Here is a 60,948-nt window from a genome sequence, read left to right on the forward strand (position 1 = left end):
CTTTCTCTCTGCCCCGTCCAGCTCTCCTTCTGTCTTTCTCTCTGCCCCGTCCAGATCTCCTTCTGTCTCTCTCTCTGCCCCGTCCTTCTCTCTTTCTGTCTTTCTCTCTGCCCCGTCCAGCTCTCCTTCTGTCTTTCTCTCTGCCCCGTCCAGCTCTCCTTCTGTCTTTCTCTCTGCCCCGTCCAGCTCTCCTTCTTTCTTTCTCTCTGCCCCATCCACCTCCCCTTCTGTCTCTCTCTCTGCCTCGTCCAGCTCTCCTTCTGTATTTCTCTCTGCCCCGTCCAGCTCTCCTTCTGTCTTTCTCTCTGCCCCGTCCAGCTCTCTTTCTGTCCTTCTCTCTGCCCCATATAGCTCTCCTTCTGTCTTTCTCTCTGCCCCGTCCAGCTCTCCTTCTGTCTTTCTCTCTGCCCCATCCAGCTCTCCTTCTGTCTTTCTCTCTGGCCCATCCAGCTCTCCTTCTGTCTTTCTATCTGCCCCGTCCAGCTCTCTTTCTGTCTTTCTCTCTGCCCCGTCCAGCTCTCATTCTGTATTTCTCTCTGCCCCGTCCAGCTCCCCTTCTGTCTTTCTGTCTTCCCCGTCCAGCTCTCCTTCTGTCTTTCTCTCTGCCCCGTCCAGCTCTCCTTCTGTCTTTCTCTCTGCCCCGTCCAGCTCTCCTTCTGTCTTTCTCACTGCCCCGTCCAGTTCTCCTTCTGCCTTTCTCTCTGCCCCGTCCAGCTCTCTTTCTGTCTTTCTCTCTGCCCCATATAGCTCTCCTTCTGTCTTTCTCTCTGCCCCTTCCAGCTCTCCTTCTGTCTTTCTCTCTGCCCCGTCCAGCTCTCCTTCTGTCTTTCTATCTGCCCAGTCCATCTCCCCTTCCGTATTTCTCTCTGCCCCGTCCAGCTCTCCTTCTGTCTTTCTCTCTGCCCCGTCCAGCTCTCTTTCTGTCTTTCTCTATGCCCCATCCAGCTCTCCTTCTGTCTTTCTCTCTGCCCCGTCCAGCTCTTCTTCTGTCTTTCTCACTGCCCCGTCCAGCTCCCCTTCTGTCTTTCTCTCTGCCCCGTCCAGCTCTCATTCTCTCTTTCTCTCTCCCCCTTTCAGCTCTCCTTTTGTCTTTCTCTCTGCCTCGTCCAGCTCTCCTTCTGTCCTTCTCTCTGCCCCATCCAGCTCCCCTTCTGTCTTTCTCTCTGCCCCGTACAGCTCTCATTCTCTCTTTCTCTCTCCCCCTTTCAGCTCGCCTTCTGTCTTTCTCTCTGCCTCGTCCAGCTCTCCTTCTGTCTTTCTCTCTGGCCCATCCAGCTCTCCTTCTGTCTTTCTATCTGCCCCGTCCAGCTCTCTTTCTGTCTTTCTCTCTGCCCCGTCCAGCTCTCATTCTGTCTTTCTCTCTGCCCCGTCCAGCTCCCCTTCTGTATTTCTCTCTTCCCCGTCCAGCTCTCCTTCTGTCTTTCTCTCTGCCCCGTCCAGCTCTCCTTCTGTCTTTCTCTCTGTCTCGTCCAGGTCTCCTTCTGTCTTTTTCACTGCCCCGTCCAGTTCTCCTTCTGTCTTTCTCTCTGCCCCGTCCAGCTCTTCTTCTGTATTTCTCTCTGCCCCGTCCAGCTCTCTTTCTGTCTTTCTCTCTGCCCCGTCCAGCTTTCTTTCTGTCTTTCTCTCTATGCCCCGTCCAGCTCTCTTTATGTCTTTCTCTCTGCCCCGTCCAGTTCTCCTTCTGTCTTTCTCTCTGCCTCGTCCAGCTCTCCTTCTGCCTTTCTCTCTGCCCCTTCCAGCTCTCCTTCTGTCTTTCTCTCTGCCCCGTCCAGATCTCCTTCTGTCTCTCTCTCTGCCCCGTCCTACACTCTTTCTGTCTTTCTCTCTGCCCCTTCCAGCTCTCCTTCTGTCTTTCTCTCTGCCCTGTCCAGCTCTCCTTCTGTCTTTCTCTCTGCCCCGTCCAGCTCTCCTTCTGTCTTTCTCTCTGTCTCGTCCAGCTCTCCTTCTGTCTTTCTCTCTGCCCCATCCAGCTCTCCTTTCTTCTTTCTTTCTGCCCCACGTAGCTCTCCTTCTGTCTTTCTCTCTGCCCCGTCCAGCTCTCCTTCTGTCTTTCTCTCTGCCTCGTCCAGCTCTCCTTCTGCCTTTCTCTCTGCCCCGTCCAGCTCTCCTTCTGTCTTTCTCTCTGCCCCGTCCAGATCTCCTTCTGTCTCTCTCTCTGCCCCGTCCTACACTCTTTCTGTCTTTCTCTCTGCCCCGTCCAGCTCTCCTTCTGTCTTTCTCTCTGCCCCGTCCAGCTCTCCTTCTGTCTTTCTCTCTGCCCCGTCCAGCTCTCCTTCTTTCTTTCTCTCTGCCCCATCCACCTCCCCTTCTGTCTCTCTCTCTGCCTCGTCCAGCTCTCCTTCTGTATTTCTCTCTGCCCCGTCCAGCTCTCCTTCTGTCTTTCTCTCTGCCCCGTCCAGCTCTCTTTCTGTCCTTCTCTCTGCCCCATATAGCTCTCCTTCTGTCTTTCTCTCTGCCCCGTCCAGCTCTCCTTCTGTCTTTCTCTCTGCCCCATCCAGCTCTCCTTCTGTCTTTCTCTCTGGCCCATCCAGCTCTCCTTCTGTCTTTCTATCTGCCCCGTCCAGCTCTCTTTCTGTCTTTCTCTCTGCCCCGTCCAGCTCTCATTCTGTATTTCTCTCTGCCCCGTCCAGCTCCCCTTCTGTCTTTCTGTCTTCCCCGTCCAGCTCTCCTTCTGTCTTTCTCTCTGCCCCGTCCAGCTCTCCTTCTGTCTTTCTCTCTGCCCCGTCCAGCTCTCCTTCTGTCTTTCTCACTGCCCCGTCCAGTTCTCCTTCTGCCTTTCTCTCTGCCCCGTCCAGCTCTCTTTCTGTCTTTCTCTCTGCCCCATATAGCTCTCCTTCTGTCTTTCTCTCTGCCCCTTCCAGCTCTCCTTCTGTCTTTCTCTCTGCCCCGTCCAGCTCTCCTTCTGTCTTTCTATCTGCCCAGTCCATCTCCCCTTCCGTATTTCTCTCTGCCCCGTCCAGCTCTCCTTCTGTCTTTCTCTCTGCCCCGTCCAGCTCTCTTTCTGTCTTTCTCTATGCCCCATCCAGCTCTCCTTCTGTCTTTCGCTCTGCCCCGTCCAGCTCTTCTTCTGTCTTTCTCACTGCCCCGTCCAGCTCCCCTTCTGTCTTTCTCTCTGCCCCGTCCAGCTCTCATTCTCTCTTTCTCTCTCCCCCTTTCAGCTCTCCTTTTGTCTTTCTCTCTGCCTCGTCCAGCTCTCCTTCTGTCCTTCTCTCTGCCCCATCCAGCTCCCCTTCTGTCTTTCTCTCTGCCCCGTACAGCTCTCATTCTCTCTTTCTCTCTCCCCCTTTCAGCTCTCCTTCTGTCTTTCTCTCTGCCTCGTCCAGCTCTCCTTCTGTCTTTCTCTCTGGCCCATCCAGCTCTCCTTCTGTCTTTCTATCTGCCCCGTCCAGCTCTCTTTCTGTCTTTCTCTCTGCCCCGTCCAGCTCTCATTCTGTCTTTCTCTCTGCCCCGTCCAGCTCCCCTTCTGTATTTCTCTCTTCCCCGTCCAGCTCTCCTTCTGTCTTTCTCTCTGCCCCGTCCAGCTCTCCTTCTGTCTTTCTCTCTGTCTCGTCCAGGTCTCCTTCTGTCTTTTTCACTGCCCCGTCCAGTTCTCCTTCTGTCTTTCTCTCTGCCCCGTCCAGCTCTCTTTCTGTCTTTCTCTCTGCCCCATATAGCTCTCCTTCTGTCTTTCTCTCTGCCCCGTCCAGCTCTCCTTCTGTCTTTCTCTCTGTCCCGTCCAGCTCTCCTTCTGTCTTTCTCTCTGCCCCGTCCATCTCCCCTTCCGTATTTCTCTCTGCCCCGTCCAGCTCTCCTTCTGTCTTTCTCTCTGCCCCGTCCAGCTCTCTTTCTGTCTTTCTCTATGCCCCATCCAGCTCTCCTTCTGTCTTTCTCTCTGCCCCGTCCAGCTCTTCTTCTGTCTTTCTCACTGCCCCGTCCAGCTCCCCTTCTGTCTTTCTCTCTGCCCCGTCCAGCTCTCATTCTCTCTTTCTCTCTCCCCCTTTCAGCTCTCCTTTTGTCTTTCTCTCTGCATCGTCCAGCTCTCCTTCTGTCCTTCTCTCTGCCCCATCCAGCTCCCCTTCTGTCTTTCTCTCTGCCCCGTCCAGCTCTCATTCTCTCTTTCTCTCTCCCCCTTTCAGCTCTCCTTCTGTCTTTCTCTCTGCCTCGTCCAGCTCTCCTTCTGTCCTTCTCTCTGCCCCATCCAGCTCTCCTTCTGTCTTTCTCTCTGCCCCATCCACCTCCCCTTCTGTCTCTCTCTCTGCCTCGTCCAGCTCTCCTTCTGTATTTCTCTCTGCCCCGTCCAGCTCTCCTTCTGTCTTTCTCTCTGCCCCGTCCAGCTCTCTTTCTGTCCTTCTCTCTGCCCCATATAGCTCTCCTTCTGTCTTTCTTTCTGTCCCGTTCAGCTCTCCTTCTCTCTGCCCCATCCAGCTCTCCTTCTGTCTTTCTCTCTGCCTCGTCCAGCTCTCCTTCTGTCTTTCTCTCTGGCCCATCCAGCTCTCCTTCTGTCTTTCTATCTGCCCCGTCCAGCTCTCTTTCTGTCTTTCTCTCTGCCCCATCCAGCTCTCATTCTGTCTTTCTCTCTGCCCCGTCCAGCTCCCCTTCTGTATTTCTCTCTTCCCCGTCCAGCTCTCCTTCTCTCTTTCTCTCTGCCCCGTCCAGCTCTCCTTCTGTCTTTCTCTCTGTCTCGTCCAGGTCTCCTTCTGTCTTTTTCACTGCCCCGTCCAGTTCTCCTTCTGTCTTTCTCTCTGCCCCGTCCAGCTCTCTTTCTGTCTTTCTCTCTGCCCCATATAGCTCTCCTTCTGTCTTTCTCTCTGCCCCGTCCAGCTCTCCTTCTGTCTTTCTCTCTGCCCCGTCCAGCTCTCCTTCTGTCTTTCTCTCTGCCCCGTCCAGCTCTTCTTCTGCCTTTCTCACTGCCCCGTCCAGCTCCCCTTCTGTCTTTCTCTCTGCCCCGTCCAGCTCTCATTCTCTCTTTCTCTCTCCCCCTTTCAGCTCTCCTTTTGTCTTTCTCTCTGCCCCGTCCAGCTCTCATTCTCTCTTTCTCTCTCCCCCTTTCAGCTCTCCTTCTGTCTTTCTCTCTGCCCCGTCCAGCTCTCCTTCTCTCTTTCTCTCTGCCCCGTCCAGCTCTCCTTCTGTCCTTCTCTCTCTATCAGTGGAGGCTGCTGAAGGGAAGAAGGCTCATAATAATGGCTGGAATGGAATGGAATGGCCACAAACCATGTGTTTTGATGTATTTGATGTCATTCCTCTCATTCCGCTTCAGCCATTGCCACGAGCCCGTCCTCCTCAATTGAGGTGCCACCAACCTCCTGTGCTCTCTATGTCTCTGATATATTATGTTCTATCCAGCCAACAAATACAGGAGGCATTTCTATCTGTAGGCTTTACAGCTCTGTAGCACGGAAGCAGCAGCATCAGCTACATGACAATTCAGATCATTTCTTTAAGGGCTAGACACACATATGCATGCACACACACACACACACATGCAGACGCAGGCATGCACACACATGCACACACACGAACACGTATGCACATATCCAGACCTTATTGTTTAAAAGGTTGAATACTCTCAAATAATATATATAATTTTTCCACTGTCTGTCTTACTACACACTCAGTCGGACACAAATACCGTAAACTGTCAGCCACACATACATACAGAGGAATTGACAGTCACCAGCCAGTGAGAAGTGGGTGAGGGTGGAAAGTCATATTTCTACAGAGAGAGGTTTATGTGAGGGACTTCTCCTGGTTAAAGATGCTTGGAAGAAAACAGCCTTCTCAGTAGACCTGGTGGTTGGCTGTGTGTGTGGAGACCTGGTGGTTGGCTGTGTGCGTGGAGACCTGGTGGTTGGCTGTGTGTGTGGAGACCTGGTGGTTGGCTGTGTGCGTGGAGACCTGGTGGTTGGCTGTGTGTGTGGAGACCTGGTGGTTGGCTGTGTGTGTGGAGTCCTGGTGGTTGGCTGTGTGTGTGGAGACCTGGTGGTTGGCTGTGTGCGTGGAGACCTGGTGGTTGGCTGTGTGTGTGGAGACCTGGTGGTTGGCTGTGTGTGTGGAGACCTGGTGGTTGGCTGTGTGTGTGCAGACCTGGTGGTTGGCTGTGTGTGTGCAGACCTGATGGTTGGCTGTGTGTGTGGAGACCTGGCCAGCAGCATCACAAATGACTCTATTATTTTTTACTTAAAACATATTTTTCTTAAAACTGCATTGTTGGTTAAGTGCTTGTAAGTAACCATTTAATTGAAAGGTCTACCTACACCTGTTGTATTCGGCGTATGTGACAAATAAAATTTGATTTGATTTTGTGACTGCAACAAATCACTTGTTTCACCTTTGATCCTCTCGAATGTATGAAGCACAGTCACACTCAAAACACCCACACACACACACACATACACACACACACACACACACACATAAACATATACACACACACGAATACACACACACACGCACACACACTTCCATTGCATTTTCTTACATTCCTTTATACCGTCAAATGAATAAATGACACTTGATTTTACAGAACATTATTTACCTGATAGGTGTACTATCTAGAAATATTTGAACGTAAAGAATTCCCACATCAACTTCCATTAGGCGTATGAAAACAGGCACACATTACAGATGAAGCCATCACATTGATGGACGTCTCATTTGAATATAATCACACCTGTCTGTCCTGATGAGACAGCACCGACTAATGACGGGTTATTCTGAGAGGGAGAGAGCACACACACACACCACACATACACACACAAACAACGACGAGGGGGCTTCATTGGCTGAAGAGCTTCTCATCTCCCATCAATGTACTCTGCAATCTGCCTGTCATTCAGTCAGACACACACACACACACGCTCTCTCTCTCTCACTCTCTGTCACACACACACACACCTCCTAGTCCCATACTTTGAGATCAGAGTCAGAGCCAGAACCACGGTTAATTTTACAGCAAGATGGCAATCTGTCTCTTCCCATGAGTAATTGTGTCTTGTGCTTTTGATGATATTGATATTGCTGCTGTATATCTTACTGACATGTTACCATTTTAAAATTGTTTGTTGAATTGATTAAAAGAAAATGTGAAATAAAAATTTTAAGGAACATCAGACATATCATTAGATGCTGATCGGTGGATGGCCTACGTTCTCTCAGTAACAACCCCAGAACTCAAATCTTGTGTAATGGCGTCAGATGCTCAATTAAGTTCTCAGGGGAGATGTGTTAGAAAGATACCGGAACGAGGATCGGAAGCAGAGCGGTTGCCCCAGCCCCCTCTCTCTGCAAGTTTCAGCCAAGTCTATGGACCAAATGACCCCTCTCTTTCTGAAATTAGAGAGACGCAAGCACGTGCGAATCGTGATTTGTGATGAAGAATCTGGATACGGGAACAAAGTGTCTGTCCAGAAGAGATTTCCCCAAGAATAATAACAATCGAGTCACTCACTGTAGGACAACATCCATCTAACAGGACAGCTGTACTCACACTCCCTGCACATCCTCTCCTGTTTATTTGGATTCTGTTCACTACATACACTCAACATGCATGACTGTCTGTCACACACACACACACACACACACACACACACACACACACACACACACACACACACACACACACACACACACACACACACACACCGGCAGCAGCAGCAGTAGAGTAAGGCATTACCATAAATTCATTAGAGGACCAGGGCAGTGTTTATAAACACGTAGGGATGTTGTTTAAAATGTCTGACTGAACAGATTACTGATATAAACGTTTTTTAGAGGAAACAGCCAAGACATACTCCATGTTTACACTAGGAGATGGAGAAAGATGGAGGGAGAGAGGGAAGAGTGAGGGGTGAGTGGAGAGAGGTATAGGGAGGTGAGGGGGGAGTGGAGAGACGGATAAAGAGGTGAGAGGGGAGTGGAAAGAGAGAGGGAGAGGGGAGGGAGAAAGAGGTAGCGGGAGGGGAAAAGAGGTGGGAGGGGGTGAAGAGAGAGTGAAAGAAAAAGGGAGGGAGGGGAGAGATGGAGAGAGGGGGTAAATACGTTTGGGGAGGACAGGGGGAGGAACAGGTAGAGAGAGAGAGGGAAAAGTGGAGGAGTGAGTACACACATCCCTCCACAGGTTCCTAAGTGGCATGATTTACAGAGTGAAATAGCATCCAATAAAATAAACACCAGTGCACTCTGCTCTGCATTGCTGCTCCATGCTGGACTGGACTGGACTGGACTGGACTAGACTGGGCTGGACTGGACTAGACTGGACTGGGCTGGACTGGGCTGGGCTGGACTAGACTGGACTGGGCTGGATTGGACTGGGCTGGACTGGGCTGGACTGGACTAGACTAGACTGGGCTGGGCTGGGCTGGCCTGGACTGGGCTGGGCTGGGCTGGACTGCACTGGACTGGACTAGACTGGACTGGGCTGGGCTGGACTGCACTGGGTTGGGCTGGACTGGGCTGCACTGGACTGGACTGGGCTGGACTGGACTAGACTGGACTGGGCTGGACTGGGCTGGACTGGGCTGGACTGGACTAGACTAGACTGGGCTGGGCTGGGCTGGGCTGGGCTGGCCTGGACTGGGCTGGGCTGGGCTGGACTGCACTGGACTGGACTAGACTGGACTGGGCTGGGCTGGACTGCACTGGGTTGGGCTGGACTGGGCTGCACTGGGCTGGGCTAGACTGGGCTGCACTGGGCTACACTGTACATGGCTGGACTGGGATGGGCTGGGCTACACTGGGCTGCACTGGACTGGACTGGACTGGGCTGGGCTGGACTGGGCTGCACTGGACTGAGCTGGACTGGACTGGGCTGGACTGGGCTGCACTGGGCTGGGCTGGGCTGGGCTGGACTGGGCTGCACTGGGCTGGACTGGACTGGGCTGCACTGGGCTGCACTGGGCTGTTCTTCACTCTGGGAGACCTCAGAAAAACAAACCTTGGTGTCTGCGTGTGTGTCTGGGGAAAAAGGTTGGATGCAGGGAGGGGGGACAAGGAGGGTTGAGTGGGGCACGAGAGATGGAGGGAGTTGGTCATTGGTTTTGAGGCACTTAGCTTTGTGTGTCTGCCTGGGGTGGGGGTGATGGGGGCGGAGGTGGCGCTGGGAGGGTTGTTGAGGGGGCGAGAGGTGTAAGCCAGGGCCGGGTGGCTGGTGGTTTTGGAGTGGAGCTCTCTGGTTTCCAGGATTCTGTCTACACGTCCTCTCATCTGTCAACCCCTCTGGTGCTGCTGGGAAAAAACACTGCTGGATGGGTTTCAAAGCTGCTTCCTTTAGTCACCGCAAACACACTCATACACACACCGACAACACACAAACACATACACACACAATACACACACCGACAACACACAAACACACAAACAGCACACATACACAGAGACAGAGGAGGGAGAGAGAGAGAGAGAAAGAGAGAAAAAAGGGGTGAGAGAGGTAGGTAGGTATGAAGTTACAACACTAATGCTAGATGCCTGTAGGGCTGTGAGGAGGCCTCTTGGCCTGGTACTGAGGGAAGCATACTAAAGCAGCACTTCAGAGGGGTAATAAAACTCACACTCAATTAAGGCAAAGACATAGTTAAACACAAAGACAACACAGGGAGACAACTATAGGTGCTCCCTCAAGCTCCAATAATGTTGTATGTATCCATAGTGAAGGTGTGTGTGTGTGTGTGTGTGTGTGTGTGTGTGTGTGTGTGTGTGTGTGTGTGTGTGTGTGTGTGTGTGTGTGTGTGTGTGTGTGTGTGTGTGTGTGTGTGTGTGTGTGTGTGTGTGTGTGTGTGTGTGCGTGTGTGTGTGTGTGCGTGTGTGTGCGTGTGTGTGCGTGTGTGTTTGTGTTACAGTTACTCATACGACAGCCAATACTGTCCCATACCTAACCGTAGCAGACAGGGGAGGAGGAGGAGGAGAGAGGGAGATAGTGGGTTAGAGCAGAGAAAAGAGAAGAGGGAGAAAAGGGAAAAGCAGACAGGTTGTTCTGTGAGAGCACACACAGACGTACTCTGTTTAATGTCTCCCTGACATTTGTGCAGCCCCCCTCTCTCCCATCTCCCTCGCTCTATGGAGACGGATGGGCAGAAAGGAAAAAGAGGAGGAAGAAAACGGTGGGGGTCCAGAAAAAGATGTGACGTGGTGTCTGTACATGAAGCAAGGTCAGGAGACCCAGACAGGGTTAGAGGTCAGGGTTCACAGCAGGGCCAGCCAATCAGAAGGCAGCAGAGAAGGTGGTATTAGGTTTCACTCACAGAGATGCTTTCTCCCTCTATCTTTTCTGCTCACGTACAGAATATAAACAAAAGTATGAGGACATCCCTTCAAATTAGAGGATTTGGCTATTTCAGCCATACCCATTGCTGACAAGTCTATAAAATCGACCACACAGCCATGCAATCTCCATAGACAAACATTGGAAGGAGAATGGCCTTAATGTAGAGCTCAGTAACTTTCAACGTGGCCCAGTCATAAGATTCCACCTTTCCAACAACTCAGTTCATCAAATTTCTGCCCTGCTAGAGCTGCCCTGGTCAACTGCTAGTGCTGTTCTTGTGAAGTAGAAACATCTAGGAGCAACAATGGCTCAACTGCAAAGTGGTAGGCCACACAAGTTCACAGAACAGGACTGTTGAGTTCTGAAGCTCGTAGTGCGTAAAAATGACCTGTCCTTGGTTGCAACACTCCCTATGGAGTTCCAAATTGCCTCTGGAAGCAACGTCAGCCCAAGAACTGTTCGTCGGGAGCTTCATGAAATTAGTTTTCATGGCCGAGCAGCCACACACAAGCCTAAGATCACCATTCGCAATGCCATCTTAGCTCGCCGCCATTGATCTCTGTAGCAGTGGCATTGAGTTTGATGGAGTGAGGAATCACGCTTCACCATCTGGCAGTCAGACATGCAAATCTTGGTTCGGCAGATGCCAGGAGAACGCTACCTGCCGAATACATATAGTGCATTCTAGACAATTCTGTCCTTCCAACTTTGTGGCAACAGTTTGGGGAAGGCACTTTCCTGTTTCAACATGAATATGACCCCGTGCACAAAGCGAGGTCCATACAGAAATAGTTTTTGAGGTCGGAGTGGAAGAACTTGACTGGCCAGCACAGAGTTGGACCTCAACCCCATCGAACACCTTTGGGATGAATTGGAACGCTGACTGCAAGCCAGGCCTTATCACCCAACATCAGTTCCCGACCTCACTAATGCTCTTTTGGCTGAATGGAAGCAAGTCCCCACAGCAACGTTCCAACATCTAGTGGAAAACCTTCCCAGAAGACTGGAGGCTGTTATATCAGCAAAGGAGGTACCAACTCCATATTAATGCCGATGATTTTGGAATGAGATGTTCGACGAGCAGATGTCCACATAATTTTGGTAATATAGTGTACTTTTCCTCTCCGACTGTCTTTCGCTCTCTTTTTATCTCCTGTTTCATTCTTCTGCTTTTCACTCTCTCTCTGACTCATCCTCACAGACTCTCTACCACCTTCTCTCCTCCTTTCTGAAGGCTACAGCAGAATTCTGAGAGGATCTTTCAGAAAGCATCTTGACCCTTGTCTACACAGGAGCGTTCCCCATAGAGAGATAGGGAATACTCCACAGCACAACAAATCAAATCGCTTCTGTAGTAGCCTGCCTTCTTCTATAAGGCAGCTTTAAGGAGAGGCTACCTAATGCTTTGCTGAAAGTCCTTGAGTAAATTCTTGGTGCATTCCGTCACTCGCTTAGCGAGGCTTGTGGACATCGCTGATTCTTTCCCCCTGCTGTCACTAATGCAAGTCTGTTGTTCATTTCACTGCTTTAAAACAAACCATCTGTGTGTCTGACTGACAGACCTCGATACACAGTAATACTTTCACATATAGCCCCTTCCAAGAGGTCACTAAAAGTTTCCCGATCAGTGGCGGGCTTAAGAGGTTAGATCCAGTGGCCTTGCATTGACAGACTATCACAGTCTGGAACATTAAACTACAGTGGTGGAATCTCGCCCCAGTGAGCAGCCGAGCTGTAGTCCTGCTGTTTTTATGGCCGCGTCCCAAACCAAACAGCTGACACTCAGAGCCTGCCCTTCCCATTGTTTACCTAGTCCCCACTCCCTACGTAGTGTACACACCTGGCCCTGTACTGGCTCTATCAATATCGGTCAGCAAAGTTTTATGAATTTGCCCTTAGATGCTGACTTTAGATCAGTTTTGCATGTAATAACTTGAATGGTTAAGGTGATGATCTGTACCTGGAGCGTTCTTACCTAGCAAAGCCCTGGCGTTAGCACGCACTACACCCTCCAAACACTACTCCTACTGCAGACACTACATAACCTGATCAGCACCAAGACAAATAGAGGCCTGATTGCTTCCCCATGTTCCATCTGGGTTCCGTTAGTGGTGACAGCAGAGAGCTGGAGGATGGAGGGGGGTGGTGGATGAGGGGGTGGAAGAGGTAGATGCCGACGGCTGCTTTTAAACAGCCACTTTGCAGAGGAGGGTTTTGAAACACGCCATTGACCAGGCAGGGCAATTACTGCCAATCGGTGCTGTCGGCGGGACCACTTTCTCCCGTCAATAAAAACATTTTGGTTGGGACGGCTCGGAACTGTGTGGAGCGGAGCTGGAGCCAGAGAGCTGCTCGTCCAGAGTTCTAACATTCCAGATCGGAAGCATGCAGCATTCCAGAGCTGGGGAATAAAGAGCCCTCTGATTTAACAGAGGAAATCCAGGAGCGGCTTGCTTAAGATATAGCCACTGTAAGAGCAAGTCAAATGTGTGTGTGTGTGTGTGTGTGTGTGTGTGTGTGTGTGTGTGTGTGTGTGTGTGTGTGTGTGTGTGTGTGTGCGTGCGTGCGTGCGTGCGTGCGTGCGTGCGTGCGTGCGTGTGTTGAAAGGAACACTGCTTCCGGATGCTAAACAAACTGTCCTCTTTTTCCCCTGATGGTAAAGGTTAGGATTTGGAGATGGTAAGCTGATCCTAGATCTGTGCCTGAGTACCAATTATGTACATCTGGGGCAGTAGGGAGGAGCACCTGATTTAGCACATAACCTCTGACCCCGAACCCCTGACACCTAACCCTCCACCTGTCTATGGTCAGACTGTGCAGTCCACAACAGCCAAGTGTTCCATGACAACAATATTCGAATTGACATTGGTAGTAGTACTGAATAGTCTTCGAGCTTTTTGAGCCAACATGGTATCCATGACAATTATGTATCTCAGTCAGAGTAAGCCTAGCTCCGTACAGCTAGGGCTCTAGTCCAAACTGTAAGGGACCAATGGTACTGTGTGTGTTGGTGAGACAGTGAGTGTCTCCTTGTCTTGGTCTGTTCTGGTCTGGTCTGTGTGTCTTAATAAACAGTTATATTTTAGACCATTACCTATGGGATTGTCATCATGAAGAGCACTAGTGCATTACAAACACCGAGATGGTATTTGACTGAACTCAAACTGCAACTCTGACACAAAGAATCCTTCAAAATCACTGGTATGTTAACATTAGTCCCACTCTCACACTCACCCCTCCACCTGCATACAGTCAAACTAAAGTTGGGTTAGTTAGGCCCTCCTTCCACTTTTCCTCCACTGACTCTTCACCACCACTTACCCACAGCACCACCTTCTGGCCATCATAAGCATAACAGAGCGTTATACAAAAACAGGTATTTGTGCAACCATAGCCCCCAGTCTGTTCCAGTTCAAAAGTTGAACTTAGCACTTTTCCCCCCAATACAGTATGTCATTTTTCCTTATCTGTCCAGACATGCATGCAAGAAAACATGTAGGCACAGTTGCTGTCCTCCTTCCTCTTCCTCCCATCTCTCCTTTTACCTCTTTCAAACTCTACTGTTCCTTACCCTCTTCTCTCTCTCCTCCCTCTTTTCTATTCTTCTTATCTTTTTCTCTCTCCCTCTCTCCTTCCCCCTTTCTCTCTCTCTCCCTCCCCCTCTCCTTGGTCTGTCTTTAGTTCACTGCTGCGAATCTTCCAAACAGCAGGACAATAACAACTGCTTGTTGTCACCACGGATACACACTTCCATCCCTGAGCTTCCCTAGGAGCATCTGGCTATTGTTTGCCGTAGCCTCCATCTCCCTTACCCCTGACTGCCGTGTACCCAACATGTGTGTGTCTCTGTGTGTGTTTCTTTCTTTCTATATCTCTCACCATCTCACAGATGGATAGCAAGGATTAAGGCCACACAAACACACACACACAGATCCCTGATCAGTCTCCTTCCCTCTTCTCTCTCTCCTCTGCCCCAGCCAGGCCAGATGTGGCCTCTTATCAGGAGATGGAAACCTGAGCTCTAATCATTATCATCATTTCCCCATGCTAGATTTATAGACTAGTTGGGATTTATAGTTCTGACGGGCTGGAATTGGAGAGGGGAGGAGAGAGAGACACACACCACCCTGCCCTCTCTTTCCCTTTATCGTGTGGGGCTAGCCCTGCAGGCTGTAGCCACCTGCAAATTACAACTTAGTACTCGAAGAGTTAAGACTGCGTTCTTTCAGCCCATTGTGTGTGTGTGTGTGTGTGTGTGTGTGTGTGTGTGTGTGTGTGTGTGTGTGTGTGTGTGTGTGTGTGTGTCAGGGGGAGGCTCGTACAGCCTCTAGTAGAAAGCCTTTAATCCCGGGGCTGTCAGACCCAAACCCGGCTTGACGTCCCATTGATGTGTAACAGAACAAAACACAGGGCCCCTCACTAAGCCCCCGACCCGGGCCCCTCGGCCCCCAGCATCTCCCCCCCCCCCCCCCCACTGACACTACAGGGAAGGGCATTCTGAGGCCGTACACACACACACAAATGGGAGGGCATTCCTCAGCCACTAAGGGCCTCGTCTTAAAGACGAAAACGCAATCACTAAACAACACACACTCAGAATTAATTCAGCACTCTATACAACAACAACTAAACAACACAATATTATTTCTCAATGAAGGACTTCCATAACAATTCATTTTTTCCTCATATAATTTGTTTATAAATTCTCCACTGACAATGAAAGCATAAACAATAAAGCTAACCCTTAGTTGTTTTGGTAATGAAAAGGTGAGAAAGTTGTACTAATCAAAGTAAGGTATTTATTCTAAGTTATAAGTACTTAAGTTATATTCTTTACAATATTCTTCACAATTATGAACTTTGAGTACTGAGTAGGCATTAGCTTCGAGAAGTGTTGTGGTATATTTTTGTATTTATTAGGATCCCATTAGCTGACACGAAGGGTAACAGCTAGTCTTACTGGGGTTCGACAAGTAATGACTAAGACATTACAGAGAAAATACTTTTTATAAATGTGCATACATTTAAAAACATTTAACATGTAGTGTGTGCGTGTGCATCTTTCAGTAATAATTTCTCAGATATCAAACTACATTTCAACTAAATAATGTTGCATTAATGCTAATCTTATCTGTTTCTAACTACAGAAAGGATTTCAGAACATTTGGTCATGGTGGGTGTTGAAATCCTCTCTCTTGTGCTTTTTGAGGTAGAACCACCCGAAAGGGAAAACCAAAGGCTTCACTGTATTTTGTGTGTGTGTGTGTGTGTGTGTGTGTGTGTGTGTGTGTGTGTGTGTGTGTGTGTGTGTGTGTGTGTGTGTGTGTGTGTCACACTGACCATCCATTAACAACACAGCTCCACCTTAAATCTTGCATATTCATGAGACACATATTCAAATGCACAGGCATGACCCCTGTAGATCACACACACCTCTCGTTTGCTCTTTCTCTCTCTCCATCCATCTGTCTCTCACTCACACACACAGCCACTCAATCGGTACAAATTAAAACTAGGCCTTGGGTCAACGTAGTGCTGGAGCTTGGAGTATGCTAATGAGAGAGCAGAAAAACAGGTAGAGAGGGGATGGAACTGTGGTGCCATTGAGGAGTCAGGTTGAATAGACATGCACAAATACATACACATTATGTGTAGAATTTCTATGGTGTTGAGAAGCAGCAGGGCTTTGACTGGATGAGAAAGAGAGAGAGAGACCTCTGTCTATGGTTAAGCTCTCCTGTTTGCAGCACTTATGATCCTTTTAACCTTGACTGTGCCTCAGTCCTTAGGTTTTACTAGGCAGACACAGGCTACATCCCAATTATCTCTCCTCCCTCCCAAAGTGTGCACTTGTTCCCCTCCAATTACTGGTATAAGAAATATGGTGAAAATGCACTCTAGCCCATGCCTCCACCAATCCAATGTGTTTCGTCAGTCCACTTCACTCTCTTAACAGCCATATTGTTCTTAGTTCCGGCCTTGCACACAGTTTGGTCATTTCATGAATTCATGTTCCCCCTTATTGCATGGATTGTATTATTTCCCTGTAATCAAATGCATGGCTACATGTTAGCTATCAGTGCTGTGCTGTACAATTAAGTAACTTCATTTTCAGCCATTTTCTGGTATTCATGTTAGGCTACAATGTTTGGTTGGTTTCACCATAATGCTCTCACACAATCATTTGGTTTATGAAACTTTATTTGGCACTTAGTCTACATGGTCTGCTAAATATTATGCATTTTGCAGTCATTAAAAGTCATTAATTACTCACTGTAAAGACTGGACTAGAATGAATGGCACTTATCAAACATATGGAAACCATATTCTGTTCCATTGATTCCATTCCAGCCATTGAAGTGAACCTGTCCTCCTATAGCTCCTCCCACCAGCCTCCTCTAGACCGAGTCCAGGTAGGAGGGTTACCAAAAGGTGTTTATTCCAGTCTGTTTCAGACCTTTTGTGAATTGCACATCTACTGCTGAACACAACAGACCTGAAAGATGGTTGTCCAGCACATTCCTGCCATCTCCCCCTGGCCTGACACACATTAGGCTACTTTATCACTCATTTTTGTTCAGATAATGATCTAGGCCTACATTAGATTTTATTAAATTACTTAAATGTAGCCTAATTAACATAAACCCGAAATTAACCACATATTTCATTTGTGTCTCGATTTGATAGGCCAACTTGGCGATATCATGTCCCAAACTGTGAGGAATTATTTAGAGGAAGCATCAGGTTATGCTTCCAAACTTAATAGCTTGTAGTATTGTATGACTGTTATCAATAATGTAGCAAAATGATTTTGAGTCTGAGGGAGGTTATTGCTAGAGAGAGAGAGAGAGAGAGACTCTCCCTAACCTCTGTCTACTCCGTGGAACCTCCAGTGTGATGACCATCACTATAACAAGAGTCCAGACAGCTCCACCCAATATGGACGTGATGGAATTTATTTTCTCTTCAGGGCTCTTACTAACCTTAACCCCTCGGCAGCAGCCAGATGTTACCGGGAGACTGAAGAAAGATATTTCTTATTGCATAAAGGCATTTTTTTTGTTTTCACAAATGTAAAACAAATGAATAGCCTACTTCTAAATTCTCCGTTTTGTGAACATTTAGGGGCTATATTTTCATGATTCATAATTTTTGTAGGTGTGTTATATGAGACTGCCACGATTTAATTCCTGTAACATTTAGGCTACCTGAACTGATAGAGGAATTGATTATAGATAACATGTCATTCTTGTTTCAATAACTGACTAAACTACTTTTAATCTAGACCAATTAATGATAGGCTATTTGTAGGACTAATCTAATAATACACTAAATCGAATATAAATATACTTTTTTCAATAAATTCTCATTTAAAATACCTGATGAAATGTTTAAAACCCTGAAGAAATAATTGAGCTGATATCCTCCATTTTTGAGTTTCTCTTTATTGGCAAATAGTCTGTGCCATCTTGTGGGGTTCAAGAAATGGTTAAGTATTCAAACAATTAAACATTATTATCGACTCTCTGCTGAAATATCCGAAACGTCTACTTTGAGTATTTCCCGTTAAAAACTTGTTAACAAAAGCCGTGTACCATCCTTACTCCGTCTCTGCGCTCACATTAACAATAGCCGTCTGGGCTACAATGGCCATAAATTAAATCCTCCATTTTGGCAAGTGTCCACACTTAGCGTTTCATTCTTGCCTGTTTCAGAAGTTGATAACGAAAATTAAGCTGCGGCTCGTGATTAAATAATTGCGATGAAAATGGCCATACATTCTGCCCAGACAAAAATCGCCTTTAGTTTGGAGGATTATTATTAAAACTTGAAACAGTAAAACAAGCTTTAAACACGCCAGAGGCAATGAGTGTAAAGAGAGGGAGAGAGGGCACGAGGATCTTTGGTCGCGCGGTTCTCCCGCTGCTGCACCCGTTCCCCGGTGGCTGGTGGTTCATGCCTCCACCGGACTTCCCTACTCATGATAAACACATTTGATGCCGGTTGTTTCCCAATAAAACCAAGCCTTTAGTAATCAGGGCGTTAAGGGACCGCATTAGAGCTGCGCTGCTCTATCCCTAATGGCTTCATTAGTGCTCTCCGATTCCCCACATTATTGTCGAAACAACTTTTATCCCGCGCAGTAATCAGCCTGCCCAGAAGAATAGAACGCACGGACTATGTAGTGAGGTTTTTCCTTTTGTCTTGTCTCGTTGGGTAACAATAGACAGCTCACTTCAATACCAGACTTCATCACATAGTCATACCTGTAGCCATTTGGTAAATAGCCTAGTCTTAATCTTCAATCCAAAACTCCATTCTGAAATTAGTTGATGCTTTTATGAAGCGGGGTGAAGACCAACATGTTGTTTTTATCATTCTTAATATAAGGGAATACAGTTTTCCAATGCCTAAAGGTGAATGCTTTCGTACAAATCACTACATGTTGTGCTTCATGTTTAAGTGATCATATTATCCCTATTAAAATGTTAAATTATTCTGAAGAGAACTCAAGCACCGACCTCAATGAAAGTTTCATTTTTTCAAACGCAGTAAAAAAAAAAAGTGCTTATTATTCCAAATTGCTCAAGAAATTGGATTCATTGAGTGAATCTTTATCATGCATTAACGCTGTTAGATATTAGCCTACTATGCACATTAGGCAGCATATGACAGACGGACACTGTAGCCTAAATATATTAATGGACAATTATTAAGAGCGGGTCATGTTCGAGGGCACCGGATTTCAGGTTAACGCAGCTTCCACATCCATGAAATGTGTCATAGAGGTGACTTATCGATGTTAATAACCAGAGGATATATCCGTATTTAGTTTCAGCTAACCATGTAGGACAGGTCTACCGGACTATAGCGCATAGGTTCATTACATCGGCCTGCCTTTCAACAACAGAAAACGTAAAGTTGAGCACGACATTGCAGAATTTAGGGAAAAAATAATCAAATGCTTATAGTGTTGTGATTTATAGTTGACGGATTTGGTTTTTCATTTTGGTTCAGCATTTTACCTTTTAAATCTTCAAACTCATAGGTTGAAATAGACATAGAAAAGGTTAAACATGCCAGAGGCTAACAGCAGATTAATCACAACAATTTAGTGGGCTGTATTAAACATCTTCCGTATTCAATTATCTGTTGCTTAATTCACTCAGATGTACATATAGCCTAGGCCTATCACATCACTCAATTGATTCTTAACACAAATGATTAATCAAAAGTGCAATAGGCACTTCATAGCTGCATCACAACGTTATAGTATTTAGTGAAATATTGTGTATTTTCACGAATAGGATGATCACACCAACCCATTATAATGGAATCAGATGTTTTATTGTAAAAGTCATTAGACATAAACTATTCAGCTAAATCCACACTGACCCTAAGATTTTCCCTAATGTCTTTTTGTCTGTTTATGGCTGATAAATTGTCTGATTGCGTCCTCTGGTGGGTGACCTAGCAAACTACATCACTGATCATCGCAGGCAAATGCAGTAAGCCTGTTTTACACCTTATAGCGCATCATCTGGTTGAACACCACTTCCTCCTTTACAGGCACGTGCACAGATAGGGCTCCACCTGTGCAGAGCACATTCCCCTTTGCCCTTTCTGTCTCACAAGTGCCCTTTTGGGTTGTGGTACAATCCCCCCCCCCTCCATTTATTTTGTATAAATGTTTTGTCATTGTTGTACTGGACCCACTACCCCCAAGTTGTCGTCAAGTTTGCGACCACCCACCCCATCCGTTGATCTGCCCTGTACGGATTACGCTGGCGCCCAGATGCGCCTTTCCCCCAAATATAGGGTCCAAGTGTGGTTGACTGCATAGTTAGAGTCTGTCTGAAAGTGGGCATTTCAAAAGAAGTGGGAGGCTCAACAGCGATGGGTGTAACATCAACACTGCATTATTGGTTAAACCAGCCATAGACAGGTGCACCTCTGGTCAGCTTAATGTGTTCATGGCAGGGTAAGAGAACTAATGTACCAGGTTAACGGAATTAACATAGCAGGTTAGGATAATTACTGCGGTAGGTTAGGAGAAAGAGGCTAAGGTTAAGAAAAAGGTTAGTGTTAGCTAAAATGCTACAGTTGTCAACAATGGCTGGTTGTGCAGCTCAATCAGCCTCGCAAAACGGTCTTGAGTGGCACAAATCTGGCCAATTAGCTGATTCGCGTTCCATACACCCAGTTACCCATGACTCTGCCCTGTATAGAGTACCACAGTACGAGTCATAATACCCGTAAAAGCTTACATAAGGGCTGTGTTTCGTGTAGGCTTACCCTGGCGTGACATTTTGATAACCGTGTAAGTCTCTCTAGGACTAGGTGAATTTTATCAATATATTCGCCTGTATTAACCCCCCCAAAATGAAACGCTAATTAGCTGCTAATGTGGCTATCATAAAGAACTACAAATGCCATGATGATCTGGACGAGACTGCCGAAACAAGGCAGAGGTACATTTAGTAATTCATGAATTGGCTACATTTCTTTAAATTGACAATTCTGTGAACTGTCTTGTGCAAGTTTTAAATTGACACGATGCTGTTAGCAAAGATGTAAGCTACGTGCAGGATATTGCAGGGATTTGTAGTCTTGCATGATGTTTACTTTGATGCCAATTAGGGACAGATCGAAATTTACTGGGGGGAGGGGCTGGACCAACTCAAGGTGTCATAAAAATAAATGTACCAATATTTTTTTGTTGTTGCATGACCCTCCCCTTGTATTGTAAAATACATTTTAGACCCTCACCCATCATATAATTAACTCAAAATAATGTTTACGGCCACACATGACAATAACTATAGTGATTCTGTGTTAGAAATGTGGATGTTGACTTTGCCACTTCAGCATTGCTTTTGTGGCACAGTGGATGGCACACAGAGCTATGGGCCAGGAGGAGTTTTCACTGACCACCACATACGAGCTACCTCTCCCTGCCTGTTTCATTACATTACGATCAGAGCTTTTTGTTGCACAGTGGATGGCACGCAGAGCTATGGGCCAGAAGGAGTTTTCCCTGACCACCACATACGAGCTACCTCTCCCTGCCTGTTTCATTACATTACGATCAGAGCCGGCAGCAGATAATGATCAGCTTGGGGGAAATGAGATTTTCAACATTTTGATGCCAAATTTTCCACCAACAGGTTTCTGTGCCAATGCATGACACACCCAATAAACAAAGCATACCGACTTTGGGTACTTCAATATCATGGTTTGTGTTTTCAACACCACAATAAATAGATTATTTCAATCTCCACAAACAGAAAATACATCCCTCTCTACCTTGTTGGCTTCTCCAGTACCAAAGGCTTGGCTTGACAATCTCTGAATGTCATTAAACTTGTTGGTGTTTTGTAACTGTTGTCTCTTTCCATTCATCTATTGGCTGCTGCACAGTTTGGATTGATCGATTGACTGATTTATTTTGTCAGTTAAAAAAACTCATATTCAGTGCATTCTGAAAGTATTCAGACCCCTTGACTTTTTCTACATTTTGTTAGGTTACAGCCTTATTCCAAAATGTATTAAAAATACTTTTACCTCATCAGTCTTCACACAATACCCCATAATGACAAAGCAAAGCAAAAGGTTGAAATATCACATTTGCATAAGTATTCATACCCCTTACTCAGTACTTTGTTCAAGCACCTTTGGCAGCAATTACAGCCTCAAGTCTTCTTGGGTATGTTGCTGGGCCACCCAAGGACATTCACAGACCTGTCCCGAAGCCATTCCCGTGTTGTCTTGGCTGTGTGCTTAGGGTCGTTGTCCTGTTGGAAGGTGAACCTTCAAACGAAATGAAGTGTCACATACACATGGTTAGCAGATGTTAATGCGAGTGTAGCGAAATGCTTGTGCTTCTAGTTCCGACAATGCAATAATAACCAACGAGTAATCTAACCTAACAATTCCACAACTACTACCTTATACACACAAGTGTAAAGGGATAAAGAATATGTACATAAAGATATATGAATGAGTGATGGTACAGAACGGCATAGGCAAGATGCAGTAGATGGTATTGAGTACAGTATATACATATGAGATGAGAAATGTAGGGTATGTAAACATAAAAGTGGCATAGTTTAAAGTGGCTAGTGATACATGTATTACATAAAGATGACAAGGTGCAGTAGATTATAGAGTACAGTATATACATATGAGATGAGTAATGTAGGGTATGTATACATTATATTAAGTGGCATTGTTTAAAGTGGTTAGTGATACATTTTTTACATCAATTTCCATCCATTTCCATTATTAAAGTGAGCTGGAGTTGAGTCAGTGTGTTGGCAGCAGCCACTCAATGTTAGTGGTGGCTGTTTAACAGTCTGATGGCCTTGAGATAGAAGCTGTTTTTCAGTCTCTCTGTCCCTGCTTTGATGCACCTGTACTGACCTCGCCTTCTGAATGATAGCGGGGTGAACAGGCAGTGGCTCGGATGGTTGTTGTACTTGATGATCTTTATGGCCTTCCTGTGACATCGGGTGGTGTAGGTGTCCTGGAGGGCAGATAGTTTGCCCCTGGTGATGCGTTGTGCAGACCTCTCTACCCTCTGGAGAGCCTTACGGTTGTGGGCGGAGCAGTTACCGTACCAGATTGTGATACAGCCCGACAGGATGCTCTCGATTGTGCATCTGTAGAAGTTTGTGAGGGCTTTTGGTGACAAGCCAAATTTCTTCAGCCTCCTGAGGTTTAAGAGGCACTGCTGCGCCTTCTTCACAACGCTGTCTGTGTGGGTGGACCAATTCAGTTTGTCCGTGATGTGTACTCCGAGGAACTTAACTTACTACCCTCTCCACTACTGTCCAGTCGATGTGGATAGGGGGGTGGTCCTTCTGCTGTTTCCTGAAATCCACAATCATCTCCTTTGTTTTGTTGACGTTGAGTGTGAGGTTACTTTCCTGACACCACACTCCGAGGGCCCTCACCTCCTCCCTGTAGGCCGTCTCGTCGTTGTTGGTAATCAAGCCTACCACTGTAGTGTCGTCCGAAAACTTGATGATTGAGTTGGAGGCGTGCATGGCCATGCAGTTGTGGGTGAACAGGGAATACAGGAGAGGGCTCAGAACGCACCCTTGTGGGGCCCCAGTGTTGAGGATCAGCGGGGTGGAGATGTTGTTACCTACCCTCACCACCTGGGGACAGCCCGTCAGGAAGTCCAGTACCCAGTTGCACAGGGAGGGGTCGAGACCCAGGGCCTCGAGCTTGATGACAAGTTTGGAGGGTACTATGGTGTTAAATGCTGAACTGTAGTCGATGAACAGCATTCTCACATAGGTATTCCTCTTGTCCAGATGGGTTAGGGCAGTGTGGTTGCGATTGTGTCGTCTGTGGACCTATTGGGGCGGTAAGAAAATTGGAGTGGGTCTAGGGTGTCAGATAGGGTGGAGGTGATATGGTCCTTGAGTAGTCTCTCAAAGCACTTCATGATAACGGAAGTAAGTGCTACGGAGCAGTAGTTGTTTAGCTCAGTTACCTTAGCTTTCTTGGGAACAGGAACAATGGTGGCCCTCTTGACGCATGTGGGAACAGCAGACTGGGATAAGGATTGATTGAATATGTCCGTAAACACACCAGCCAGCTGGACGCGGCTGGGGATACCGTCTGGGCCTGCAGCCTTGCGAGGGTTAACACATTTAAATGTTTTACTCACGTCGGCTGCAGTGAAGGAGAGTCCGCAGGTTTCGGTAGTGGGCCGTGTTAGTGGCACTTTATTGTCCTCAAAGCGAGCAAAGAAGTTATTTAGTCTGTCTGGGAGCCAGACATCCTGGTCCGCTACAGGGCTGGTTTTATTTTTGTAATCCGTGATTGACTGTAGACCCTGCCACATACCTCTTCTGTCTGAGCCGTTGAATTGCAACTCTACTTTGTCTCTACTGACGCTTAGCTTGTTTGATTGCCTTGCGGAGGGAATAGCTACACTGTTAGTATTCGGTCATGTTTCTGGTCACCTTGCCTTGATTAAAAGCAGTGGTTTGTGCTTTCAGTTTCGCGCGAATGCTGCCATCAATCCACGGTTTCTGGTTTGGGAATGTTTTAATAATTGCTGTAGGTATGACATCGCCGAAGCACTTTCTAATGAACTCGCTCACCGAATCAGCGTATTCGTGGAATCAGATTGGTCGGACCAGCGTGAACAGACCTTCTTGTTTTAGTTTCTGTCTGTAGGCTGGAAGCAACAAAATGGAGTCGTGGTCAGCTTTTCCGAAAGGATGGCGGGGGAGGGCCTTATATGCATCACGGAAGTTAGAATAACAATGACCAGGGTTTTACCAGCCCTGCTTGCACAATTGATATGCTGATATAATTTAGGGAGTCTTGTTTTCAGATTAGCCTTGTTAAAATCCCCAGCTACAATGAATGCAGCCTCAGGATATGTGGTTTCCAGTTTACAAAGAGTCAAATAAAGTTTGTTCAGGGACATCGATGTATCTGCTTGGGGGGGGGGGGGGGGGGGGGTTATATATACGGCTGTGATTATAATCGAAGAGAATTCCCTTGGTAGATAATGCGGTCAACATTTGCTTGTGAGGAATTCTAAGTCAGGTGAACAGAAAAACTTGAGTTCCTATATGTTGTTATGATCACACCACGTCTCGTTAATCATAAGGCATACCCCCCCGCCCCTCTTCTTACCAGAAAGATGCTTGTTTCTGTCGGCGCGATGCGTGAAGAAACCAGCTGGCTGCACCTACTCCGATAGCGTGTCTCGAGTGAGCCATGTTTCCGTGAAACAAAGAACTTTACAGTCTCTGATGTCTCTCTGGAAGGCAACCCCTGTTCGGATTTCATCAACCTTGTTGTCAAGAGACTGGACATTGGCGAGTAGTATGGTAGGGAGTGGTGCACGATGTGCCCGTCTCCGGAGCCTGACCAGAAGAGCGCTTTGTTTGCCCCTTTTACGGCGACGTTGTTTAGGTTCGCCGGCTGGGATCCGAGCCATTGTCCTGGGTGGAAGGCAAAACACAGGATCCGCTTCGGGAAAGTCATATTCCTGATCGTAATGATGGTGAGTTGACGTTGCTCTTATATTCAGTAGTTCCTCCCAACTGTATGTAATGAAACCTAAGATTACCTGGGGTACCAATGTAAGAAATAACACGTAAAAAAACAAAATACTGCTTAGTTTCCTAGGAACGCGAATTTAGGCGGCCATCTCTGTCGGCGCCCGGAAACATTGCCCCAGTCTGAGGTCCTGAGCGCTCTGGAGCAGGTTTTCATCAAGGATCACTCTGTACTTTCCCTCGATTGTGACTAGTCTCCCGGTCCGTGCCCCTGAAAATCATCCCCACAGCATGATGCTGCCACCACCATGCTTCACCGTAGAGATGGTACCAGGTTTTCTCCAGACGTTTCCATCTGGCCACTCTACCATAAAGGCCTGATTGGTGGAGTGCTGCAGAGATGGTTGTCCTTCTGGAAGGTTATCCCATCTCCACAGAATAAATCTGGAGCTGTCAGAGTGACCATAGGGTTCTTGGTCACCTTCCCCAGATCCGTGCCTCGACACAATCCTGTCTCAGAGTTCTACGGACAATTCCTTCGACCTCATGGCTTGGTTTTTGCTCTGACATGCACTGTCAACTGTGGGACCTTATATAGACAGGTGTGTGCCTTTCCAAATCCTGTCCAATTGATTGAATTTACCATAGGTGGTATCCAATCATGTTGTAGAAATATCTCAAGGATGATCAATGGAAACAGGATGCACCTGAGCTCCATTTTAAGTGTCATAGCAAAGGGTCTGAATACTTATGTAAATAAGGTATTTCTTGTTTTTTGTATAAATTTGCAAAAATGTCAAAAAAACTGTTTTCGCTTTGTCATTATGGAGGATTGTGTGTAGATTGATGAGGGGAAAAAAATGATTGTATCCATTTTAAAACGACGCTTTAATGTGGAAAAACGTGGAAAAAGTAAAACGGTCTGAATACTTTCCGAATGCACTGTATACACAAAGTTTGTGACTGGGGATTGCACAATCTCAACCTCCAATATGAATATGAGGTGGGTGTTTAAGTACAATTCTTACAAGCTTGTTTGACTGGCAGCTTATTATTTACATGCTGGTAAACCATGGTGTGCAGGCATAATCAAAGTGACGCTGGACTAGCACACTTGCCAGTCTTTAGGGTGTCTATAGCTAGGCTTCCATCCAATTGGTGACAGGCTTTCAATGTGAATATGCGATTTCAGAGTTTCCTTCAGGAAAATGTGGCCCCCGACAACATGAAAGGGAACAATTTTATTCGAGAAAATGTTAAGGACATCCATATGCATTAAGATCCGACCTGCCAACGCCAAATTTCCGTGTCCTTAAAAACAGCCTATAACAAATTACAAAAACACTATTCCTTGTGTTTCGATGTGTAGCATAAGCAAAACTGTTTTATTGTTTTTTAGGCTATTTTCCTAAAATAATAATAGTCCTCCTCATGGTTCAGCTGTCAGAGATTTGAGCGCTAAATGTATCAGGGCACTGCAAACATGTCAACTGTATGATATTAATATTTTTATATAATATACAGTACCTGTCAAAAATGTGGACACACCTACTTATTCAGGGGTTTTTCTTTATTTAGACATCAAAACTATGAAATAACACATAGAAGTTTCCAATAAAGTGTTAAACAAATCAAAATATATTTTATATTTGAGATTCTTCAAAGTAGCCACCCTTTGCCTAGATTACAGCTTTGCACACTCTTGGCATTCTCTCATCCAGCTTCATGAGGTAGTCACCTGGAATGCATTTCAATTAACAGGTGTGCTTTGTTAAAAGTTCATTTGTGGAATTTCTTTCCTTCTTACTGCGTTTGAGCCAATCAGTTGTGTTGTGACAAGGTAGGGGTGGTATACAGAAGATAGCCCTATTTGGTAAAATACCAAGTCCGTATTATGGCAACAACAATTCAAAGAACTTTGAAAGTTTCACAGAGTGAAGGAAAAGCAGCCAAAAATTACTCAGCATATGTGGGAACTCCTTCAAGACTGTTGGAAAAGGCATTCCAGGTGACTACCTCATGAAGCTGGTTGAGAGAATGCCAAGAGTGTGCAAAGCTGTCATCAAAGCAAAGGGTGTTTACTTTGAAGAATCTCAAATATAAAATACATTTGACTTGTTTAACACTTTTTGGATACTACACTACAGTTCAAAAGTTTGGAGTCACTTAGATATGTCCTTGTTTTCCATGAAAACATACATGAAATTAGTTGCAAAATTAATAGGAAATATAGTCAAGATGTTGGCAAGGTTATAAATAATGATTTTTAATTGAAATAATAATTGTGTCCTTCAAACTTTTCTTTCATCTAAGAATCTTCCATTTGCAGCAATTACAGTCTTGCAGACCTTTAGCATAATAGATATCAATTTGCTGAGGTCATTGGAAGAGATTTCACCCCATGCTTCCTGAAGCACCTCCCACAAGTTGGATTGGCTTGATGGGCACTTCTTACGTACCATACGGTCAAGCTGCTCCCACAACAGCTCATTAGGGTTGAGATCCTGTGACTGTGCTGGCCACTCAATTATAGACAGAATACCAGCTGACTGCTTCTTCCCTAAATAGTTATTGCATAGCTTGGAGCTGTGCTGTAGGTCATTGTCCTGTTGTAGGAGGACATTGGCTCCAATTAAGCTCAGTCCTCAGGGCGTATGGTGTTGCAAAATGGAGTGATAGCCTTCCTTCTTCAAGATCCCTTTTACACTGTACAAATCTCCCACTTTAAATCAAATCAAATCAAATGTATTTATATAGCCCTTCGTACATCAGCTGATATCTCAAAGTGCTGTACAGAAACCCAGCCTAAAACCCCAAACAGCAAGCAATGCAGGTGTAGAAGCACAGTGGCTAGGAAAAACTCCCTAGAAAGGCCAAAACCTAGGAAGAAACCTAGAGAGGAACCAGGCTATGTGGGGTGGCCAGTACTCTTCTGGCTGTGCCGGGTGGAGATTATAACAGAACATAGCCAAGATGTTCAAATGTTCATAAATGACCAGCATGGTCAAATAATAATAATCACAGGCAGAACAGTTGAAACTGGAGGTGGACTGGGGACAGCAAGGAGTCATCATGTCAGGTAGTCCTGAGGCATGGTCCTAAGGCTCAGGTCCTCAGAGAGAGAGAAAGAAAGAGAGAAAGACAGAATTAGAGAGAGCATACTTAAATTCACACAGGACACCGGATAAGACAGGTACTCCAGATATAACAAACTGACCCTAAACTACTGCAGCATAAATACTGGAAGCTGAGACAGGAGGGGTCAGGAGACACTGTGGCCCCATCCGATGACTTTACCAACACCAAAGCACCCAAGACCATTACATTGCCTCCACCATGCTTGACAGATGGTGTCAAGCACTCATCCAGCATCTTTTCATTTTTGCATCTCACAAATGTTCTTTTTTGTGATCCAAACACCTCAAACTTAGATTTGTCTGTCCATAACACTTTTTTCCAATCTTCCTCTGTCTATTGTCTGTGTTCTTTTGCCAATCTTAATATTTTATTTTTATTGGCCAGTCTGAGATATGGCTTTTTCTTTGCAACTCCACCTAGAAGGCCATCATCCTGGAGTCGTCTCTTCACTGTTGATTTTGAGACTGGTGTTTTGCTGGTACTATTTAATGAAGCTGCCAGTTGAGGACTTGTGAGGTGTTTGTTTCTCAAACTAGACACTCTAATGTACTTGTCCTCTTGCTCAGTTGTGCACCAGGGCCTCCCACTCCTCTTTCTATTCTGGTTAGAGCCAATGTGCGCTGTTCTGTGGAGGGTGTAGTATACAGCTTTGTACGAGATCTTCAGTTTCTTGGCAATTTCTCACATGGAATAGCCTTCATTTCTCAGAGCAAGAATAGACTGACAAGTTTCAGAAGAAAGGTCTTTGTTTCTGGCCATTTTGAGCCTGTAATCGAACCCACAAATGCTTATGCTCATGATACTCAACTAGTCTAAAGAAGGCCAGTTTTATTGCTTCTTTAATCAGGGGAACAGTTTTCAGCTGTGCTAACATAATTGCAAAAGGGTTTTCTAATGATCAATTAGCCTTTTAAAATGATACATTTGGATTAGCTAACACAACGTGCCGTTGGAACACAGGAGTGATGGTTGCTGATAATGGGCCTCTTTACGCCTATGTAGATATTCCATTAAAAAATCTGCCCCAAAAAATCAGCCAAAATCAGCCAAATCCAGCTACATTAGTACTACACTGGGGTGCACTGCCTTCATATCATAGGCCAGCATTAGCTAAAGCCTAATAATAGCCCCACCATACCAAACTTTCACAAATGTTTCTTAACTTTATCAGGGTGATATCAAAAGTAAGTAAAGCCATTGTTTATAGGGAAAATACAAGCAGTGTAACGTGTGTTGTTTGAAGGAGACCAAGGCGCAGCATAATTTGTGGTAATCATATTTATTTATTATTATTTAAATGAGAACCAGCAACAAAATAACAAAGTGAAACCAAAACGAATGTAACGTTCCGTAGGCTACAAGAGCTGTACAAAAACAAGATCCCACATAGGTGGGAAAAATACTACCGAAGTATGATTCCCAATCAGAGATAATGATAGACAGCTGCCTCTGATTGGGAACCACACTCGGCCAAACACAAAGAAATACAGAACATAGAAAGCCCACCCCTGACCTCACCAAATTGAGAAATAAAACGTCTCTCTGAGGTCAGGCCGTGACAGTACCCCCCACAAAGGTGCGGACTCACGGCCACAAACCTGAACCTATAGGGGAGGGTCCGGGTGGGCATCTACCCTTGGCGGCGGCTCCGGTTTGGGGCGTAGACCCCGCTCCACCTCTTGCTCCCCCCACTTTGTTGGCGCCTCTGGTGCGGGGACCCTCTCCGCAGGCCCCGGACTGGGGACCCTCTCCGCAGGCCCCGGACTGGGGACCCTCTCCGCAGGCCCCGGACTGGGGACCCTCTCCGCAGGCCCCGGACTGGGGACCCTCTCCGGAGGCCCCGGACTGGGGACCCTCTCCGGAGGCCCCGGACTGGGGACCCTCTCCGCAGGCCCCGGACTGGGACCGTCGCCGGAGGCTCCGGACTGGGACCGTCGCCGGAGGCTCCGGACTGGGGACCCTCGCCGCGGGCCCCGGACTGGGGACCGTCGCCAGAGGCTCCGGACAGAGGATCAACGCAGGATGCTTCGTGCCATGGATCCTCACTGCAGGCTCCGGACCATGGATCATCACTGGAGGCTCCGTGCAATGGATCATCACTGGAGGCTTCGTGCCTTGGATCATCACTGGAGGCTTTGTGCCGTGGATCATCACTGGAGGCTTCGTGCCATGGATCATCACTGGAGGCTTCGTGCCATGGATCATCACCGGAGGCTTTGTGCCATGGATCATCACTGGAGGCTTTGTGCCATGGATCATCACCGGAGGCTTCGTGCCATGGATCATCACCGGAGGCTTCGGGCCATGGATCATCACCGGAGGCTTCGGGCCATGGATCATCACCGGAGGCTTTGTGCCATGGATCATCGCTGGAGGCTTTGTGCCATGGATCATCACTGGAGGCTTCGTGCCATGGATCATCACCGGAGGCTTCGTGCCATGGATCATCACCGGAGGCTTCGTGCCATGGATCATCACCGGAGGCTTCGTGCCATGGATCATCACCGGAGGCTTCGGGCCATGGATCATCACCGGAGGCTTCGGGCCATGGATCATCACCGGAGGCTTCGGGCCATGGATCATCACCGGAGGCTTCGGGCCATGGATCATCACTGGAGGCTTCGTGCCATGGATCATCACTGGAGGCTTCGTGCCATGGGATCATCACTGGAGGCTTCGTGCCATGGATCATCACTGGAGGCTTCGTGCCATGGATCATCACTGGAGGCTTCGTGCCATGGATCATCAGTAGAGGCTTCCTACGTGGAGCCGGAACAGGTTTCACCGGACTGAGGAGACGTACTGGAAGCCTGGTGCGTGGAGCTGCCACAGGGCTTACCAGGCTGGGGAGACATGCTGGAGGCCTGGTACGTGGAATCGGAACAGGTCTCACCGGACTGGGGAGATGCACTGGAAGCCTGGTGCGTGAAGCAGGCACCGGATACACTGGGCCGTGGAGGCGCACTGGAGGTCTCAAGTGTAGAGCCGGCACAACCCGTCCTGGCCTGATGGTTACTTTCGCCCGGCAAATGCGGGGAGCTAGCACAGGACGCACTGGGCTGTGCAGACGCACCTGAGACACAGTGCGCAGAGCCGGCGCAGGATATCCTGGGCCGAAGAGACGCACTGGAGGCCAGGAGCGCTGAGCCGGCACCATCCATCCTGGCTGGATGCCAACTCTAGCCCGTCCAATGCGGGGAGCTGGAATATAGCGCACTGGGCTGTGACTGCGCACTGGAGACATGGTGCACATCACCGCATAACACGGTGCCCGACCGGTCACACACTCCCCACGGTAAGCACAGGGAGTTGGCTCAGGTCTAAACTCTGACTCCGCCAATCTCCCCGTGTGCCTCCCCCCCAAAAAAATGTTTTGGAGCTGCCTCTTGGGCTTCCGTGCCGTGACCCCTTGTATAGTTGTCGTTCCTCGAAATCCTCGTATCCTCGCCGTTCCGCTCTAGCTGCTTCTATCTCCTCCCTTGGACGGTGATACTCTCCAGCCTGCACCCAGGGACCCTTGCCTTCCAGTATCTCCTCCCATGTCCACTCCTCCAGAAAACACTGCTGTCATGTTCATTATAAGGACCGGACCAAGGCGCAGTGTGGTATGCGTACATTCGTATTTATTTAAAGAATGAAACACTGAACAAAATAACAAAACGAAACGTGAAGCTATACAAACGAGTGCTGACAGGCATCTACACATAGACAAGATCCCACCAAACACAAAAGGGAAATGGCTACCTAAATATGATCCCCAATCAGAGACAACGATAAACAGCTGTCTCTGATTGAGAACCATATCAGGCCAACATAGAAATACAAAAACACCTAGACATACAAAAACCCTAGACAACAGTCTAGTCACACCCTGACCTAACCAAAATATAAAGAAAACAGAGATATCTCAGGTCAGGGCGTGACAGCTGCTTGGTCTTTTTGTGGTGGGATCTTCTGTAACGTGCGTTGCATGAAGGAGACCAAGGCGCAGCGTAATTTGTGGTCATCATATTTATTTAAATGAGAACCAGCAACAAAATAACAAAGTGAAACTAAAACGAACGTACCATTCCGTAGGCTACAAGAGCTGTACAAAAACAAGATCCCACAACATAGGAGGGGAAAAGGCTACCTAAGTATGATTCCCAATCAGAGACAGCTGCCTCTGATTGGGAACCACACTCGGCCAAACACAAAGAAATACAAAACATAGAATGCTCACCCCACATCACACCCTAACCTCACCAAATAGAGAAATAAAACGTCTCTCTAAGGTCAGGGCGTGACAAGCAGAAGAGCGATTGTAAACCAGGGAAAAAAAATTCACTACCCTCCCCAGTGCCTAATAAAAAAATTACACAACCCTCCCCGCCAAAAAAACAAGTTTGACAACCTTCCCCTATTTTGGATCACCCCTCCCCCAGTAACTTACGATCTGACCCTTAGCAAGTTCGTATCTGAGAGTAAATAGAGCCTAATATATTGCTAAAAGTCCCCTTGTTCTTGAGAGATTGACATGGTTATCAAAACGTCACGCCAGGGTAAGCCTACACAAAACACATCCCTTATCTTAATTCTAAAATTCCCTACGGGAAAAATGAATGGTGGAAAAATGATTGGATACCATTTCCCTGTTTGACCTCTAGGTTTTATGGGTATTATGACACCTCCACTGTGGGGCTCTATGGAAATTGCTCGTACCTGGTATGCAAACATGCATGGCTTGAGAGATGCGCTCATCGTTCTAGCATGTGTAGCTAACTAGTTAGTTTAAATACCAACAGTACTGCTACATAATCATAACATTTGATAAACACTTAATTTAGCCTTCATCATCATCAATATCTGGTCTGGTTGTCTGGTACACGCAGTAGAGGTAGGCAGAAAGATATAGAAAGGTAAATCACAATCACCAAAGGAAATGGAGCTACATAACTAGCATATTTACATCAATCATCAACATCAATGGTCAGCTGATAGCCCACCCTCTTTTCCCGATGTCAATCATATCTTTAGGAGGCACTCTTACTAGCTTCCTTACAGTTTGTGATGATGAGTGTGTTGTTGCAGAAATAAATAGGCCTATGCAAGAACCAAAAATTGTTAGAGATATTTGGTATGTTATTTATTTTTCATTTTGAGCACCCCCTGAAAGGTCTGTGCATGGCCCTGCTCCTTTACAGTGCGTTTACTCACAATTTCTGCAAAGATACATAACTGAAATCATTCAAACTAGTATACATGCACATGAAATGTATAACATGCTAAATTCAATTGTATATATTATTGAAACATTAAACATAATACATTTCACTGTCCCTGTGCCTCCCCTGATACCTGTCCCTTCCCTGATACTTGTCCCTCCCCTGCAGGTCCCTGGTCCTGTTCCTCTTGAGTTCCTGGAGCTCCCTCGAGGAAGGTACGGAAATGCTCTGCTGTGTTGAGCTCAGGTTTCTTCAGCAGCAGGTGACATTTTGGCAGATAGTAGGCTGCCATCAGCCCCATGTTACTGAGCAAACTGACAGATACATGGACAATGGAGCGTTCCTTGTCATTCAGACCAGTGTAGATGGGGATGAAGACCACCCAAACCACACAGTAGGTCAGGGTGGAGAAGGTGATATCTCTGGCCAGGTTGTATTGTCGAATGGGCTTCACAGCCATGAAGGTGCACATGAAGGATATGAGGGCGAGGAGGCCATTGAAGCCCTGCATCAGGCCAAGACATAAGATGGGCTCCACAGGGCATCGTAGGAACTTTCTCACAAAGGTCACCTTTATCTTGGCCAGGTACCGGGATAAAGAGGGCCCCTCCTGGACATAATAGCCACAGATCCCTGCCTGCACACCACAGCAGGCCAGTACCAGCAGCCAGCCTCCAGGGCCTCTCAGTGTATCCAGATGAGACGGAGCCTTCTCAGGGAACTCGGTCACATACACAATCTGTCAAAAGAGGGAGGAGGATGGACTATTAGCTAATCTTTGATTCAAGATACTCTGGGTCTTCCTCACTCATATTCATTAAAATGTCTCCTGGACTGTTGGCTTTCTTTTACATCAAAGAAAACCTGTTTACACTTTACTGTATATAGAAAAGTATGTTTTAGTGGATTTGGCTATTTCAGTCACACCCAATGCTGACAGGTGTATAACATCGAGCACACAGCCATGCAACCTCCATAGACAAACATTGGCAGTAGAATGATCTTACTGCATAGCTCAGTGACTTTCAACGTGGCACCGTTATAGGATGCCACCTTTCCAACAAGTCAGTTCCTCAAATGTCTGCCATACTAGAGCTGCCCCGGTCAACTGTAAGTGCTGTTATTGTGAAGTGGAAACTTCTAGGAGCAACAAAGGCACAGCCATGAAGTTATAGGCCACACAAGTTCATCGAGCAGGCCCGCCGAGTGCTGAAGCACGTAAAAATAGTCTGTTCTCGATTGCAAAACACACTACCAAACTGCCTCTGGAATTGCTTCTGGACTGCCTCTGGACTCATTACCAAACTGCCTCTGGACTCATTACCAAACTGCCTCTGGAACTGCCTCTGGAGTTCCAAACTGCCTCTGGAAGCAACATCAGCACAAGAACTGTTAGTCGGGAGTTTCAGGAAATGTTTCCATGGCCAAACAGCCGCACACAAGCCTAAAATCCCCATGCACATTGCCAAACGTCGGGTGGAGTGGTGTAAGCTAGCCACCATTGGACTCTGGAGCAGTGGAAAAGCATTGTCTGGAGTGATGAATCACGCTTCACCATCTGGCAGTCCGACGGACGAATCTGGGTTTCGCGGATGCCAGGAGAACGCTACCTACCTGAATGCATAGTGCCAACTGTACAGTTTGGTGGAGGAAGAATAATGTTCCCGGGCTGTTTTTCATGGTTCGGTCTTGGCCCTTTAGTTCTGGGGAAGGGAAATCTTAATGCTACAGCATACAATTTTTATTTAACCAGGTAGGCTAGTTGAGAACAAGTTTTCATTTACAACTGCGACCTGGCCAAGATAAAGCAAATTAGTGCTACACAAACAACACCACAGAGTTACACATGTAATAAACTAACATACAGTCAATAACACAATAGAAACAAAAGTATATGTACAGTGTGTGCAAACGAGGTAAGATAAGGGAGGTAAGGCAATAAAAAGGCCATAGTGTGCGAAATAATTTAAATGTACCAATTAAACACTGGAGTGATAGATGTGCAGAAGATGAATGTGCAAATAGAGATACTGGGGTGCAAAGGAGAGAAAACAAAATAACAGTATGGGGATGAGGTAGATGGATGGGCTACTTACAGGTGCAGTGATCTGTGAGCTGCTCTGACAGCTGGTGCTTAAAGTGTTGTGGCAGAATCAGAATTATTTTGGTAACATTGATAAATAAGATGTTTTATCAATTTTCATAAGTATGCTTATGTGGGAAAAGTTCATGGGGAACCCGTTAGTTGGCTCCACAATGTCTGTGTGCCAGTCACTTCTCTCCGTGAGATTGTCCAGGAGGGGTTGTATTTTTGTTGGGAGTATCTAGGATTGACAATTGATATATGCCATTGGATGGGGTAATGTTTTGGTCCTAAGTGGTACCAAGAACGAGATAAGAACCTCATCTAACAGGGCAAACTGAATGATAATTTATAGCTAATGCTGGCTGGCTATAGGATACTCCTTTTTTCTGGTAAAAGGTTCTTTGTGTAATGTTCCTAAGATCTGTTATTTGTCATGTGAGTTTTGATGGGTGTGTCTTGGCTATAAATGATACCAAGGACTGTTTTGTAAGCACTCTCAGAGAATTCATGTATGGACACTGAATTGATCTGAGAAGCTCATATAATTAAAGATGGACTTTATGATAACTCTGACTTGTGTGTGGTTTGCTCTCTCATGATTTGGTAATAGAGGAAATTTCCACGACAAAAGTTAGTGAGGGCGATATGAGCTTCCAGCTTCAGTGATTTTTGCAATTTGTTCCAGTCATTGGCAGCATCTCTGGAAGGAAAGGCGGCCAAAGGAGGAATTTGCTTTAGGGGTGACCAGTGAAATATACCTGCTGGAGCACGTGCTTTGGGTGGGTGCTGCTATGGTGACCAGTGAGCTGAGATAAGGCGGGGCTGTACCTGGCAAAGACTTATAGATGACCTGGAGCCAGTGGATTTGGCAACAAATATGAAGCGAGGGCCAGCTAACGAGAGCATACAGGTCGCTGTGGCGGGTAGTATATGGGACTTTGGTGGCAAAACGGATTGCACTGTGATAGACTGCATCCAATTTGCTGAGTAGAGTGTTGGAGGGTATTTTGTAAATGACATTGCCGAAGTCAAGGATCGGCAGGATAGTCAGTTTTACGAGGGTATGTTTGGCAGCATGAGTGAAGGATGATTTGTTGCGAAATAGAAAGCCGATTCTAGATTTAATTTTGGATTGGAGATGCTTAATGTGAGTCTGGAAGGAGAGTTTACAGTCTAACCAAACACCTAAGTATTTGTAGTTGTCCACATATTCTAAGTCAGAACCGTCCAGAGTAGTGATGCTGGACAGGCGGGCTGGTGCGGGCAGCGATTGGTTGAAGAGCATGTATTTAGTTTTACTTGCATTTAAGAGCAGTTGGAGTCCACAGAAGGAGAGTTGTATGGCATTGAAGCTCGTCTGGAGGTTAGTTAACACAGTGTCCAAAGAAGTTCCAGAAGTATACTAAATGGTGTTGTCTGCGTAGGGGTGGATCAGAGACTCACCAGCAGCAAGAGGGACATCATTGATCTATACAGAGAAAAGAGTTGGCTCAAGAATTGAACCCTGTGGCACCCCCATAGAGAATGCCAGAGGTCGGGACAACATGCCCTCCGATTTGACACACTGAACTCTGTCTGCGAAGTAATTGGTGAACCATACGAGGCAGTCATTTGAGAAACCAAAGCTGTTGAGTCTGCCGATAAGAATATGATGATTAACAGATTCGAAAGCCTTGGCCAGGTCAATGAATACAGCTGCACAGTATTGTCTCTTATCGCTAGCGGTTATAATATTGTTTAGGACCTTGAGCTTGGCTAAGGTGCACCCATGACCAGCTCGGAAACCAGATTGCATTGCGTAGAAGGTATGGTGGGATTCGAAATGGTCGGTGATCTGTTTGTTAACTTGGCTTTTGAAGACCTTAGAAAGGCAGGGTAGGATAGATATAGGTCTGTAGCAGTTTGGGTGTAGAGTGTCTCCTCCTTTGAAGAGGGGGATGACTGCGGCAGCTCTCCAATCTTTGGAGATCTCAGACGATACGAAAGAGAGGTTGAATAGGCTAGTAATAGGGGTTGCAATAATTTCAGCCGATCATTCTAGAAAGAGAGGGTCGAGATTGTCTAGCCCAGCTGATTTGTAGGGATCCAGATTTTGCAGCTCTTTCAGAACATCAGCTGTCTGGATTTAGGTGAAGGAGAAGCGGGGGGGGGGGGGGGGGATTGGGCAAGTTGCTGCAGGGGGTGCTAAGATGTTGGTCGGGGAAGGGGTAGCCAGGTGGAAAGCATGGCCAGCCGTAGAAAAATGCTTATTGAAATTCTTGATTATCGTAGATTTATCGGTGGTGACAGTGTTTCCTAGCCTCAGTGTAGTGGGCAGCTGGGAGGAAGTGCTCTTATTCTCCATGGACATTACAGTGCCCAAAAACTTTTTAGAGTTGGTGCTACAGGATACACATTTCTGTTTGAAAATGCTAGCCTTAGCTTTCCTAACTGACTGAGTATATTGGTTCCTGACTTTTCAGTTCCCTGGGGGCTATTCAATGCTAATGCCGTACACCACAGGATGTTTTTGTGCTGGTCAAGGGCAGTCTGGTCTGGAGTGAACCACGGGCTATATCTGTTCCTGGATCTACATTTGTTGAATGGGGCATGCATATTTAAGATTGTGAGGAAAGCACTTTTAAAGAGTAACCAGGCATCTTCTACTGACTAAATGAGGTCAATATCCTTCCAGGATACCCGGGCCAGGTCGATTAGAAAGGCCTGCTCGCTGAAGTGTTTTAGGGAGCGTTTGACAGTGATGAGGGGTGGTCGTTTGACCGCAAACCCATTACGGACGCAAGCAATGAGGCAGTGATCGCTGAGATCCTGGTTGAAGACAGCAGAGGTGTATTTGGAGGGCAGGTTGGTTAGGATGATATCTATGAGGGTGCCAGTGTTTACAGATTTGGGGTTTTACCTGGTAGGTTCATAATTTGTGTGAGATTGAGGGCATCAAGCTTAGATTGTAGGATGGCCGGGATGTTATGCATGTCCCAGTTTAGGTCACCTAACAGCACAAGCTCTGAAGATAGATGGGGGGCAATCAATTCACATATGCTGTCCAGGGACAGCTGGGGCAGAAGGTGGTCTATAGCAAGCTGCAACTGTGAGAGATTTGTTTCTGGAAAAGTGGATTTTTAAAGTAGAAACTCAAATTGTTTGGGCACAGACTCTGACAGAACTCTGTAGGCTATATCTGAGGTAGATTGCAACTCCGCCCCCTTTGGAAGTTCTATCTTGTCGGAAAATTTTATAGTTAGGATGGAAATTTCATTTTTTTTTTGTGGCCTTCCTAAACCAGGATTCAGACACGGCTAGGACATCCGGGTTGGCAGAGTGCGCTAAAGCAGTGAATAAAACAAACTTATGGAGGAGGCTTCTAATGTTAACATGCATGAAACCAAGGCTTTTACGTTTACAGAAGTCAACAAATGAGAGCGCCTGGGGAATGGGAGTGGAGCTAGGCACTGCAGGGCCTGGATTAACCTCTACATCACCAGAGGAGCAGAGGAGGAGTATGATAAGGGTACGGCTAAGGGCTATAAGAACTGGTCGTCTAGTACGTTCGGAACAGAGAGTAAAAGGAGCAGGTTTCTGGGCGCGGTAGAATAGTGCATAATGTACAGACAAAGGTATGGTAGGATGTGAATACAGTGGAGGTAAACCTAGGAATTTAGTGACGATGAGAGAGGTATTGTCTCTAGAGACATCAATTAAACCAGGTGAGGTCACCGCATGTGTGGGAGGTAGTACAAGAGGGTTAGCTGAGGCATATTATGCAGGGCTGGAGAAATTGACTGGCCTGCACAAAGCCCTGACCTCAACTCCATCAAACACCTTTGGGATGAATTGGAACCCCGACAGCGAGCCAGGCCTAATCGCCCAATGTCAGTGCCCAACCTCACTAATGCTCTTTGGCTGAATGGAAGCAAGTCCCCGCAGCAATGTTCCAACATCTAGTAGAAAGCCTTACCAGAAGAGGGGAGGCTGTTATAGAAGCAAAGGGGGAACCAATTCCGTATTAATGCCCATGATTTTGGAAGGAGATGTTCGACGGTGCAGATGTCCACATACTTTTGGTCATATAGTGTAGATGTATAATATCTCAATGATTCATGTTTTTCTGATGTTCTACAGGTCTAGGCTTTACCTGCAGTGAGAAGGCTAAGATGGTGGACAAGGTGACCGTGTGGAAGATGGAGCTGAGGGGAAGCTGCAGACGACACACCATGTCCCCTGGCCGGACCAGGAACAGCAGCAGGCAGGCACAGCCCCCCATCATGCTGAGTAGGGACACACCACCCAGGGGCCCCCCAGAGGCCCTCACCAGCGGAGAACCCCGGTGCTGCAGGAACAGGACCCCCACAGCCCCCTGACAGGCCAGCAGCACGAGCATGGCCAGCAGCAGCCCCAAGGACTCAGGCTGGCCCCAGGTTAGGAAGTCAAAGGTAGGCTCGGTGCAGTTGGTGCTACGTACCAGGGACCACTGGCCCTCTAGACACTGGGTACACTGGATGTCCACTGGAGTCAGGGAGGGAGCAGAGACATGTAGTTAGAATTATAGAACCTGATAAAAGTAGAAAGTCTTAAGGCCAGTTTTATAATGCCACCACTCACACCTTTCAGTTCGGTAGATGTATTGAGCTTTTTTTTACGTAGCATTTTTTTATGCAGCGTTTGTCAACATGTGAGAAAAGTGTAAAGCTGATGTCCATGTCGCTAGAGAAAAATATCAAATAAATCTACAAAACATCATCTCAAGAGTTATCGAGTTTTAATGCATAGACTGATGGAAGTCTGTGAATCACCCACTTCTGCCATTCTGGAAGGTGCCCGGTAAACAGTCAATACAGTCAAAGCAGCAGGAATGGAAGCCTTTCACTCTGCGCACCTGGCCAGGGCCACACTCAGAGGAACAGGTAGACTCAGGGGCCTGCAGCAGAGGTGGTGTCAGAGAGAACCACTTTGCAGAGCGTAGCTGGCACATTGAAATGTTTAGTCCCAGAGGGAAAAATGTGAAAAGCCGATAAAGTGCAACACAATGTTTGATGAGGAGATGCGGGCGGAAATTACCTTAGCACATACTGTATGCCATTGGATGAGGGTGTTATTGATTGACAGGTTCTCATAGAAGGTGCCGACATCTTTGAAACTCAGACTGTTGTTTCCCCAGACCCACTGTAGTATGTTGTAGCCAATGTTTGGGTTTCCATTACTGTCAAACTCAAAATGACTTCCATTTAGACTGAAGTTAACCTCCTTGAGCACTTCCAACAGCTGCCGGGTGTCAATCAATGTGTTATTTATCTTTGTTAATTGCATGTGTAAAGTACCTTTCACAGCTTCACATAATCAATGTATGGAGAGAAAAAAACTGAGAGAGAATGTACCTGCCAGGGGTAGAGTTTGCTTTTAGTGTCCCTCAGGCAGCTCTTAGCATTGCACCTGAGCATGGTGTGCAGTGCGTGTGCAACACTGTAGATGGCAGCATAGACCCTGAAAGCTGACCTCTGCAGTATGGGCTTTGTCACTAGACTTATGTTGTCTAGGGACAGGTTCCAGCAGTCTGGGCATGGGTTCATACTATGGGTTGGCTCTGTATCTGGACCTGGTGAGGGCTGCCTGGCCCTCTCCTCTCTGATCCTGGAGAAGAGTTCCCTAGTGTAGGGTGTGAGCAGGCCCAGGATCTGGCTGTGGACTGTGAAGGCAATGATAGTGCCCACAGTGTGGATGTTTGGGAGAGTTGACACGTCACTGTTCAGGGCCCACGCATCGCTGGCCACCCAGACCCCTGTCAGATTCCTCCTGATCACCTGATCACAAACAGCATGTTGGGATCTTACGTTGTCCCAGTTCTTACAGACAAATGTATTATTCAGAGGAGGCTGGTGGGAGAAGCTATAGGAGGACGGCTCATTGCAATGGCTGGAATGCAATGAATGAACGGTATCAAACACAACAAACATCTGGAAACCACATTTGACTCTGTTCCATTTATTCCATTCCAGCAATTACATTGAGTCTGTCCTCCTATAGCTCCTCCCACCAGCCTCCACTGGTATTAGTGTATACCTCTAATCTGAATGTAGATGCTATAAATGAATAGTATTACTGTACTTAAAAGCAGTCAAACCAACGGCTGCATAAAGCTTTTTGAAAAGCTTCTGAGAAACCTTTTACAACTTTGTCAAATTCTCTAGACCTCTTGTGTGACTTCCTGTCTTACTGACCTCAGTAAAGAAGGCTCTGGCAGGCTGGGAGAGAGAGAACACCACCACCACACCCACTTTGCTCTCTATGATGCGGTCCAGCATCTCTCTGACCACAGGCTGTGGGTCTCTATAGATGGGGATTAACCCCTCGTACGCCACACAGATGGAGCTCTCTGCTGCCAGGGTAGAAAACTGGCGCTGGCCCTGACGTCCATACTCATCCTCACTGCCCACGACTGCCACCCAGTTCCACTGGAACCTGTTCATCAGACGCACCATGGCCTCCACCTGCCTCTTGTCACTGGGCACTGTGCGCAGGAACGATGGGTACAGACTCTTGTCACTGAACTTGTCACTGGTGGCACTGTAGCTGATCTACAGGGGGCACATGGTAATGAAACAGATGAAACAACAGTAGATTAAAAACAAACTGTTATGTCCATACTCATTACCGTTGTATCTCATATGTTCATCTTAGTTTCACCACAGCACACAGTTCAATCGAAATGACATTTAAGGGATTGTTGTAGAGGGGGAAAAGATGTATTCTTAATTTTTTTATCGCCTTGTTTTTTGAGGATGTCATTGTTTGCATTGATAGACAACTTTCCAACATGTGACCAAACAAACCTGTGGCATGAGGAAGAATCCCAGTAGTTTTCCTATGACTGAGACCATCTCTGAGGTGGAAGGGCCGATGACAGCCACCACACGGGTCACGTAGTCCGTGTAGTTACACATGATGGCCAGCTCCCGGCTGGAGCCCTCTGTGAGGAAGAAGAGGGTGGGCTTCACGATGACGGCAGACTGCTTGCAGGTGTCGAAAATCTCATAGCCCAGCCTGATGCCAGGGAGTAGGGTGGAGTTGGCGTTGATCTCATCCACTGTGTACTTCATCACCAGGGCCATACCCAAACCAAACGTATTAATACTGCCATGCCAAACACAGGACAGGGACGGGCTGTTATAGTGCTCTCCATGATCAGATGATTCAAACATATTAGAAGCAAGCAATAATTAGAATGAAACATGTGGAATCTGCGAATACGATTACAGTATAAAGGCACTAGACATAGAACAAACATCATATTCAGACAAAAGTACATTAATCATTCATTATAAGGGGGTCTTGTGTTACTGTACCTGTCACAGCTAATGCTGTCCGGCTCTACTCTCTGGCTCAAGTTGCTGGTGAGATCATTGATGGGGAAGAGCCCCCCGAGGAGGACGTCTCCCGAGGAGTTGAACAGAGTTGTAGTGATGTTCTGGAACCATGGTGGAGAGCTCTGACTACACCCTGCTCCAAACAGCGAGCATAGAACCAGCAGTCTCAATGGCACTGCCATGCTGCTGAGGGCAGGAAGAGACATGTTGAGAGGACATGGCAAACATCAGAGAGTAAAAAAGGCATCAACAAATGAGAGTTTAAAGAGATGCATTGATAGAGAAATAAAGGGTGAAAGGGAGAGAGAGAAAGAAGAGACAGAGTCAGCAGCTGATGCTGTGAGAGATTGGAGATAATTATTGCCAACCAGTTACAGAGTGATGGAGAGGCTCACCTGTATGGGTACTTTCACAGCCCAGCGAGTCAATGGGGAGAACTGTTCTATCAGTCTGTCTGCACCTCCTGTGTCTCCTGTATTGTGATGAGTGGTGAACTGAATACCTGGGTTCAAGCTGTCCTGTGCCAGACTACAGGTCTCATCACAGGTGTGCAGTTGCTGTCAGCATGACTCCGGAGGTGCATTTGCATTTAAATTGATGGTGCATGTGAAGATGTTTGAAATGAGACACCAACATATGAAAATCACCAGGTGACAGGTTCTTGTCCCACACTTCCTGAGCATTTTATTGATATTTGCTTGTGGTTGGCTGATCAGGCCTCGTCAGTGTACTGCATTGTTGGGGGTTAGAAGATATCAGCACTTTAAAACCACAAACCTGATTTGCACCAATTTTATAAGACAGTAAAACCTCACTGGTGACCATGTGTGTGTTTGATGAGTCCCTCGTATCTCCATTTCATAGATCTATAATATTTAGGAAAATCAGATGTCAGGTGGCAAATCAACCTGTTCTTTTCTGCTGCCGGGGTCATTTCATGTTTTCATGTGTATCTGAACTATTGCGGTTCAGGCAGGCAGAAATACAGACGGTATGACGAGTTTCGCATATGATGAAACAGCTCAGATACACATGAAAACATGAAATGACCCCGGGAATCGATAGAACATCGCTCAGAGATGCACCAAAATGATGTAACATTCAAAATGGGTGAACCTTTTCTTTAAGGTTGAGTTGAAGTTGCAGTTGACAGCTGAGCATTTCTATTTTCTCTCTTTATGATTTTTGCATATTTGTATTAAGCCCGTATTAAGGTTTGTGTTTGGACACTAGTTAAAACAGGCACTGTAGTCTTTCCTCTATCTTGTCTGAGATCTTGACGTGAGCAGGTCGGCACATTGTGATGAAACTTGGTGTTTCACTTTCGTACAGGTTGTCTACTTTCGTACAGGTTGTCTATTTTAGCAAGATGTTGCGTGGGCAGTAGACTCAGATAAACATCTTGTTTGTTTCTTCAGTTCTTCGGTAGCCTAAGCCATGAATCCACCCACAACCTTCCTAAAACTTTCCAGTGATAAGGTTCCAGGACATACACACACACACACACATTTTCAGATGAAAGACAGATCTACCGTATATATTTTAGCACAACACAGCATACCGTTTCACCACTAGGTGTCAGGTGTGGGTTTATAACACAATGATACACCACAGAAAACAGGAAGAAATCCTGATTTGCACTGTTTTTATAAGACAGTAAAACCTCACCGATGGCTTTGTGTGTGTTTGATGTGTCCCTGTGGTATCTCCATTTCATAGACTGGTCACACTTAATTTGGATTGTCCGGATTTTCCATATGTAGATGCTCTACTGATCAACAAATTATCTGTTTACTATCAACAAATATGTTACTATCAACAAACTGTCGGTTGATAAGCAACCGCTTGCTAAGTTTACGTTTATGGTTAGGGTTAGGTTTAGAATAAGGGTAAGGTTAAGTTTAGGATTAGGGCTAGGGTTAGGGTAAGGGTTAAGTTTAGGGTTAGGATAAGGGTTAAGGTTAAGGTTAGGGTTAGAGTTAGGGTTAGTAAATAGATAGTTGAAACTTTACTGATAGTCTGTAGAGCATCTACATATGGACTGTCCGTATAAAATGTTATCCATAGACCTATAATTTTTAGGAAAATCAGGTGTCAGGTGGCAAATCAACAGAAGCCTATTCGTCTCTTTCCTGTCCTTTTCTGCTGCCGATACCACTCTGTTAGCACAAGCTGTTCAACATTTGCCAAAATCAATATTAGCATACTATATCTACTTCTACCATTATAATCTTAAAGTTAAGTTGGAGTTGAAGTGTGATAGTTGGGTTTGTTTTCTCTCTCTATGACTTTTGCATATTTCTATTAAGCCCTAGATACTAGTTTTACCAATGTTTTGCATTCACCTTTGCATGTCATTTTGTCTATTTTCATCTAGGCAGAACATCACATTTCCAGCTTCCTCCAGGTACTTTGCATGAAACAATAAACACCTTTTAAACTTAGGGGCAATCTGTAGTTGCTACAATACTTTTTTGAATTATGAATTCATGTTATGTACCCATTGATTCTTGAAGAATATAACTTACAAATGCCTCATGATATTATTTGAACTGTCGTCCCCCTTCAGAACCCAAAATATAAGCTTGTTTTACTCCAATGTTTGTAAACAAAGTAGATGTAAACAAACACTGTATAGCCTCAACACATGGTAGAACTATGATTTTGATATCATGGATCATGAATTTGCGTATGGTTACATTTATCCAGCCACATCCCTCAGTTTTTTCCTGAAACAGTGGCAGGGACACACTTTGTTATTTCAACTGCTGATTGCCCCTGTAACACCCTTATTTGAGACATTTTACTCACTGTAATGATCAATGTGATAACTACACCCTTTACTGTATACAATACAGCTATGCTTAAATGTACTTATTCACAGCTCTTTAATTGGGTGACAGATGATGTCTGACAGACAATACATACATTGTTGGTGTGTGGTTGAATACTGGTTCAATCAGGTACTGTGGTCTTTCCTCTATCTTGTCCGAGATCTTGATGTGAGCAGATAAACACGGACCAATGTTTGTGATGAAACACTTGATGTTTCACTTTAGTACAGTGTGTCTACTTTCCACCCAAGTTTACATTTTTTACAGCATACTACTATTTCCTTTTTAACATCAGTTTGTGATATAAAGTGAACTATAGTGAAAATGCTATACAATATATTTAAAATCAAATCAAATTGTATTTGTCACATACACATATATGAGGTGAGTTTTATGTGTGTGCATCTGTGCACATGCTTCCTGTGTTGCAGAAAGATGTTGTGCGGGCAGTAGACTCAGAAAAACATCTTGTTTTTGAAAGGAAGCACGCACCCCCGTCAGAAGAAAGACAGATCTATATATTTGAACACAGCATACCCTTTCACCACTAGGTGTCAGGTGTGGGTTTATAACACACTGACACACCACAAGAAACACTAAGAACTCTACATGGGGAGAATTTCCTGTAACAACTTTTGATGGGGGCATTCTTTTTCACAAAGGTAGGATATTTATCTTATTCGTGGTGGTCAGAGCCCTGATGTGGGGAGAGAATCTGAGTTCATGTGGTGGAGGTGGAGGTTGTGGGGATTCCAGGGTTTCTGTCTGTGTGGGTAGTGTGTACACATGCAGGCTGTTTGGACAGTTGATAACAGAGGTGAGTGTACCTGCCTACTGGGAACCAATGGTTGTCTTTCCTCACTGTACAAGACTGGTTGTTCTGAACAAACATAATGGTCCTGCAAACGAAAACAACATGTTTTGATTAGTCTGTTGTTTTCCATTGGTCAACGTTACGACCTGCATAATAGGATTGTAGCTATTGGTTAATTGTAGACATGTTTTACAGATGCAGCAGAGATGACATTTGCATTGAACATAAACATAGAGGAGTGGGTACACTCTAATCAGTAATTGATTGTGTGTGTTTTCACTTACATGAATAAGGTCTAAGGGCCCAGGGCTGGGTTTCTAATAAGCTAACATATGGAATTGTTTTAAGAAGGTCATTAGGATCATTTAGCTATTTTATTACAATTTTTAGGACTCCTGTAAGTGTATAAAACAAACATGATTTGATTAAATATTGAATTTGGCCATACTGCTATTAGCCCATAAAAGCTAATTGAATAACATATTCATACATGTCAGAACAGATCATCCAAAAATAAATCAAAGTGTCTGTCCTGTATCTGAGAGATACACGTATAAAATATCCACACACTTTTTTGTCACTTTTTTGTACTTCCATATATACTTTTTAAACTGGTACCAGGCTACCTTCAGACGAGTCTTGTGAGGCTTGTGGGTGAAACAACCGACATGTACTTGTTCGTGAGAGTCTCACCTTACGATGGTGGGGTCATAAAAGTGTGAAGCCCAAACTGTTCGGACGCTACAGATGTTTTCATGAGGAGACCGATTCTCGGGATATCTCCAGATCAGACAAACATCTATGTAGCTCTGCCACTTTCCCCCGCTGATGGGGAAGGCCGACATCGGAGGATGTGGTGGATTGAGATGCAGCCCATGCAAAAAATATATCTCTAGCTTAAACTGACAATTTTGAATAGGATTATTTGTATTTTTTTATGCGGACACCAGTTAAGATTATTGTGCTAGTAGTGTGTGCGTGTGCGTGTGCGCGTGCGTGTGTGTGGTGTGTGTGTGTGTGTTCAAAGCAGTGTTTACATAGCTGGCCTACAGAAACTATGGAACTACTGCTTTGTGAAGGCTGAGACTGTTGCAAAACTCTCTGACCGCTCCATTCAGTCCTCTGTGAGCTGAGAGAGAAACAGGCTTAGTGCCCACCCCCTTCACTCATCCCCACCTTCCCCCCTGGCCGCAGAATGGCTGCATCAGCCTCGCTCTAATCTCCATCGTTGGCCAGAGGAACAGTGGGCCTGTTGTCGACATGCTGGCCTCGTACCCCACAGGACCTGACAAATTATTAACCAGCCATAGCAGAGCAGGCAGAGCAGAGGACAGCCGGCCCAGCCCAGCCCAGCCAGGAAGCGGAATACTAAAATGTGCTGCTGAACATGAGTTAATCTGTCTTGATCAGTGCCTGACACTGCATAGTGAAAGTGTGGGAAAGTGGGGATCCTGCTGTGCCAAAGCAGGGAGGCCAAGCAGCACCAACCCAGCTGTGCTGTAGAGTACACCATGCAGTTCACAACACACTGCTCATATTAATGACTACATCAACAACAGTAAATCAAACCAGCCCATCAGTATAGACCAGTCTGTCCTTGACAAAACAGCTTAAAATGACTTCCTTGCCTCTAAGGCTTACGACTGTGCATTTTACCTTGCCTCCAAGGGTTAAGCACACAATTCATCGTAGCGTCCTGCCCGCCTCCTTTTCAGTGGTCCAACCTGTTCTTCCGGACTTCAAAGTATGTGGGTGTGTGTGTGTGTGTGTGTGTGTGTGTGTGTGTGTGTGTGTGTGTGTGTGTGTGTGTGTGTGTGTGTGTGTGTGTGTGTGTGTGTGTGTGTTGGAGTTTGCATATTTATCATATATCATACAGCTGCAGTATACGAATATGTTATATGTAAATGAATGAAGCTAACTACAGTTGTAAGTTAGTTCCACATGAATGCATACCCTTGCACGGACTATTGCATAGAGTTAGAAATATACCGCGACAGGTTGATGTTTTAACCTGATGCTGAGCTGTAACCTCCATATCAGAGTAGACTGTTGTAATAACTTACCAAAACAGCAAATTAGAAAAGTAAGAGTAAACAACAGTGCCAATTAACCAAATCCTTAGAATCCACTTTATCTGATGTTGTTGCATCATGTCCATGACTTAGGACCAATCCTGTCCTAGAGTGTCTAACCAGCAGGTTGCAGGTCAGGGAGAGGTTGCCCTTGGCACTTACTTCACAACAGGGTTTGCAGTACAAGGGATATGGGATATGTGTGTGTGACTCCATCTCTGCCAGTGGCTTCTTCACATTGTAGTCTAACACACTGGAGAAGAGGGTGAGTGAGTTTATTGACCCTTGTGGGAATGAGAGGCTGGAATACTATACTGTAGCATGAGAGGAGGTATGCACTCTGCAATGGTAAGAAAGGAAGTGTGAGTGTCTAAAGAGATATCAGTGACAGAGTGAATGCCTGGGGAAGAGGCATGTGACAAAGTGTGAAGCTGGATGAGTGGGTATTGAATGTATGACAGTGTATGTGAGGATGAAAGAAAGGAGAGAGTGTATAAGATGGTGGAAAGGAGAGAGTGAAAGAGTGAGTGGGTTGAGAGGTCGCAGAGGGAGCAATGATTGATTGAGTTGCATGCCTGACTGTTGATACTGCATGTTGGCTGATGTTATCAGCAGCTGTGCAAACTTTGGGGACATTAGCAAAACTAGTGTTCCTTTTACTGTAGCTAGCTAATTCCTGTGACCTGCATGATGCAACACACTCCCTAACAGACTCCTTGCACAATAACACCCAGGACAGTAGACCTGTTTGCACCTGTTCTTCATTACATCAAATAGAACATGCGTTTTTCGAGAGAACATTTACATTTTCTGTCGACTTTGTTTTGACATGAAAATGATCTTTCTCATAAGTGGAGAAGGTCAGATAGTCAGAACTACTGTACAGCAGAAGTTACTCTATGGTCAAATGGATGTCATTCTCAGTGATCATTATTGGCATGTGTCTTTGTCTCTTCCCTCTTCCCTCCTAGAAACTTCCTCATCCATCCAGACCTCATGTAAATCTAATCAAATTGTATTTGTCACATGCGCCGAATACAACAAGTGTAGACCTTAGTGTGAAATGCTTACTTACAAGCCCTTAACCAACAGTGCAGTTCAAGAAGAGTTAAGAAAATATTTACCAAATAAACTAAAGTAAAAAATACTAAAAATTACACAATAAAATAACAATAACGAGGCTATATACAGGGGGTATCGGTACCGAGTCAGTGTGCGGGGGTACAGGTTAGTTAGTTGAGGTCATTTGTACATGTAGGTGGGGGTGAAGTGACTTTGCATAGTCCAGTAGCCCCAAACTGAGGTAGCCCTGTTGTGAGCAGCTGGAAAAACATCCCACAAGTGGGCGGCTGGTTCTGAACTGTACCAAATTGTTGTGGCCACAGGGAAATGGGGTAGCAGGGAGCGAGCGAGTCAGTGAGTGAGCTGTGGAATTTGACCACGTCAGCCTTACGTAAGAGGCTGAGAAGCCATGGTGAAGAGGCAGGGAGGTACACTAACAGTCAGGCAGCGAGAGAGAGACAGAGCAGAGGGATACAGGTTGACAGGCAGGGAGAGAGAGACAGAGCAGAGGGATACAGGTTGACAGGCAGGGAGAGAGAGACAGAGCAGAGGGATACAGGTTGACAGGCAGGGAGAGAGAGACAGGAAGAGGCAAGAACTGATGAATGTTGAGCGGGATGAAGAGTGTTCTGTATGACCGCTCAACGTCAAAGCAGCTTTGAAAGTATAAGAGATGGTGTCTCTCTCAATAATTCACTTTTTTCTTTCTCTGTAAACCTTTCACCCTTTTCCCTCTCTCCCTCCTTCCCTCTGTCCTCTCTCGCATCCTCCTTTCCTGTTCTCGATCCACACGTGAGTCAGTGACAGTCTGTCACTCAGTGGGTGATTTTATGCTGGTTTATTAGAGCGAGGAGTGCCTTTCTCTCTGACTCAAGTAATTGCCTTCCTCTGAAGACAGACAGGACTTAGCATCTGCTGTGGAGAAAAAAGGAGGAGGGTGTCTGTTTTTAGAAACAGCCCAACTGACACAGTCTGACCCTCAGGGTGTCTGTCTCTGTCATCTCCAGTGCAGGTTGGGATCTGCCAGAACCATAACCACACTCCCAGTTATTCCTGGGTAGTTCACCTAATGCTGCCCGCCCCGTAATGCACCGCAAAGCACAGTCATTTCCTCCTTCATACTTCCCACCTCCAACTCGTTATAAGGTAGATAGTTCATTGCAATTATTTCTTAATCACCAGGTGAGCATTTAGAAACAACACAGACACGCATTATTAAGCTCTTGCTGATTAGTTAAATGTCAAGGTTCTATTTGGCCATAAAACTACTGTAGTCTTCTAAATGGGGTAGAATATAAGGTAGATTGTATCATGTATGTGCGATGCCCCCTTTGACACAACAGCCTCTCATCAATTTTGATGTTCGTTTTGACATGGAACACCATCATTCCGGAATCCAGTCACAGGTCACAGTATCCCTTGCTGCAGGACAGAGAAGCAGTGCCATTCTCTGCATTGACTCCTATCATTACCATTGTTACTCTATCATTATAGCCCTCTTATTCCCCTGTCCATTCAAACAGACAAGGTTTTCCAGGGCCCACTGATGAAATGGAGACAAAGGCATATTTACGCAGCTTCAGCCTCTCTCATTAGGAACACTTGAGAGTGTATCACTATTTCAATTATTTTTAGTGCTGTCGGCCCAAGGGCAGCAGAGAGAGAGAGAGAGAGGGAGAGAGAGAAAATAGGGATAGAAGGGAACAGAATATGGGAGGGAAATAATCTGGCGGAACAGGAAGATGATAAGATGAAAAGGGTGAGACTGACATGGAGAGATCTGCTCTTCTCATTTGATTTAAAGTTTCAACTTTCAGAGGGATTAAAACCCACTTCATGATTTACTGTATTGGTGGTGTGGGACAACCTAGTATATTATGTAGCTTCCAGCTGACAAAATGACTGATATGGTAGATATTGCAGTGAATGCTGTGGTATTGCACCTATACCTCCTACTGTACAGTACATGCTAGTTTTTAAACTTTGTTTATGACCATAGTTTGCAAATTTGTGCAAATATTGCAGGCCATAAATTAATTTGAGAATAAGCTTGGAGAAAAATGTGGAAATATTCTGCAGAATAAGACACAATACATTTTATTAGGCATGTTCATGGGTTGCATGTCCATCACTCGGTCTCGTCGTTGCCATTGTTATCAACGTTCTACAGGTGCCGCAGCATATTGATGCCCGACTGATGCTTGATGCTCAGTCTTTCTGAACGGGAGCTAATTCATGTTTAATAAAAATTACACGGTAAGGGTCTGGAAATATGATGACATTGCTAAAGACAAATACATAATTAGTAGGAAACAATTTTGCCATCATTATGATGTGGTCAAGTTTACTAGAGAGATGGCAATGTTGCCATGAGCTAGTAAAGTTTGTCAGAAATAGCTAGCAATTCTAACGTTAGCTAGCTAAAAACGTCAGTGCTCCCCTCAATCTTAGCTAGCTAAAGTTAAACTGCATCTACTGTCAATCTGGCGACATCACAATAATGACAAAAGCTTGTCCTACTAATTATTTGCCTCCTTTTGGAATGTCATCATGTTTCCAAGCCACAGTAATACACTTTAGTCTGAGACTCCATTGAGTAGAATGCTCAGCTGGGCATCAGTCCTAAAATGAATATTCAAAACAATATTGTGAGGAAACTTGCAACCCATGAATACTTTTGACAGAGTAATGTTATTGTTCTTTGAGATTGCTCAGACTGTTTGTATAATATTGACACACTTGCGTGGGCCTTGATAAAGTATATACATTGTTTGTGAACAAAGGCATCAGCTTTAATAACAACAGATGTTGTAGGACTGTATTTCCCGTTTTACAGAGAAATATGACTCAGTTGGGCTCTTTAGACACTGAGCTTTTACGTCACTTTGGTGACCTTACAGGAAAATCCACATTGCAGTACTTACAGTAGGTGACATGAGTAGTCATCACCATTGTCATGCATAAAAAATGTATCAGGTGTTGACAACATGTGGCATTGGGACACAGGGGAGGTCACTGTAGGGAATAACAGCTAACAGCTGTAAGTCAAACCCACTTTCAGTTGGTTTCTCACCAGCTGTGTCTGTTATCCTTAACCCTAAATATTAACTCAGCAAAAAAAGAAACGTCCTCTCACTGTCAACTGCATTTATTTTCAGCAAACTTAACCTTTTTGACGCAGGTGTTCCCCTAGCGACCCACCTCGACAACATCCGGTGAAATTGCAGAGCGCAAAATTCAAAATACAGAAATTGTCATAATAAACATTAATGAAAATGCAAGTGTTATACATCAGCTTAAAGATTAATTTATTGTTAATCCAGCCGCTTTGTAAGATTTCAAAAAGGCTTTACGGCAGAAGCATACCATTTGATTATGTGGGGACAGCGCCCCGCTTACAAAAGCATACAAACATTTTCCAACCAAGTAGAGGAGTAACGAAAGTCAGAAATAGCGATACAATTAATCACTTACCTTTGAAGATCTTCATCTGGTTGCATTCACAAGAGTTCCAGCTACACAACAAATGTTTGTTTTGTTCGATAAAGTCCCTCTTTATATCCCGAAAATCAACCGATCGCTGCCTGCACCTGCCTGCCTGTCCAGCATTACTTCTCTGGACGGTTCTGACTTAGAATATGTGGACAACTACAAATACCTAAGTGTCTAGTTAGACTGTAAACTCTCCTTCCAGACTCACATCAAACAGCTCCAATCCAAAGTTAAATGTAGAATTGGCTTCCTATTTCGCAACAAAGCATCCTTCACTCATGCTGCCAAACATACCCTTGTAAAACTGACCATCCTACCGATCCTCGACTTCGGCGATGTCATTTACAAAATGGCCTCCAATACCCTACTCAATAAATTGGATGCAGCCTATCACAGTGCCATCCATTTTGTCACCAAAGCCCCATATACTACCCACCACTGCGACCTGTACACTCTCGTTGGCTGGCCTTCGCTTCATACTCGTCGCCAAACCCACTGGCTCCAGGTCATCTACAAGACCCTGCTAGGTAAAGTCCCCCCTTATGTCAGCTCGCTGGTCACCATAGCAGCACCCACCTGTAGCACTCGCTCCAGCAGGTATAACCTCTCTGGTCACCCCCAAAACCAATTCTTCCTTTGGCCGCCTCTCCTTCCAGTTCTCTGCTGCCAATTACTGGAACGAACTACAGAAATCTCTGAAACTGGAAACACTTATCTCCCTCACTAGCTTTAAGCACCAGCTGTCAGAGCAGCTCATAGATTACTGCACCTGTACATAGCCCATCTATAATTTAGCCCAAACAACTACCTCTTCCCGTACTGTATTTATTTATTTTGCTCCTTTGCACCCCATTATTTTTATTTCTACTTTGCACATTCTTCCACTGCAAATCTACCATTCCAGTGTTTTAATTGCTATATTGCATTTACTTCGCCACCATGGCCTTTTTTTTGCCTTTACCTCCCTTATCTCAACTAATTTGCTCACATTGTATATAGACTTATTTTTCTACTGTATTATTGACTGTATGTTTGTTTTACTTCATGTGTAACTCTGTGTTGTTGTATGTGTCGAACTGCTTTGCATTATCTTGGCCAGGTCGCAATTGTAAATGAGAACTTGTTCTCAACTTGCCTACCTGGTTAAATAAAAATTCAGTTTTGTTGGCGCATTTTGTTCAGTAATCCACTGGCTCAAAGGTGGTCAAAACATACAGACGAATACATCATAATAGTAACAGTAAAGTTCGTCGAAACATGTCAAACGATGTTTATAATTAATCCTCAGGTTGTCAATTGTCTAAATAATGGATAATATTTCAATCAGACAATAGCGTATTCAATAGAAAGGAAAAACAACCAAGGGCGCGCACTCGTTCACGCGCGCAAACCAGCACTATATGATTCTACAGCCCACTGACAGAAAGGTCCCATTCTTCTTCATTTTTCAGAAAACAAGCCTGAAACAATGTCTAAAGACTGTTGACATCTAGTGGAAGCTATAGGAACTGCAATCTGGGTCCGAACACATTAGATACTCTAAAAGCATTCAATTGAAATCTACCCACATCAAAAAAATGGCCCTAGCCCTCACCATCTGATCCAACAGGTCCCAGACGTGCTCAATGGGATTGAGATCCGGGCTCTTCGCTGGCCATGGCAGAACATTGACATTCCTGTCTTGCAGAAAATCACGCACAGAACGAGCAGTATGGCTGGTGGCATTGTCATGCTGGAGGGTCATGTCAGGATGAGCCTACAGGAAGGGTACCACATGAGGGAGGAGGATGTCTTCCCTGTAACGCACAGCATTGAGATTGCCTGCAATGACAACAAGCTCAGTCCGATGATGCTGTGACACAGCACCCCAGACCATGACGGACCCTCCACCTCTAAATCCATCCAGCTCCAGAGTACAGGCCTTGCTGTAACGCTCATTCCTTTGATGATAAACACAAATCCGACCATCACCCCTGGTGAGACAAAACCGCAACTCGTCAGTGGAGAGCACTTTTTGCCAGTCCTGTCTGGTCCAGCAACGGTGGGTTTGTGCACATAGGCAACGTTGTGCCGGTGATGTCTGGTGAGGACCAGCATTACAACAGGCCTGTAAACTCAGTCCAGCCTCTCTCAGGTTATAGCGGACAGTCTGAGCACTGATGGAGGGATTGTGCGTTCCTGGTGTAACTCGGGCAGTTGTTGTTGCCATCCTGTACCTGTCCCGCAGGTGTGATGTTCGGATGTACCGCTCCTGTGCAGGTGTTGTTACAAGTGGTCTGCCACTGCGAGGATATCAGCTGTCCGTCCGGTCTCCCTGTAATGCTGTCTTAGGCGGCTCACAGTACGGACATTGCAATTTGTTGCCCTGGCCACATCTGCAGTCCTCATGCCTCCTTGCAGCATGCCTAAGGCACGTTCACGCAGATGAGCAGGGACCCTGGGCATCTTTCTTTTGGTGTTTTTCAGAGTCAGTAGAAAGGCCTCTTTAGTGTCCTAAGTTTTCATAACTGTGACCTTAATTGCCTACTGTCTGTAAGCTGTTAGTGTCTTAATGACCATTCCACAGGTGCATGTTCATTAATTGTTCATGGTTCATTGAACAAGCATGGGAAACAGTGTTTAAACCTTTTATAATGAAGATCTGTGAAGTTATTTGGATTTTTAGGTTGCACCTCTGTCACTTGGTCGCGTCATGCCGTTGTTGTGAACGTTCTCAATCCGCCCTCTGCCGATAGCGTAATAATGGTTGCCTAAAGTGATGACGATCGCAATCATTCTGGACGGAGGCTAATGACTGTTTAGTCTAAGTTACAATATAGTGCCTGGAAATACCTTGACATTGCTGAAGTAGTCAAATATTTAGTAGGACACCATCTTTGCCAGCATTATCATGTCGTCAAATTTACTTTAGATAGCAATGTTGTCATTAGCTAGCAAAGTTCGTCAAAAATAGTTAGCAATGATAACGGTAGTTAGCTAAAATCCTCCCCTCAATCTTAGCTAACTAGCTAACATTATACTTCATCTAAAGTCAATCTGGCGACATCAAAATGATGACGAAAGGTTTTCCAACTAATTATTGGCGTTGTATTTCCAAGCCAATGTAATTCACTTTTGAGGAAATTGTCATCAGTGCTCATTGACGATGCTTTGAGTAAAATGATCAGTTGTGCATCAGTCCAAAACAAATGTTCAAAACAATATTGTGACGAAACATGCAACCATGAATAAAGCTAAAATAAGATGGAAGGTGTTCAAAGGCCTCCCTTAGTTTGCAAAACAGCTGTATCTGACTAAGCATATACTAATCATACATCTCCACACAGCACAGCAGACCACTGCCTGCCCCAAAGAGAGAGAGAGGAGAGACAGAAAGATAGTGAGAGAAGGAAATGAAAGGATAAAAAAAGAAAGGTAAGGAAATAATGATAGTCAAAGGGAGAAAGAGTTCCGGAGCCTGTCTCAGCTTGAGTCACTTATTACAAGCTTAGTGATTCAATATTGATTCAATATATTTAGATATACAGTAGATGGCTACAGGCCATTACTGGCAAATTGTGTCATTCCAAAATCCATGACTGTACCGTCTGACTCATACAGTTGCTAGACCACATACAGTATAACCGGACATTAATTCATTTTGTGACAGCATAAAACGAAACATCTATTTCATGTAGACAGGTGCAGGGCTTTGCTAACCTCCTCTCAAGATGTATGCAATGTGTGGACCACCATATTGAATGAGTCATTCCATCCACACATCCTGGAATACAGGCAAGTCACGTTGTTCAGATAAAGTCAATATTTCCTAATTACTACCTGTCTCTATGTGCTTGCCCCCATACAGGACTCCTGGTAAAAGTCTGTAGTGGATTAGACATAAGGTGGCTAACTCAGGGAGTGGTGGTTGGTCTGCCAGCAGCATCCAGACCTGACCAGTAGGCAACTGGGTTGGATATACTGTACTGTGTGTGAGGGTAGGGCTGTTACGTGACCATCTTACCACCACACCAGCGGTCACGATTCATGACAGCAGTCAAATTTCACGTGACTGTTTAGTCAGGTAATTAGCCTTCTCTAATCTCTGACGCTGCTGATGTTCATTAGTAGCCAACCAAACGTGCTAACTGCCTGGTACTCAGCACTCTATTGTCCCTCTAACCACTCTGACATCAATGCAAATGTAATTGAAAATGTAATCAAACACTTAGTGAGAGCCCATGAGCTCATGTTGCGCAACATTTCTATAGGCTATGTAATTACATGAGAAAACAGAGTCATGGCCTCTACTAAAAAGAGGAGGATCCCATCAGTATTCTATAGACTAGGCCTACTATATTTATTTCTCAACTTTCCTAATATTAAGCACATTGCTTTACTTTACAACAGGAGTATAGCCTACCTTGCTGGCATGAAAATGAACCACAGAAAAGCCTGTTCCATTTGCTATTTAAGTGCATAGATTACATGTTTTTTCCGCTGCTCCTGTTTTGAGACAGGTACATGATAATGGTCCATTCTAAATCAACACAAATTTCACACATACACGATTTAGTATATTTAAAGACAACATTAAATCAATATCAATCAATTTGTGGTGGCAGCGTAGCCTAGTGGTTAGAGCGTTGGACTAGTAAACGGAAGGTTGCAAGTTCAAATCCCCGAGCTGACAAGGTACAAATCTGTCGTTCTGCCCCTGAACAGGCAGTTAACCCACTGTTCCTAGGCTGTCATTGAAAATAAGAATTTGTTCTTAACTGACTTGCCTAGTTAAATAAAGGTAAAATAAAATAAATAATAATAGATAATAATAGTGTGATGAGTGACAATATTACTTATGAATGATGCCCATCTTAAGGCAAGAAACAGCACATGCTTTTTTTTCAATAGGCCTATATGTTTAGATTAGGTCTGTATCACAACTAGTGGCCAGATCATTTCTTAAAATGGAGCACACTAATCCACTTTCCAACCGGTGTAGAGCCTAACTAGCATGCATATGTAGTGCGTAAGTTTCAAGTGTGGGGAGATCATTTCACCATAAAAATGCACCTTTATAATAACAGCATTACTTGCATAATCACATTTGTGGTCCCTTTGAGAATGGTGTTTACCTGCTAATGGAACATTCATGCTTATAGCCTACTGTTGTGTACGCATTGCTGTGTTTATAATGTGAAGAAATAGCCTAATAGTTTATCAACGTTTTAAGCTAAATGTTCTCATCTGTTGCGTCAGGTTCATTGCTTAAAACAGTTTCTGCTAGTTGTTGTATTAATTTGGGATCTATCACATCCCACAACTGTTTGGAATATTTATTTCTCACACAGAATGGATCAACTTTTGTACTGTGGGGGATAGTAGATTGAGATAGGCTAGTGCTTTTTCTGTTCGTTAGGCCTAAACATCTTGTTGGCTGATGAAAAGTAAATGTGGACAGTTCTTCCTATATCTTCAATATACACCTCAGAATTGGATACGGACGCAGGCAGTTGCATCCCCGATGTATCTGTCTTTACTTGTAGCCTGTGAGAAAGACCCGATCATGTGACTGAGAGCCCTGTGAGTGAGAGGTGCTTCGGCATGCATCCAGGAGAAATCAATTATAATTATTATATTCAGCCCAAGGGCAGAACGGTCACTGTCCGCAAAAGTCATGGATTTTTTTAAGAGGCGTTAAGGCCACACAAAGGGATGCAGCCGGGAAATGTGAGGCATTATCAAGTGCTTGTCAAATTGTGAATGTGAGACTGGTGAAGTGTGTACAGCCTGCATCAAAAAACAAAGCAGAGCTCATACCTTTCATGCTGCTTTTTTAAGTCATCATTAGATGCATCATGAAGCCTTAGAATGTGTAAAAAATCTCAACAAATAGCCCAATGTGTCACATCCTAACCTTAGTTCCTTTTGTATGTTTCTATTTTAGGTTGGTCAGGGCGTGAGTTGGGGTGGGCATTCAATGTTTTTGTTCTATGTTTGGTATTTCTATGTGTTTGGCCTAGTATGGTTCCCAATCAGAGGCAGCTGTCAATCGTTGTCTCTGATTGAGAACCATACTTAGGTAGCCTGTTTTCCCACTCTTGTTTGTGGGTGGTTGTTTTCTGTTTAGTGTATGTCACCTCACAGAACTGTTTTCGTTTCTTCCATTTCACTTCGTTATTTTGTTTTGTGTGTTCAGTTAATAAATTAACATGGACACTTACCACGCTGCGCATTGGTCCGATATTTCATACTCGTCGTCAGACGACGAAGAGACTCGTTACAATATGTTTGTATTATGAGTGAAGTTACATAAATAACTCTAAATGATAGAACAATGAGACAGATATTTCACCGGATGTATAAATGTGAAGCATCCGCTTGGCGTTTCCACTCCCTACCAAATATGGTAGTGAAAGGAAGCTCAGTGGCCGGCAGTGGGAGAAGATGGAACGAGATAGATTTTGACCGACATTCTGAAAATGTTCTCATCGATGAAACATTTGACCTCAATACAGTTCCCAAAACGAAAATCTGTTGCGAACAGAGTGGACAAGGTTTTGTAGACCTTACCCTTTGCCAAATTTCTCAAAAATGGCATTGTTTGTAAGCCTATAGCCTATGCTATTCTGTTCTTCTGAAATAGATGACATTTTCATCATATCATGTTTCTTTAGACCTGTCTAAAATAAAGAATGGATTGATTGTGATGGTTTAGGATATTTTACATGGATTTATTAGACTTTTTAAAATGTAGATGTTCCAAAGGTCTGCTTGTAGGCTATGCGTGGAAGCCAGGAGATGCTAAACAGCCACAGCCCTATGTGAGTGCTACATTACTGTGGTCCTTCAATGATGAGCAATGAGACAAATATGAAGAATGACCTGTGTCTGTGTGTGTGTGAGACTATTAAAATACAAATAGATGTTATGCTTGTGTGAAAGAGCTTGCTTTTACTTCATGAGGTTGTTGGTGACTGGTGCTTGTAAAGGGAGAAAATGTGCAATATTGTATTTGATTTACAAGCAGGTTTTAGTTTGTGTGTTTTATAGATGTAAATGTGTAGTGTACGGTGAGAATAAAGTTGATTGTTGACGTGTGGGAGTGTGTGGCAGGCATAAAATTGATTGTTGATGTGTGTAGTAGGCCTGGGAATTGCCAGGGACTTCACAATACTATATTATCACAATACTTTTGTGCCGATACGATATTATTGCGATTTTCACGATTCTCACAATTCTACAAAATCAATACTGTGATTTTATTGCAACTCGATGTTCCAAACATTGCTCACCATATGTCTGCAAGTTTTAATCAGTCATGGAAATAAAATAAAATAAATTGGCTCCCTATTTAAAAAAGAAGATGGAAAATAAGCTATGAAGGAAAAATACTGGAGTTTTGGTGCAGGTACAGCTAACTAGCGCAAAAATAATATTGTGATACTGTAAAAACTATACGATACTTCGTCCAAAATAATATTGCGATACTGTAAAAACTATACGATACTTCGTCCAAAATAATATCCAGATATGTAACTGTATCGATTACATTTTTTCCCGTCACTAGTGGGTAGGCTAGTACTTGAGTCTGTATGTGTAGGTGTGGAGTGTATGTTTATATGGTTAACATGTGGGTG

General features: G+C 45.3%; 1 protein-coding gene across 2 annotated transcripts; it reads right to left on the bottom strand.

Annotated features, from left to right (window-relative positions):
• Positions 1-33,507: 33,507 nt before the first annotated feature.
• On the bottom strand, positions 33,508-43,785 carry LOC139371146 (taste receptor type 1 member 3-like). Of its 2 annotated transcripts, XM_071111255.1 has the most exons (9): positions 43,451-43,785; positions 43,035-43,238; positions 42,522-42,822; positions 41,910-42,266; positions 41,070-41,492; positions 40,753-40,956; positions 40,492-40,612; positions 39,830-40,200; positions 33,508-34,350 (listed from the first exon to the last, which is right to left on the bottom strand). In XM_071111255.1, exons 2-9 carry the CDS (start codon positions 43,235-43,237, stop codon positions 33,718-33,720), a joined length of 2,613 nt encoding a protein of 870 aa, XP_070967356.1. In that variant the 5' UTR covers position 43,238; positions 43,451-43,785; the 3' UTR covers positions 33,508-33,717. The 2 variants fall into 2 exon arrangements, with proteins under 2 accessions (XP_070967356.1, XP_070967355.1); XM_071111254.1 differs by lacking the exon at positions 43,451-43,785 and having other exon boundaries at positions 33,608-34,350; positions 43,035-43,261.
• Positions 43,786-60,948: the final 17,163 nt, after the last annotated feature.

The sequence above is a fragment of the Oncorhynchus clarkii genome, chromosome 17, assembly GCF_045791955.1.
Source record: "Oncorhynchus clarkii lewisi isolate Uvic-CL-2024 chromosome 17, UVic_Ocla_1.0, whole genome shotgun sequence".
NCBI classification, from domain to species: domain Eukaryota; kingdom Metazoa; phylum Chordata; class Actinopteri; order Salmoniformes; family Salmonidae; genus Oncorhynchus; species Oncorhynchus clarkii.

What these genes read in the sequence shown, in the direction of transcription:
- LOC139371146 (XM_071111254.1), bottom strand. Translation starts at nt 43,261, where the DNA reads ATGTCTCTTCCTGCCCTCAGCAGCATGGCAGTGCCATTGAGACTGCTG. An exon ending in GATTCTTCCTCATGCCACAG is followed by an intron (nt 42,267 to 42,521) that starts GTTTGTTTGGTC and finishes TGCCCCCTGTAG; the next exon opens with ATCAGCTACAGTGCCACCAG. An exon ending in CCAGAGCCTTCTTTACTGAG is followed by an intron (nt 41,493 to 41,909) that starts GTCAGTAAGACA and finishes GTTTGTGATCAG; the next exon opens with GTGATCAGGAGGAATCTGAC.